At 44.1% G+C, this 72,089-nt stretch overlaps 1 protein-coding gene across 1 annotated transcript; it reads right to left on the bottom strand.

Moving 5' to 3' along the window:
• Nucleotides 1-11,995: 11,995 nt before the first annotated feature.
• uqcc1 (ubiquinol-cytochrome c reductase complex assembly factor 1) lies at nt 11,996-29,196 on the bottom strand. The gene is made up of 9 exons (XM_085407692.1): nt 28,983-29,196; nt 26,750-26,854; nt 25,916-26,023; nt 24,372-24,444; nt 23,073-23,130; nt 22,430-22,538; nt 13,991-14,068; nt 13,624-13,737; nt 11,996-12,765 (listed from the first exon to the last, which is right to left on the bottom strand). The coding sequence occupies exons 1-9, from the start codon at nt 29,061-29,063 to the stop codon at nt 12,631-12,633; spliced, it is 861 nt and encodes a 286-aa protein (XP_085263818.1). The 5' UTR covers nt 29,064-29,196; the 3' UTR covers nt 11,996-12,630.
• Nucleotides 29,197-72,089: the final 42,893 nt, after the last annotated feature.

Genomic DNA, 72,089 nt, shown 5'->3' on the forward strand with positions numbered 1-72,089 from the left:
TCTTGCCTGAAAATATCTTAAAAGTTTATTTTGTGACCCAGAAAGAGTAATAAGAGTAATATTCAAATTAAGTAGCTGCTTCCTAGGAATTCCACGCTATGAATTCTGGGATAGATTGGGCCACGAAGGACACACCCGACCCATCCTTCAAATTCGGGGAAATGAAGGACGCATTTGTCAGCTGCGTTTGGAGTAGCTTTTGAATTGGCTGTGACGTAATCGGTCTACAAATGCGGCCTTTGAAGGATGCAGCTGAGGTTTTAGGACACAGGTATAGACTCCCCTGTTAAAATGCATTAAAAGTTTAATGTAGGAGGATGAATTTTTTGATCCACATGGATACTGAAGTTAGGGGTGTGGCCACTTTCACCAACAGGTGTCTGTACACAGGAAGCAGGAAGTGATGTCAGCTGGGCTTCCCTCCAGGACTTCAGCTCATTAAACTCACCCTCTCTGCTGTGTTGGCACCGTTTGGAGCACGTTTAATGGAATCTTTACTAAAATGATGAGACTCTAGCATTTTATTTCATCAACAGGCTGTTAGCTGAAATGCTAATGTCGAGGCTTCAGTATGTCCCTCTTTATACCTGTGTATGTTTTAGTGGGACAAAGCTGCAAAAGTTTTTCAGGCTGCCTGCTGTATTTTCCATGTGAACCTGGGAAGACGAGGAACCCGAGAACACAGGAAGTACATCAGCACGTGAGCTCTTTCCCCAACATGTCAGCTCCGTCTATAATTACTAACTCTCGTTTCTGTGTGATCTTCGAGGGAATGTTCCCGGCAGAGCACCGTCAGTGTTTTACAGTGAGCGTCTCCTGCTCGAGCGCTGACAGACTTTCACAGTGTTCGTCCGCCCACAGCTCTGACACTCTGACAGAACAGCATTGATGAAAGCTCGCTGGCAGCGAAAGGTCCCAGCTCGTGCCGCAGAGTGTGAGACTCGAGCTTTGTCAAAAGACAATTTGTTCCTTGTAACAAAAGAAAAAGGCCAAAATTAAAGGTTGAAATTAAAATAAACTTCACAACAGATCCACTGTTGGGACTTCAAGTCTCAGAAGGATGGTGTGAGTAAAAGCCACAGTGACACAAGTGTCTGAAACCGAACTCATGAATAGTGCATGTTACAGTATTTCATGTAGTTATTATTCAGCTTCATAAACAAAGAAACCCAGAAACACACAATAAAAAGGAATGACAGCGACGCGACTGAAACAAAGCTGCTTTGTACACGACGCCACAAATCAAATCAAACATTTATTTTCCCAAACATTAACACCACTTTCTCTCTTACATATTATTTTACAGTTTACATTTCAAGAAAACGATATTCTTGAAATGTTTTTGTGTACTTTAGTCAGAGTCAGAGTAGTGGACAGCTCATCACCACAGTGTTGGAGACAAGTCACTGAAACCATCACCTGACTGTAAACAAGTGCTCGCTGACATGGCTGAAAAACACATCAAAATCTGCAGTTCCTCTAACGCCCAGCAGAGGCTTCAGCAGTGAGTCAGTCGCCATAGACTCCCGTTTTAAACTTGTGAAACTTTACAGCACAGAGAAACACGTTTACAGCCTGATACAAAGACTGTTTGTTTCCATACATGTGTGCATGTTAACCTCTTTATTGTAACATGTCTAGATTTTAATGTAAACAGTGTTAAAGGTGGACGTTGCAACTGTGACGTCACTCGCTGGTTGGGACGTTCTGAAACCTCGAGCTGAGCGTTCAGCGTCGATGTCTTGATGTTTTGAAATGAGCTGTTGAAGAGAAAGGAGTGGATTTAACTGTGAAAGTGGATTTTCATGAGCCAGCGAACAAACCGTGGATACAACGCCTTTCTGACCAGATGAGTCACTGAGCCTATAAACTCATCAGGAAGGTGGTCAGGGCAGACAGCTGCTTTTCCAGCTACAGATACCGCCCCCTGTGGCCATTTAAAAGATTGCAGGTGCAAGGACATAGAGAGTTTTATTGTCAATGTGCAGTTTCTTGCACAGTGAAATTGGGTAGCTGGACCAGAAAGGTGGAAAAGTAAAGAGGGGAAAATATATATATGTATACATATATGTGTGAGTGAACTATATACATGTTGTATGCATAGGAAACATTGAAACAGAAACATTGTGGGGCTGTATACAAGTTATATAATAAAGAAAATAAGGGTGGAGGGGCTATGGTCATTTAGGGTGGGGATGGTGATTCCAATGAGACCAAAATATTGCACAATGTACTTGGTGCTACCTTTACTTTCAGAAGCTGTGTCTAATTTTTTTTTCATTTTATTTATTTGAATTATGGAATATTTTACCAACTTTTGGGATAAATATATTTTATATCTTGTTTTATTTGGACTTAATAAAGTTTAAACTTAGGGGTGTGGCCTCTTTGATTGATAGGTGTGTGGTGACACAGGTGGCTGTAGCTGCTAGCTGCCTTCTAGGCTTCAACTCAGCTAACTGTCCCTGAACTGTGTTTGTGCTGTTGGAGCATTTTTAATGACGTCATGTGACCAATAATATGGCTGCTGTGAGGTTACTGTACCAACAGACCGTCCAACAGACCCGAACTCCAGTTTGATGAACTGAAGGATTTTAATTGGGTGATACTGAGCACTGATCAGAAGGTATCTCTGTCTCTGTAAGGCTCCCATACAGTATCGCTAACCAAGCTAGCTAACATTATTTCGTGGCTCGAAGAAAGTTGCATGGTGAAACGAAAAAACCAACCAGACTTCAAAATGAGGACTCCAGAGCAGGAGCGTATATCCATCTTTCACATGGACAAAGCATCCTCTTTCAAAGCCACTGCCTTAGCTGGGAAATTTTAAAGAGCGCGCTCTGCAGTAAACCTGAATGAGTTCTTTCTTCTGCTTTGCTTCAGCTCTCTTTCACAAAAGTCAGCCTGCTTGTTCTGACAGACAGACGGACAGACACGTGATGAGGCTGATAATAAACCTCCAAAGAAGAGACAGAGCCGGAGAGGAAGAAGTGACCTTTACATCTCAGCAGAAAGAAGAAGAAAGAGCCAGCTGATGATCCTCGTATGAGTCAGCAAACGCACTTGTGAGGTATAATCTCCGTGAACGACGGCGGGACAGAAAAGAAAGGGAAGACAGAACCGGATAAACAAGCTGAGCTCTTCATGAATACCTGTGTGTTAAAAATGTCCAGGCAGTGTTAATGTGATCACAGTAATGAAGCACTTATTAAGCTGTAAGCAAACACCCCCGTCTGACAGCTGCCACGCCAAATAAAAGATGGCGCCACGAAAGACGTGATTATGTCACTTAGCAGACGGCTGGATGAGCGCAGCCTGCAGCCCTCACCTAAATATCCAGGTGCTGATCAGAGAGATTTAGAAATGCTTCATCCGTTTTCTGCAGCTGGTGTTTGATGAATAATTAATGTTTGTGTCCAAATGCTTGAAAATAACCCCCAAATGTTCCGAGCACTAGACGGAGAGACCTGAAAGCTTTGGTGCGTTATTGAAGACTGAATATTATATTTTAAATTAAATCAACATGAACTGATCTCCACTCAGATCGCCCAGAAGATCAGAACACAGACTTCATCTGTTCATCTGTTTGGCTGCAAAACTCCTGAGTTCTTCTTTCGGTTTGTACAAGGTCAGATGGCAGCTGCGTAAATATTTAACTAAAAGCTTCAAAAACCGGACTTCACTAAGCAGCGATGACATCACGTTAGCTACTTGTGTGAACAGATCCCAGTGAGACCTGAATCACCCAGAGAACCCAGGAAACCACTGAAGGACCACTAAAGACCACAGAACCAACCGCTTACCATCCACCATGTCGCCGGCAGCTCTCGCGCAGTTTAACTGTTGAGAGACTTTTATTGTTGATGTTCCAAATGACCAAAAATGTTATTTGAACAAAGCGGTGGACAATAACTGAACCCTCGGGCCTGGAGATCAGTTAGTGACCGATTAAATGTGAATTCCCGAACAGATTGGTTGCTGAAGGTTATTTGCTGTTTCCAGGTGAAACTGCTCGTGCTAAAAGCCCTCCTGCACTTTGGTTGGTAGCAGGTTGTCACAGTTGTCCGTAGCGTGTATGGAAGACGCCGACTTGTCTGCAAACACTCGCCAACTACTCGCTGAGCGGATGGGAAACGGTGCTATGCAAACACAGTGTTCACCTTCAAAGTAAAAGTTGTGTCTCTTGAAATGTGTTGGTTTCAGAATGAGGCCAGCTTTGACTTTGAAGGCAAATGTATTTTATTAAAATGTGGTCTCCTGCCATTGGTCCATTGTCAGACTGACGACCAGAGATGGGCAGTAACGCGTTACTTGTAACGCGTTACTGTAATCTGATTACTTTTTTCAAGTAACGAGTAAAGTAAGGGATTACTATTGCAAAATCGGTAATTAGATTACCGTTACTTTCCCGTAGGAACGCTGCGCTACTGCGTTACTAAAACCGTGATTTTTTTTGCGAGAATGTCTCATGACAGTGACGTAAGCGAGTGCGACGTTGGTGACAGCAGCTGTGTGCAGATCAACAATGGATCATATATCGAGTGCGGGAGAGAGTATGAGCGTGCAGCGTTTAAAGCGTGGAAGTACTGACCTTACTTTGAGTTTGATTCCATAAAAAGTGACAAAAACATTAGTGTCCGCTGTGCGTGGGAAGAAAACTTCTTTTTACAGCGAAAAAAACCCTAAACTTCCAACAAGCACCGAGTAGCTACGACGTAATGGGAAACTCACAGAGAAACTCGCGGATTCTTCAACTGACCGCAGCACACCTACACCAGGGTAACCCTCCGCCTACCCTGCTCCTGCTTTACAGGTGAAAATAGAGCAACAGGACCGCTGAGTCTTTGACTTTATTTATTTTCTGCTGTGTTTTACTTGCATCTGTTTGAAAGAGTGAGTGAAAACACAAAAAATATTTTATTTTATGAGCTGGAATGTGTAGAAAATAGGTTTAAATGTTAAACTAATTTATTCAAGTCAGAGAATGTTGCATATAATTAAATGTTTTGCTTGATGCATAAAGTTAAAAGATTAAAACTGATAAAACAAGTTAAAAAAAGAGACTTTTCCATTTGATTACATTTTGTATGATGATTTATGCAGAAAAAGTAGAATTGGGCTGAAAGATCTATCACTTTATCACCTCTTCAGGTTGTAAATCGTGTTTTTAAAAAGTAACTAAGTAACTAAGTAACTAAGTAATTAATTACTTTTGAAAATAAGTAATCAGTAAAGTAACGGGATTACTTTTTTGGGGGAGTAATCAGTAATTAATTACTGATTACTTTTTTCAAGTAACTTGACCAACACTGCTGACGACTGGAATTGTATAAAACAGTCGCTGGTGGGAAGCTCTGCTGACGGGTGGTTTTCAGAAACATGACGATAAAAATAAACAAAAAGTGAAGCTTGCAGCAGGATGAAGGCACGTCACCCTGCAGACTAAATCAGGTTTAAGATACAGTAATGTGCTGTAGGTGTGATGGAGCTGGCAGGTGAGCACAAGAGAAGGTGATGCCCTGCAGGTAGGGTAGGTTAAGGCGGTGTTCTGCTGTGCACCAGCCGACCTACTTAGAAACGATAACTAACCTTTGATACACGACAAAAACATAAAAACTTCTCGGGCAGGTTCTGAATCGCTCTCTGGCCTGTTTGCTCTGTAATTATGTGGAAACGATGTAATAAGTTGGGTCAGGAATGAAAATGTTCATCAGCATGTGGCTAAAAGGGAGCAGATGTTGTAACTCTGCATTCCTGCACTGCTGTAGTCATGCAAACGATTCACAACTTGTCTGAGCATCTTACGGTTTTTAGGATTTGTTTTCTCATGATAATGAAGACGGTCACTGAATTTTAGGCCGTGCAAGGTTTCCTTTCCAAACCTTTATTAAACCTGAAAGTGAAACTCTTCAGGTAAAGGATCTTTTCGCAGCTTAGCTGAGAGAACCAACCTGTTTTGAAGACGAGTGTTTATGATCTGCGGTACTTTTGCTTCGGTTCTCTAAACGTCAGAATGTTCCCACATCGGCACGCGATCTGAGGACCAACGGTTCATTTTGTTTCCCATCCTGCGACTCCTTCATGCATGCGCCGTTTGAACAAAGGGTGACGCGGAGCAGAAGCAATCCTTCGATTTCCAAAAGGCTGCGTCGCTCAGCCTGATGAAAAACGTGTTCCAGCTGCAAAAAGTGAAAAGTCTCACAAAGCGCCGGACTTGCTAACAGGAATGAAAAACGCTGGGACATCTTTTCCAAATCCGAACTCCAAAGTTTTTACTCTGTCCATTCATGTTCCATAGCTTTGAGTTGCTACATAAAAATCCATTACTTGAATTATTTGGTGTACATCGTTGTGGAGCTAAAATTATGTGTCCATTTTGCTCATCGTGCACTTTTCTGAAATAACTCACAGACTCACTGTCTGCACGGTTTTACCTGATGCAGTTGGTGAGCTCTCAGCTTCTGCGTGACACAGATGTGGGTAAGCGATTCTGTGACCCAGGATCCCAGTAATCAGACCAGTTCACGACCCAGTTCAGGTCGTCAGGTCCGGCTGGAATAAACACTTTTAGGTCTCCAAGCAAACTGGGCGACTTTTCTACTTCATACGACTCAAGTGCAGCAGAGGAAGAACAAAGTGTTGACTTGATCACAGTTTGTGATATTTAAAAGTAAGAACTGTTGACCGTCCCAGTGACAAACTGACAAAACCAGAGCCGTGGTTTCCGTTTTCACAAAGACAGGAACGTTTAAAAGAGGTTTAGGCTCAACGTTCAGCCGTGGATTCAGAGAGCAGCGTGGGTTACTCCCCGTCAATGAACCAGCTTTAGAACTCTTTATCTTTATTAGGAGCTGCAGGAGTCTGATCTTTCAGATCTTTCCAGAGGGGGAGCTGTGTCCATGTCCTCAGCACACTTTCAGAGATCAGGGTTTCCCCTCGTCTGTATATTCATGGCCGTATTCATGTAAAGAGCTCCTGTTGGTCAGTGCTCATATCACATTTCCAAAGTTTCAACTCAGGAGGTTCTGCAGCTAATCATTTTTTTCTACTCTTGGTCACAGTACAAAGTCACCGAGGGGAAATTTCCCCTATGCTGTCATGTCAGACACATGGAAACTCCGCCCTCCTGCTGTTAGTGAAGAGCAGCCAATCAGGAGAGGAGCTGGCTAAGATCCAGTATCATACAGAGCTTCTCTAATTATAACATGGAGCACAACAGTAATCCTCCTGTCTAGTCAGCTAGCACAAAGGTTACGTTAGAAACGTCATTTCTAGAGGACAGACTTTTATCTCAGCATTAAATTTTCTTCAGTGTTTTTGGAGGATTAACCTCGCTGTCCATTCATAAAGAACCAAAAAGGTCCCAGTTCTCCCAGCTTGTGTCTCAGCACAGATCAGGTTTAATCCCACCAGGACAAACACAGGAGCTCCTGCAGATCCACAGGCTCATGCGTCTCATAATGAAAATACAAATGAGCGCTCATTGAACGGAGGTGACACGAACATCTGAATGACAGCGTAGGTGGTGAAACTGAGTTTGTAGCTTCAGTTATTTGAATATTAATAATCAGGCAGAGCCCTCAGGTATTTCCACAGTGAGACACCCTGCATCAGCACGCAGGAAATTATCATCTTACATAATACACATGTGTGCAGAAACACCTTCCAGGCAGCTGCATACGTGATCGGGAAACAGCAACATGATGTCTTTGCTCCTGCTCTGTCGTCAAGTTTATTGAAAATGCAGAACACTAACAGCACACCCCGACCTGCAAAAGGACCACAGGCATAAAAACAGCACAAAGAGATGTTGAACTGCACAAAAAAAGATAGCAAGGGCTCACAAAGACATGCAGGACTCCTCGAAAGAAAACTAAAAGGATCAGAAAGATGAAGAATTATTAGAAAATGATTAAAAAGACACAAAAGTGCAACAAGCAGATCAAATCGGCCACGGGGAGGAATACAAGCAGTTCATTCTTGACTGAAATGACTCGTCCTCTTTCCTAAAGAGGACCACAAAGAAAAATAACACAAATAAAAAAGCAAAAAATAAAAAATAAACACTGCAAAACTTCCAAAACAACCCAAACAGGCATAAAACCACCAGGAGGAAATATGAAGCTGTCAGAGCGAGAATCAACACGTGAGCCACAAAACATGACAAAATGACCACAAAGAGGATAAAAACAACAAAGAGACAAATAAAACCGTTAAAGAGGAAAAACCCGCTTAGGGACCGTGTGGGGTCGGAGGTCGTGTGCAGGAAAGACAGAGCCGAGGCCTTGTTGCCTCTCAGACCATCAGACTTGTGTGTGTTTGCTGTTCTCGTCTCTTTCTGGTCACTTCAGTGTGAAAGTTTCACAGGTTGGACGATGAAAACGAGGCGAGGGGATAAAAGAGCGTGAAAGAGCCGAGACGTCAGCTCGTGTGTTACTCAAAGTGAAAACAAAGACGCTTCTCTGTGACGTCTCGCCTTCTGAGGAGATGACTAAGTGACCGCTTCCTGTTTGCTGTGCCTCGTGGAGCTTTTAATGTCCCGATGAAGGTCAGAGGCGTCGCGTGCAGGCTGTAAAATCACCGAGGTGGAGACCAGCAGAGAGGGAGGATGACGTGAACGCGGCGAAAGCCAAAAGTTTTCTTTTTTTGGGTCATTTTCACATGCTGAGCTCCACACTGACTCCATCAGGCACAAAGGACACAGTGTTACACAGTCTGCACAAACTCCAGTTTACAGAGTCTCCGAGGACAACGGTCCTCGCTCTCAGCGCTGCGGGGAAAGATGAACAAAGGAATAAAAGCCTTTTGTCATCCATGAATATTTCCCAGCAACACGTGTGACAACTGATGAGACCTTTTAAACACTTATTTGTTTGTCAGGGTCCGTGTGCAAAAAATACCAATAATGAAACACACTTCTTACACACTGTGTAAGCCATGCTGGCTGAGAGGCACCAGCACAGTCCAGACTCCAGTTAGTGAAAGTGAAGCTGAGCAGTGTTGGCACACCTGTAATCAAAGCAGCCACGCCCCTAACATCAAGCCTCATTAAAATCCAAATGCCTGCACGGGACGAGCGGTTTCAGAGAATCCAAACAGGTGAGTTATAAAAACATTCTCCCCCTGAGCAGCTGTTATGAAGCAGGATGAAGTTGCATATTTTAACATGGCAATCTTTGATGACTGACTCGCTGCTGGAGCCTCCGGCGGACATTAGAGGAACTGCAGGTTTGGGTACTTTTCACTCAGATTCCTTCCTGGTCTCACATCTGGACCTGAACACTGGAGCAGATCTCCTCCTTTGCAGGACTTTTGAAGGAATCGTGAGAGTTTGACCATCCAGGCCGAGTCTGCATGTGTTTTGTGGACTCTTATGATGGAGAGTGGTTTGTGGTCAAGTGTGGCCAGGATGAGAGCAACACCTCCAAGCCTGAGTCCTGGTTTCTCTGCTGGAAAATGGTGCAAGGATCTAAGTTTAGAGAGTTCAAGTTTCTTGGGATCTTCACATCTTATTCCCAGGTGACGAGGCGGTGGAGTGTGAGGTGCACCGGCAGGTTGCTGCGGTGTCAGCAGTAAATACTCCCCTGCTGATTCAGCTGCATTGGCTCCCTGTCAAGTTCAGGGTCCAATTTAAGAGCATAATCATGACTTATAGGGCCCTGCACGGTGTAGCTCCAACTTACTTAAGTGATCTTCTTCTTTCTTATCACCCCAGCAGGTCCCTGAGGTCTTGTAACCAGGGCTTGCTTGTTGTCCAGCATACAAGGTTAAAAACAAAAGGTGACAGAGCGTTTGTATCAGCGGCTCCCAGACTCTGGAACTCGCTCCCTTTGAGTTTGAGATCTGTGGACTCAGTCACGTCTTTTAAAAAGCAGTTAAAAACCTGTTTAAACTCACGTTTGGTTGATTTTGTTTTGTTTTAGATCTTAATGTCTGTTTTCTGCCTCTGTAAAGCACTTTGGGATTTTATCTTGAAAGGTGCTATATAAATAAAATTTTACTTACTTACTTACTTAATTCAGGAGGACTTTTGATTTATGCTCCACCCTCACCTCCGCTCATGGGATATGGGTGAAGAGTAAGGTCCCAAACACAAATGAGTTTCCTCTGTAGAGTGGTTGGGATCAGCCTTGGAGACAGGCTGAGGCGCTCGGGCATCTGGAGGGAGCTTGGAATATAGTTACTGCTCTTCTGTGTCTACAGAAACCAACTGAGGGATCTGTGAGGATCTCTCCTGGGAGGTTTTACGCCACGGGGTCGACCCAGAACCAACTGGAGAGATTTGGTATCTCTGGCCTGGGAACGCCTCGGGACCCTCCAGGAGTAACAGGGAGAGGGTCTGCCTAACCTGCTGACACTGTGATGAGATCACAGGATGTTCTCTGCACTGAGATCATTTACTGGGTATAACGGTTTCATCGATCGCTGTATGTAAACGACTTTACTTCTTTATAAAGTTTCAAATGTTTTACGCTTCTTAGTGTTTTGGCCCAACATAAATAAATAAAGAATAAATAAATAAACATAAATGTGCTTCCAGGTCCAGCTGTGTTATTGTCTGTTTGATGTGCATGGAGAACACTTTGACTTGTGGCACAGTCTTCCTCTCAGTCGCTGCAGTGACGGAACAAAGACGGGAATGTGATTCAGGGTCAGCCGCTGGCTTCTGCACGATAAAACGTGGAGTGTGGCGCCCTCTGCAGGATGAATGAGAATCTGTGCAGAGAAAACTGGTTTTATATTAATGCAACAATTCAGAAACAAACTCTCAGACCCTGAAAACAGCGTCAGCGTTCATTTGAGCAGGTTTACGTCGATTTGACCCTTTCAACGCTGGCCGTTCAACACTATTACCCAAAGTGCAGTGATTCCAGGGTTTAAAGAAAAAAGACTCACATTTCAGCCAATTAGTTTGAAGAGAGCTTTGACACTGTAAACCTGTGCAGTGGTGGAAAAGCAGCAACGTCACTGAGGATATAAACAGTCATTTGTTTTGTTGCTCTCGTGGGCATCTCCTCTTAATTTTTAATGATCATCTCTGTCCTCACAGTATAATTCAATTCAATTTTATTTATATAGCGCAAAATCACAACAACAGTCATCTCAAGGCGCTTTATATTGTGCATTAGATCCTACCATAATACATACAGAGAAAATCCCAACAATCATATGACCCCCTATCCTCTTAATCTTTTACTCTGATGGATTTGGTATTTCCTGTGCGGCAGCGCCTCGTGATTTCTCTTGAGCTCAGCTCTGACGGTGAAGGTCAATCTTCTGTTTTTTTCTCTCTTCCTTATAAACACGTTCAAGTTTCAAAAGACAGACATCAGGAAAGAAAGAACACAAAGTATGAAGGGCACTCTCACTCTGTACAAGCACAGACACGCCCACGTGTGCCTTAGATTAGCTCATGATGTTATGCAGACCTGAACATGCGCAGGAGGACAATCTGACATCATCATTGAGCTCGAGCCTCGACCAGAGGGCGCTTATTGGTCCGTCACAGCTGAGTGACGTCTGTGTGAAGGAAGGAGACAAAACTTTTTAACATTTTTACTGGATTATTTCTGACCTCCAACCATTTAACTATGAGTATTGATTATGATTATTAATCTCTGGCTCTCTTCCACAGCACATGTCGTGCCAGATGGCCCCGCCCCTCCCCAAACCTGGTTCTGCTGGATCTTTCTTCCTGTTAAGTTTTTCCTTCCCACTGTTGCCAAAAATCTTGGTCATAGGGGGTCATTTTATTGAGGCAGCTGTTATTGTAATCCATATAAATGATGCCATACAAATAAAAGAAAATTCAAGTTTTTTTATATTTATAAGGTCAAAGATCTTTTTTCACCCTCCTTTAATTAAAATTCTTCTTCCTCTGCTGCAGCCATTTGTTGCCACGTTCACCTGGTATTAGCAGTAGATAAATAAACCACAAGTCAAGTTTGCATTTAACCTGAGAAAACTGAGCACAGAAAAGGAGTCAGGAGCAGACGCCGTTCAGAGAAAACTTTATTTATTCACTTTTTAAAAACAAGAATGACGTCGTGTCTTTGAGGGTTCAGCTTCCTGTTGCGGTGTGAGAGCATTATGGACACCTCACTGACAATCTACAAGGATCGTTTTAACCTCACAGAGCAAAACTTTATTTAAACACAGTGAAGGAGCAGTAACAGAAGTCTCAGACGACACCTCTGCAGGAGAAGAGCAAGCTCGAAGGTACCAAATACTTTATAAATACAGCGTGGCGGTACTTATAAAACTGAGAAAATATAAATATGTGTGTTTTCACAGACAGGAAGCAGCAGACACTCTCAAACCCAACAGGACAAAGATGGAGGACGACGGCTGTACGTGCGACGCGGCCCACAATCCTCATCCCTGACCGTCTAATCTACATATATACACCGACCCTCCAGAATCAGACCTCTGGTGGACACATCATTGGGAGAATAAGTGCTCTGAACACAAGAGGAAAAAAGAAGAAAAAAAAAAAAAGCTACAACAACAGACCTGATGTCAAATTAAAATCTCATAACAGAGGAGAGGAGGAGTTATGAGGAAAAGAAGGGGAGGAGAAAACATAACCCAGGAAAGGATGAAAGGAAACTGAAGTGCAACAAGTGTCTGTCACAGTCCGGCATCGTTGTACGTGGGTTTGACCACCTTCAGGATGCTCTGTGCGTTCTCCTCCACCAGGGGGCGCCACTTCACCTCTCCTGTGAGCAGCAGGTCGTCCCCGTCCAGCGCGTCGATGTACTGCATCTGCACACAGCAGCACGTCCACATTTACCCTCACAGCTGATGGATCAACATCGACTGTTTTCCTTTCTGCAAACGTTACTGCGTCATAAACTCTGTGAATAAATCTCACGGATTTCTAAGGAAACACATCAGGTACAATTTCCAGGTTCCATCAACATTTTGAACTACTCGCACGTCCATCAATCCTCTGCTGCTTCCCTGGAGTTGAGTCTTAGGGCTGCAGCCTAAGCAGAGAGGCCCAGACCTCCCTCACCCTTCCCCCCCTCCTCCAGTTCATCCAGGGAACACAGAGCTGTTCCCAGACCAGCTGAGAGAGTCTCATTTCTACCCCGGGAGCCTCCAGGTAGGACATCTTCACCCAGGAAGAGACATCCCGAGTCCTTCCTGAATGATGAGACTCCTCACCCGCTGTATAACGCTGAGCCTCACCACCTTTCCAAGAAAACTCAGTTTAACCGCTTATTACCGCGAACTCGTGTTTTGGGTCATTACCCAGAGCTCACGCCCATCGCTCAGGGTAATGACGTAGATGGACGGTAAATAATCAGCTTTGCTTCTTTAGCGCTGCTGAAGAACTATCCCAATAAGCCCCGAGCTCTCAGTGCAGACATGGAAAACCAACTAATTCTGTCGGACCGCGAGCAGCTCACTGTGGGAGAGCTCTCTGCATGGAGACGTGCACATAAACCAGTGTTAAACCCAATTTGCTCATCAGCAGAAGACTCTGGATTCCTGTGGTTAAGAAAACAGATGGAGTCAAGCCCGGAGAACGTGGGCCCGAAGCATGTGCCGAGGTCTCATCAGGACATCACAATTCAAACGCAACAAAGTGCACGTGTTAGAAAGACTAAAGCTCACCTGTTTGCGGACGTACTCCACCATGAGCTCGAGCTGTCCGGGGTCTTCACACTGACGGTTGAACAGGTTTCTCCACAGAGCCGCTGCCAGCACACAGTCATCAGACAGGATTCCCTGCAGGTACCAACACACGTGTTCACATGCATGAAGTTTCTTCTAACCTGATATCTGCAGTTGTTGTTTGCTGACATGTCCCAGCTGTGTGATCCAATCAGGATCCAGACTTTGGACCGGAGTTAAAATTGAGTGAGTCTGCAGTGCATCTAAGATGAACTCTCAAAGGTCATTCGAAACAGATTTCCAGTCGCCTTTGAGCAGAGTTTGAATGTCGGCCGTAAAACAGCAAGTTTAAAATTCTTTGTCTTACCTCGTCGTATCCAAATATCGCTGCATAGAAGGTTTCGGTCATCGCTTTCATCGCTTCCTTTCTGTGGATGGCATCAATCTGCATCATTAAACAGAGGAAGACAAATCAGAGTGAAGCACAGCAGAGATCGAGAATACAAGATTTGTACATTCGTGCCAGGCAGAAACGTCTGGGCTGGAAAAGTGAAGCCAAGGCTGAAGTGCAGAAACCTGCAGTTCCTCTAACGTCCAGCAGAGGCTCCAGCAGGGAGTCAGTGCCATAGACTCCCATGTTAAAACTTTACAGCAGAAATAAACATGTTTAGAGTCTGACACACAAACTGTTTGGTCTCTGTGGAGAATTCTTCCTTCATAGCTGCAGAGGGGGTTAAATTGCAATAAAGCTTAAAAGTTTGAATATTAGGGGGCGTGGCCTCTTTTTGACTGACAGGTGGATGGCGACACAGGCGGCTGTAGCTGCTAGCTGTCTGCTCTGTTTGTGCTGTCAGAGCCTTTTGGTGCATTTTTAATGACATTTTCTGACCAATAATATGGCTGCTGTCAGGTTAACTCTATGGGGATGCTGAATGTCCAGTCCCAGGTTTGTCCAAACACTTCCAATAATTTTGGAGATGTCAATATTGAAATAAAAAAAAAAAAAGTTAAATAAAGTACAGGTTCATCATTTGATTGATCAAAGAAGTTTTGATTACCAAGTAAAAACTGCAAAACATTCTGATTCCCAATTCTTTTTCTATTCATATACACATGATACTTTTCACCATTTTTAATAGAAAAATAAATAAATAAATTTTAAAAATCCACACATTGACCAGTAAAATCAAAAAACGCTCCCTGTGCTGTTCATTTGTTCTACTGGACGACTGAAGCTCTCGGGCCGCAGGTGAATCACACGGATCATACTGTAGGGTCTGTGCGAAGGTTTGCACCAACACTGTCGTGCACACAGCAAAAATGGAAGGTTTTCTGACATTTACAGTGGGGCAAAAAAGTATTTAGTCAGCCACCGATTGTGCAAGTTCCCCCACTTAAAATGATGACAGAGGTCAGTAATTTGCACCAGAGGTACACTTCAACTGTGAGAGACAGAATGTGAAAAATAAATCCATGAATCCACATGGTAGGATTTGTAAAGAATTTATTCGTAAATCAGGGTGGAAAATAAGTATTTGGTCACCTCAAACAAGGAAAATCTCTGGCTCTCACAGACCTGTAACGTCTTCTGTAAGAAGCTTTTCTGTCCCCCACTCGTTACCTGTATGAATGGCACCTGTTTGAACTCATCATCTGTATAAAAGACACCTGTCCACAGCCTCAAACAGTCAGACTCCAAACTCCGCCATGGCCAAGACCAAAGAGCTTTCGAAGGACACCAGGAAAAGTATTGTAGACCTGCACCAGACTGGGAAGAGTGAATCTACAATAGGCAAGCAGCTTGGTGTGAAAAAATCAACTGTGGGAGCAATCATCAGAAAATGGAAGACATACAAGACCACTGATAATCTCCCTCGATCTGGGGCTCCACGCAAGATCTCATCCCGTGGGGTCAAAATGATCATGAGAACGGTGAGCAAAGATCCCAGAACCACACGGGGGGACCTGGTGAATGACCTGCAGAGAGCTGGGACCAAAGTAACAAAGGTCACCATCAGTAACACACTACAACGGCAGGGAATCAAATCCCGCAGTGCCAGACGTGTTCCGCTGCTGAAGCCAGTGCATGTCCAGGCCCGTCTGAAGTTTGCCAGAGAGCACATGGATGATACAGCAGAGGATTGGGAGAATGTCATGTGGTCAGATGAAACCAAAGTAGAACTTTTTGGTATAAACTCAACTCGTCGTGTTTGGAGGAAGAAGAATACTGAGTTGCATCCCAAGAACACCATACCTACTGTGAAGCATGGGGGTGGGAACATCATGCTATGGGGCTGTTTTTCTGCCAAGGGGACAGGACGACTGATCCGTGTTAAGGACAGAATGAATGGGGCCATGTATCGTGAGATTTTGAGCCAAAACCTCCTTCCATCAGTGAGAACTTTGAAGATGAAACGAGGCTGGGTCTTCCAACATGACAATGATCCAAAACACACCGCCCGGGCAACAAAGGAGTGGCTCCGTAAGAAGCATTTGAAAGTCCTGGAGTGGCCTAGCCAGTCTCCAGACCTCAACCCCATAGAAAATCTGTGGCGGGAGTTGAAAGTCCGTGTTGCTCGGCGACAGCCCCAAAACATCACTGCTCTCGAGAAGATCTGCATGGAGGAATGGGCCAAAATACCAGCTACTGTGTGTGCAAACCTGGTAAAGACCTATAGTAAACGTTTGACCTCTGTTATTGCCAACAAAGGTTATGTTACAAAGTATTGAGTTGTATTTTTGTTATTGACCAAATACTTATTTTCCACCCTGATTTACGAATAAATTCTTTACAAATCCTACCATGTGGATTCATGGATTTTTTTTTCACATTCTGTCTCTCACAGTTGAAGTGTACCTCTGGTGCAAATTACTGACCTCTGTCATCATTTTAGGTGGGGGAACTTGCACAATCGGTGGCTGACTAAATACTTTTTTGCCCCACTGTAAATGTGAGAAAACCTTCCTGCTGCCGCACAGCCGGGTTTGTCGCCACTGAATCCAAAGGTGAACATTTCCCAATGCTGCACAGGCTGGAGTGTAGAGAGTGCGGGCGCTGAGGAGGCGCAGCAGTGATTATGAATGTGGAGAAAATGAGCGATGTTTTTCCTGCGCTCTGCCTCAGCCACTATGAAACCTTAGAGCAGCTCCAATCACTGCTGCTGGCTGTGTAAATATAAGCTGCTCATGTAGAGCTTGATTAGGAAATTTGCGTTTTAGGGAATCAAGAAAAAAAAAAAGAAGAAAAAAAGATGATTATCCAAGGAAAAAAAAGACTTCACGATGTTCACGGCTGCATGTTTATCTAACTCGCTTCTTGCTTTCGTCTGTTCCTTTAAAGATATTCAATTTATTCATATTTATGACTCTACAGTCCTATAAACACTCTTGATCTGATACACGTACAGCTTTGGCCATCAAACAGTGCTGCAGCCGCATCGCTAGTGAACGGTGCTAACGTCATGCAGCTGTACTGGCTGTGAGGCTGGGAAACCTGCAGTCAGTCAACAGCAGGAGCTCAAACGCAACGTCCGGACTAAAAGAACGTTCGGGAATCTCATCAGATGGATTATTCAGCAAGCATCAAACAAATAATAAGACTTAATAAGAATGAAAATAAGTCAAATTTTTCTGCTAACTAATGCTTCAGATGGAAAAATGTATTTTGCTGTTGCATAAATGTGCAAACGAAGCTTTTGGACTGTTCGGATATCACTGAGGGTAACGTCACAGTCAGCTGTGCACAGTGAGGCTTCCTCAGTATCTCTGACTGCTGTACTGAGGTTACTGCTGTTATCTGCTGTTTGTAACAGGCTCAGGTCGTGATAATGATTGAAATGTGACATCATGAACGGACGGTTCACTAAAAACTTTAACTTGCTAAATAAAAATGGTAAATGGCCTGTATTTATATAGCGCTTTACTCGTCCCTAAGGACCCCAAAGCGCTTTACACATCCAGCCATCCACCCATTCACACACACATTCACACACTGGTGATGGCAGCTACATTGTAGCCACAGCCACCCTGGGGCGCACTGACAGAGGCGAGGCTGCCGGACACTGGCGCCACCGGGCCCTCTGACCACCACCAGTAGGCAACGGGTGAAGTGTCTCGCCCAAGGACACAACGACCGAGACTGTCGGGGCTCGAATTGGCAACCTTCCGATTACAAGACGAACTCCCAACTCTTGAGCCACGATCGCCCCACAAAACAGAGGAAACGTCCCCGAGCGCTTCCACAGATCTGCTGGCGAGCACTGAAACAAATCTTTGATTATCAAAACATCAGCAGATCGTTTTTCTGCCAGTAAACGTCTCGTTTCACCTTTCAGTCTGACTACAGGAGAGAAACCAGCTGAAAACAGCTGCTCTGCGTGTACAGCTGGGACATAAAGAAGCTGCAAACTTCCATGACTTAAGTTAATGACTTCAGCGTAAGGTTAAAGGTCACAAAACAAGTGAGCTCTGAACAAGAGAAATGTGAGGTCAGACTCGACCTCTGAACATCTTTACTATTGAACTTTAAAAGAAACCGGACTTTGTTGTAACTCTGTGCTGACACGCTTGACATACAGAACACGCAGGTTTACGTACACATGCTGACAAAAGGTCACGTATGCAGCTGTGAAAACACCTGCTGCGTACGAGACCGATGCATGCGTGCCCACGCTGCAGGAGTGACCTCACAAGCCAGACTGTAATTTCTCATCTCTGACCTCTTTCTGTCACACGAAGCAAAAGGAGCAAAACTAAAGAGCTCCTTAATATGAAGAGCGCTGAAAGCTGCTGCTTGGCTGCCGCTGAGCTCGCTTTACAGCCAAATCCAAGAGGCTGTGATGGGGTGTGGATTCACACCTTCACTACGAGTCAACTAAATCTCCAAAGACCAGTCCCTCCTGCTCCCACCTGAACGGCAACCCTCTGATTTTATGAGTGTTTACACCACACGCTTAAAGATGAAAACTTTTCTGCTCCAACAAGGAAAGCTGCATCAGGCAGAAAATGTTTTCCTGCACTGGATGAAGCTCTGGCCCTTCTGCAGTTCTGTTTCTATTTGAAGGCACGAACCCAAAAGACTGTGACGCTCTCGCCTCTCCAGCGTTTTATCAGCTCTGTTCCTGTGCTGCATGTCTTTCAGCTCAGTGTTTAAAATACTGGCAGCAGCCTCCTGGTAGATACAGTAAAGATCTCAATCTCAAAATCCCACACCGCCTTGTACTCAAGTTATCGCATTCACAACCTTTTTCGTCAGGGCGTTAGCCATCAGCTAAAACTCTGTAACTGCAGCCCACGAGCTGACGGGGTCTTGGACTCCAAATATTTCACTGCCTCGGTGAAGAATCGGGACCAGCTGAGGGTTCAGTGTGGACATGGATCAGGTGTGGAAACCTGGAGCTGTGCATGGATCGTCTCGGACGTTCTATTGGACGAAGTTTGGTCGGCTTTTGACGTCGCATTCCTCCCACAGTGTCTCTGCTACTGAGAATCCTCAGCATGAACTTTGACTGAGAACAGCGTCGATCATCTAATTCAGCCAAAAACTCATAAATCCTCTTTTTCAGGTCTGACGTAGCGTTTGTGCGTATCGTGGTACGATGACGTTTTATGAAGGATGCTGAGACTGTGGACCGTTTTAACTCTCAGCAGCACCAAACTGTTTGATTTTGGAGAATTTTAAAGCACCTAAAAATATCAGGCTTAACAGTAAGTGGAGGGGTACAAACGTGCAATTCATAAACGAGGCTCAGAGGCAGGCGTGTCTCACTTTGGGACTACGACGTGAGGAAAGAACCGAGGATGCTCTGAGGAGTGAGAGCAGACTGCTCGAGCTGTGCTTTTACGCGTTTTGACCCTGTTTAATATCCTGCCGCCCTACATTTACATTCTTTGTCACAACTCTTTAATTCTTAAACGCAAACACCCGTAATTAAAGTGGGTTTTTCCCCTCTGTTAGCTTTGAGACTCGAATCCAGAATAATCTGCATTATAGAAGGACAAAGTGTTTCTGAAAGCTTCGTGTGCTCAGAGCCCAGATTTATGTCAATGAGCGACACTTCCTGGAGCTGCTCCACTGACAGAAAATAGAGGAACGACTCTGTGGACACGGCGGCCGCAGCCAGGCTCGCTCTCCGGGGATTTGTTGGCACAATTACGCTGATGTAAAACTTTAAAATCAACAAAACCTGCATCCTTTGTAGCATGCAACGGCACGGATAAAACTGAACGCACTGTTGCATCAGCTCGAAGGGGAAATGTGGCTGAAATAATGAATATTTATGTAACAGAATGACATTTAGCTTGGAGACGTGTTTGTGTAGATTTGTGGCGATTTAATGTCACAGAAGCACTTCTGAGGAACCTGAGCTGCTGTGGAAAATACTGCTGCTGTCAAGTCTGTATTAATGCAGTAAAATAATCAGTCATCAGCGTGTGCTCGTTCTCAGCTCTTCAGTTCCAAACGTCTGCCCTGCTGAAGTTTTCATGTTTCATTCTGGAGCTAAAGCGATTAAGTTAATTACATTTAATAAAGAAAAACAATCAGAAAGCCAGTTCTCAAACTTTGCCCAGCGCCAGTTTCTAAATGATGAACATTTCCAGCTTTTGCTTTCTAAAACAGTAACTTAATACCTACGACTTTTGGACAGTTCGCTCCTGCGGCTCCCTGACCCGTGGCAGGAGGTGTAGGGGTCTGGTGCTGTGTGGATTGGGCCACGGTAAGGGGCGGACACCCCTGCGGGCCAATCCCTGGTTGCCAAAAGTGGCTCTTGGAACAGCACCCCTCTGGTGGGGAACAGCCTGAGAGTTCCCAGCTAGGGTTCAGACTCGGGCTTGCCTCAACAGTGTAGCATCTCGATCCCAGGGCTGGCCTCTGTTCCACTGTGGAGCTGGCCTCAGTGAAAGGTGGTGAGCAGGGGTGGGTCTACTTTTATCCCCCGAACTTGGCACCTGAACAGAAGGTTGCTTACCTGCGTCTGCAGGTTGAAATAAGTTGAGACTATGTGCCCAAAGACAGCTCAGAGTACCTTTAATACCTGGATGGGTGGAGTGCTCGAGGGTGCAGTGAAAGCTGGAGTGGCGTGACAGAAGGAAGGACTAACCGACCTGCAGTCGTTTGTCCATGATGAACACTTTAGCTTCACGCTGCTCCTTTAACTGGGAAGATGATCTATGAATGGTCCAGATGCACCGATGCAGTATTTGGATCACACATCCAGCAGCAGCAGCAGCAGCAGCAACTTCAGCAGCAGCAGCTTGTCAGTGTGTTTGCTCCATTCAGTCCATATTTAATAGATTTATTTATATGAGGTTATTTGACAAAGTCAGCTAATCAGTGCTACACAGTCGAGCCTCGTCCTCCCCGTGAGGACAACAGTTACTGCAGCTTACAGGATCTGCAGATAAATGCAGCTGGGATAAGCTGGACTGAGCATTCCCAGTGAGCTGGGGTTGTATCGGTGGTCCGGGGCATTTCCAGGAAAGCAAAGGAAACAAAAGAAATGCTGACTTTGAATCTTTGTGGTTTACTTTGTGGGTGGAAAACTTCCAAGTTTGCAAATCCCAAAATTACAGAAACCTTTTAATTTACCTCAGAGCGTGCGGTAGATCTGTGTGTGCTCTGATCATGTGACTTTTCTTTCAGAAAACAGGGTTTCCTGCATTTCTTTGCAGCTTTCAACAGAAAAAAGTCAAAAATATTTTAATTTAGTTTGAGTAAATAATCCCAATTATTCAAAGTTCACATTTTGAGCAGGAGACGACTGTTGTGCGTTTGTCTATTCTGTTACTTTGTTTTCTCATCTTTTCACTTTCATGCTTAAGTTGAAAACAGTCTGTAATCACCACATTTCCATGAACAGTTGGTTACTGACATTATGAAGCAGATGCAGCAGCTCAGTGGAGCTGACTCAGATCAGGGTTAGACTGCACAGCAACACGAGTCCTGTTCGTGGCGAAGGCAGTTCGTACGTGCTGATCGACATTCACAGCTGTGAAACACTGACCGTGTGCTGCAGGAGACTGAACCACTGCCAAAGCATTCCTGCTGGAACCTGAAGATCCAGATTCTGTTCCAGCAGGAGAGCTGGCCGATTCTGACAGCAGCGCAACCTCTGCTGCGGCCGTAACCACAAACCTATCAGCCAATCAGCCGAGTTGATGCAAAAGCTTCAACACGGGATTTTTGTCGCTGAGGGAGAATTAGAGTGAAAGCTTCTGTTACACACTAAAACTCTGGCAGGAATTAAACAGCTGGGAAAATATCTGAATTTGCAAACTCAGCTTCAGTAAATAACCCGAATGAATGAGTAACAGAAAACCTTTGTTACATGATCATTTTAGTTTTAAACCAAGAATAAATCAGGATTTCAGGCATCAAACATACAAAGTTCCAACAGGCTGAGATCTTTCTCCCAGCAGTGACGCTGAAAAGTGGAAATACAGTCGTATGATATTTACAGCCTGTGTATTATGCACGCTGTGCACCAGCCTGCATGTGTGTGTGTGTGTGTACCAGCCTGCGTGTGTGTGTGTGTGTGTGTGTGTGTGTGCGCACTTCACGATATGACAGAGGGTCTGGTTGCAGCTGTTGCTGTGGTTACCGTGGCTGCTTTGTTGGTATTGCTTCTGTTGCTTTCGTTTAGTTGCAGAAGTTATGCAGACGTTGCTGCACACGTAGAGGTCGGTTGTCTCTACATGTGTTGGTGTCTTTGTGGAGACTTTAATACTCTCAGCTGAGACTGTTTCACCTGCTTTCACGCCTCTGAATTTAATTTTTTTTCCCTTCAAGATCAGAAACATAACGTACCCCCATGATTTTGCTCCTCTGCTCCACATCCTCCCACATGGAGTGCACGATGTAACGGCACATGTACTTCCCCTCTCTGCCCTCCTGACGCATCCGCACCAAACACATCCTGAGAGCACAAGAACACAACAAGGAGACTGAAACGAGCGCACAGCCTTAAATCGCTGTGACGAGTGAAGCCGTGTGCTCATCGTATGAAGAGCGTCACTGTCCCAGCCACAGCAGGAGCAACAGCGACATCATTACATCATTAAAAACTATCAGACGCTTCCATTTAGACCACATAAACACATCAATAATAATAATAATACAATTATATATTATATGCATTCTCTCACTGTGAACTGGATTCTTTGCATGCTACAGAGGACGTTTAATGTTACACAACATGTGAAGGAAGATAACTGTCAAAGCAAAAATACATCACATGACACACGACTGGGCTAATAAATGCACGGAAGAGCAGCAACCGCACAGACAGCGCGGTCGACACGGACCACGGCTCCCTTTGCTGCTTACGCCAATCAGCACACAGATTCCTCAGAGCAGCAAACAAACCATCTGATTGGCTGATTGGATAAATCCAGCTGTACAGGTGTACCTAATAAACTGGTAGCTGAGAGGATGCGTTTGTACAACTCACCATACGTGCAGCTGTGCAACCAGGAACCAGGAGTTGAGAGTGTCAGGGAGGGTGCACTCTGAAACACACACATTAGGATTCATTAGGATTCTCTGCACGCCGCACCTGCGTCAGACTCTGCAACTACATCAGCATACAGTAGGGCTGTTTGACGTCACCACGTATATCGGACGACGATATGAAAACGTCTATCGTTTCATTTTACACACCATCATTGTTTCGAGGTGTCGCAAAAACTGTTTGCGGGAACATTGTTCATGGTTTTGATGGTCACTGTAGCAGCTGTATTCATTGGTTAATGTTCTCTCTCTTATATAAACACACTGCGGACAGACAAGTGACTGTTTTTACACGTTGTCGTTAGCAACAACAAAGGTAAACCCAGCATGTGGCTCTGCCGTCCGCTTGTTTATTTCCCACATAAATCTTTCACAATAAAGCTGAAGATCTTTTTGAGATTTTCCAAAATAAATGACGACAAACAGAAGGACCAATCAAAACGAGGGGCTGACACTGTAGCGTGGACATGGTTTGGTTATGAGAAGTCTCACACCTACACCTCAGACTCAAACACGACAAACCTCTGCTGCCACCGACGCACGAGTCACGTGACAGAGTGTGGAGAGAGTTTACTGATGAGGAGCAACGAAGAGCCGCCAGGTGCTCCAAATAAACCTCAGACTCAAACGTTAGCACGGGCTTTTCCCCGCAGCACGTCGTGGGATAAATACTCACAAAGAAAAATGGCGGCCGTTACAACTTATGTCTACAAATGTATCGTTTCACGCATCGCGATTCACAGAATTTACAGAAAATGTAACATTTTTGTGATAAATATGGCTGTCGGGACGACAAATGAGATTTTGGTCATATCGCACAGCACTAACATAAGATGTGCTTTTCTTTTTAAAACACTCATATCTGAGAGTTTAAGGGGAATAAGCGGCAGAGCTGAAGGTTTGAACGTCTCCAAAACACAAAGCGACACATTTACCGTCCACGCCTGAGCGGGAAGGTGACGATACCACAGAACGGAGGACAAATCCACAGCTCAGAGTTGAATCCTTCACAGCTGGGAGTCATATCAGCGTTCGTTTTAAGCTTCTCATTACGTGAGATTTATATCTGAGCTCTTCGGTTTGTTCTGCGTTTGTGTTTTTATGTTACTGAGAAAAGTTGTTCTTCAGGTTTTTTTGGGATAAATATCAGCAAACACAAGCCCGTCACCAATAAGCATGTCCGAGGCAAAGTGGGAACAACATGAACGGCGGCCCAGGGAGCCGAGCGTGGTAAACTCACTGTCGAAGAACTCGTCGTAGTTGATTCTCTCCACGCAGCACGTGTACATCCGCAGAGCAGCAATCTTGATTTTCTGTGGAAACAAAAACATCACGTCTGACGTCGTCACTCTGCAACCACAACATCGCACTCACAGCTACAGCTGACAGCTACGAGTTGCTCTCACCAAACATGAAAGGGGAGTCGGGGCGTTCATGAGGCGAAGTATTTCAATCAGCTGATTCTCGTGATGTCACTGACATTCAGAAATGGAGGAGGGGCTTAGTGATGGCGTTTGAGGGCAGCTGAACATGGTGTAAGTGAAGGAAAACACCAACTTCAGAGCTCTGCTGCGTTGTGGCAAACATCACTCATAGGAAAGGCCTCGGCAGGCGACCCTCCTGCGATGGCGCAGAGACAACACGCTGGCTTCCTGTTGAAGCTGTCAGGGGGCCACGCTGCCCGAGTAACAGCCAATCAGCCTTTACACCCCAGCGGCCACAGTGCAGACACTCATTCCAGCCTTTCTTTACTCCTCCGTCCTGCTGGCTGTTGGGGCGAAGCGACTGGACTGTGTGGGAGTAATTACACTTCCTGCCTAGTGTAAATGCACCACTACACTTCCATTACCAACATTTGTCAATGGAAACCGGGGGGGGGGGGGGGGGTACAAAATGACATCAAACAGGCAAACTTATCCAAATGAGTTTGCCTGGTTCAGCAACTTTCAGCTGGAAGGGCGACTCGCCCGATGAGCTTCATTTAACAACAGCGAGCATTTCTGTGGGATTGTTCTGGGATTTAAGGCTGATCTGTGCGTCTCTGACGGCGGTTTTATCTGTAGAGTAAACACGCGCAGGAGCAGGACACGAGTTCGGAGGTGTGCCAGCGAGCCAAACGCTGCCGGTCCGGCGGGCGGCCCAGCTCTCTGCTCGCCTGACATTCCCCGGCACGCACGCAACCTTCCCGCCTTTAGCCAAAACCTCCCACATCACTGAAGCCTGCCACAGCTCCAACTGTTTATTCCTTTAGTGACCTGCGCATTCCTGGAAAACATACCGACTACAAGAGTGTGACGCCATGAATGAAAGCTACACACGCGTGCACACACACACCTCTGGTGAATATCACTCCCACTGCAGTGACGTTATTTGTATTTTTGGCCTTCTGCATCTTCCATAACAAATGTTTTATTACTCTGTTGTGTCCAAGTGCAGTTTGGTTTTATTCAACCACAGAGAGCAGGAGGGGAAACGCTGCCCTGACAGTACAGGTAGAAACGTCTGACCCGACACACCGGTTAGTTTTTGTTACCTGTCGACCAATCAGGGTGGCACACATTCATCAGAAGGTGCGTTTAAAGGACGTAAGCGTGTTGCTTTTGAATGAAAGGTTGTTTGAGTGCAGAACGGACACGTCAGCAGGTAACAGGCGGCCTGGGAGGCACATTAAACACATTTAACATGACACTAAGTGCTCGTGTTGATTTCACACATCAAATGAAGCCAAATCACCATCACCTGCTCGTTTTCAGCCCACGTCTCACCCGTCTCTTCTGCACTCACCCATTTATTGTATTTGAGCGGTCCCGTGAAGCCCATCGCCTCGATGAGCTTTGTGAAGGCGCCGACCTCCTCGTCCGTGTGCTGATGCGTCTCCTTCACGTTACGGAGCTGAAGGACAAAAAGAAAAAGCGGAGCGGTGAAAAAAACGACAGCGAAAACAGAAACTGCTCCTTCAGCAGGTGGGATGTCAAACGTGTGCTGCGTGACCCTGGTTTAATCAGCACGTGACGACGCACCTGTGCGGCGCGACCTTTACCGCTCACTAAATTAATACGCTGACCTACTCCGAGCTGCACGCCGTCTTCGTGCTTTGACAGTTTTATTACAGCCACCACGACCCCGCTAACCTTCATCAGGACGCGCAGATGTGCCGAAGTTTTCTCCCAGTTTTCAAGCTTCATTAAAAACAACAAAACCAGTTGAAGCCTCGAACACACGGAGCAGGCAGGAAGTGCTTTAAAGGCACGAATACGACACGACTGAACTCAGAATTCATTAAATTCATCCTGAAATCCAAGCAGGTGTGAAAAACTACAGGCTGAATAATCAACCCTTTAAAAGAGGAATTACAGTTTATTTGTTTTCATTTAAGCAGAAAATGAGGAGGTCCCGAGTGCAGAACAACTGGCTTCACAAAATGCCTCCGAGATGACGGAGATGGAATCGACCGAGTGAAAAGAAAAGTGTTATTTATCAGCAAAGAGTATATATGTTTGGCATATCGGTGGCCCCCCCCACTGGGACAAAAGAGCTGCTGCACAGCTGTTTTGAAGCAGTCCATCTGTGGGTTAAACAATGAGGGTTATTTGTTCATGTGCTTGCGTGAGATGTTACCTGTGTGGCGACATGCAGCGTCCGGCACGGCGTTACTAATGGAGAGGAGACGCCCGCCTGCTGACAGGCGGCCAGCGCTCTGAAACAGGCTTCCTGATCCAACCCCTGCAAGGAGAGAGAAGTTAAGTCAGGCTGAACACAAACGATCGACTGTTTTATTTGTTGACTTGTTTTTAAAGACGGATCAAACACCTGCTCGTCTCCCACTAACAGCAGTGATCTTCACGTCACAGCTCAGTGTTGTTCTCAGGTTTAGCCAGTTTTCGTGACCCTTTAGCATTTTTTGTTTGAACTGCACGAAACATCCTTCATTAACCCTCTGACTGCTGGACAGGCTTTCTCTGAGTCAACATTTATAAACTGTTAAGTCTCTGCACCACCCAACGTCACTGAGTAGAAAGACCTGCAACAATAATCTGATTAACTGATCTGATTAAGTTCATTCAGATTTGTAAAAACATGATGTAAATTTAAAACCTTTCAAAATGGACTAAAGCTCAAAGAGAATGAAGAGACCGCTGCTATGAGCTGATGGCCTAAACTCCCATATACTGTCTCAAAGAGACACTGAGGGAACAACAACAAATATTAAACCTCAACATCTGCATCAGCACAACTGCTGGCAAAGCTTTAGTTCAATTCTCAAAAAACATTTAGTACCTAAAGAACCTTTAGGTCATTATCTGGTTGTTGCTTTAAATGGTGGTTATTGAAACAGCTGCTGCACTGCACATGTGCAAAGAGCACAGCTTAAAGCCTCTGTCACAGACTGAATCAGCCAGGCCTGTGGCAGAAGACAAACACCTCGAGATTTCAAAGCGGTGCCAAAATAAAACTTCACCACACTCAGAAAGAAATGCACACAAGACTGAGAAAGTGGGCCACCTCCTCTGAGCCCAGAGTTCATTTAAGATGATCAGACATGAGGGGGGGTCACCTTTCCTGTGAGCTGAATAATCAATAACCTAAACGTGACCCTGCACAGCTCAAAAACCAGCTCCTGTGACGGACCGATGGACTGTTTGTCTGTGAAGGCACCATTTATGCTAAACAGTATTACAGACTTCAGAATAATATTTTCTGCGCTCCAGTCTTTTTCCAGGTAAAGCACCGCTTACTTCAGCAAGACGAAGCCCAAACATCCTGCATGTATTAAAAGAGCCCGCGTGCATTGGACACCCTGGACCCTCAGACTGATATTAAAATGTCCAACTTTACAGCAGGAAAAAAAACATGTTTACAGCTGGATACAAAAATCCTTTCCCTAATCCAATTTCATACTCGGGTTAGGCGACTTTGAGTAGTATCCCAGCTGTGGATGTGTGCTGCTTCAACTTTAAATGTTGCTGCTCGTGCTAGTCGGCACTAAAAGTAGTAGTCCGTTACCCTCACTTTATTATAGTGCGGCGGCACCTTGGTGCACAGGCCTGACACACAACAGCACCTCTCCGAAGTGTAACCGAGTCCACTGTGCTCAGCTGATTATTTTCTGACACTTGGATCAGCTGACTAGGTGACAAGTCCCTGAACTGAACTTCTGGACCATGTTTGTGTCCTTTTTATGCAGTTATCGGATAAATAATACGGCGGCTGTGCCACATTATTTGTCATATTTGTCTCTGGTCCAGTTTTTGACAGTAAACCATTGGACGGTCTATACTGGTCTATTTGTTGCACCTCAACCTTCGTTCACTTCTACCTCCTGTAAACATCATCATCATCATCATCATGCCAACAGGATAACACAGAGGTTTTAACAACACAAACAGCTGACACGTCCATCATTTAAATACAGTCTATGGTTCAGTGACCCATTAAAACATTTGGACCAAAGCGAAGCTCGAACACGTGACTGATGACTCTGGTCTTCTACAGAGTAATTTCATTATCTCGGGTGACAAACACGTTATTATTCACATATGACAGAAGCCTCGGATTGAACGTGTGATGTAGAGTTTCTGTGCTCGGTGTAAAGAAAGCCTTTAAACTGGGAGCGCACTTTAGAGCTGTTACTGCGAGTTCGCCTCCATTAATCTGAGCCCTGAGATTAATCCTGCTAATGGAGCTCGCAGGCTGTCCGTGTGAGTCTGTGTGAAACTCAAACACACACGGAGACAGATGAGCGCTCACTCGGTCACCTGTCGCTGTGTTCACCCAGCTGTCACCTCGAACATCAGCCTCAACTTCTTAACCTGTTAGCCGGCTAAGCTAACGCCAGCGGGGCGTTTCTTACCTTGCCCCCGGCGGAGGCGGCCCTGCAGGCGGACACATGAGCGAAGCTTCTGGCGGCGAACTGCAGCGGCCGCCGATACATGGCTGCACGAAGACCCGCTGTTAGAGCCGAGAAGCGGGCTGCAGAGTCACGGAGGCTCCCTGCACGGAAACCTTCTGGTTTGGTAACAGCAGCAATGTCAACGGAATCTGTCCGGCACTGAATAGTGTCCGGGTAGAAATATACAAAGCGAAGAAAAGGTCCGCTTTTAACCCGCTCCGATTAAAGTTGAATCTTCCATTGCTGGAAGAGGAACTTGGAGCCTTCACTGAAGTTAAGCAGGAATACTGCACTGCAAAAATACCATTCAAAAGAAAGTACACTTAAAGCGCTATGCTCAAGCATCCCCACCCCCCAATCTTAATAAGGTAACAAAAAACAATCAAATGCGCACGCGCGCACGCACACACACACACACACACACACACACACACACACACACACACACACATATATGTATTACAAAGTCACAAAAAGTAAAAACAGATGGCCCCGCCCCTCCCTGAGCCTGGTTCTGCTGGAGGTTTCTTCCTGTTAAAAGGGAGTTTTTCCTTCCCACTGTCGCCAAAGTGCTGCTCATAAACAAACATTTTAATTATAATTCCACAAAGAGTAAAGTAACTGTACACTGGGGGATAACAAGCTTTGTAAGAATTAAATCTACTGACAATGACAAATGTGACGTTGACCTTGAGTGCATTTCCAGTGAAGACCTATTATCATTGTGTGTAAGCTTTGACCAATCCTCCAAAAGGTCTGTGCATGGATGGACTAACAAATGTCTCACAATAGCATGAGCTTATAAGTCCTTTGGCTGTGCTAAAATAAATTGGACACATAATTTTAAATGTTTGCTTTCCATCCCACAGAAAATAGGATTTTCCTTCCAGGAATACTGCAATGATGCAACATTTCCCACCAAAGTCACATTCAAGGATGGTACAGCAGGCTGACATAAACCATAATTATTCTTTAAATCTGTAAAAAGTCTTTGACAAGGAAACCCGATTACCTCTCCGTCAAACTTGCTTTGTAGTTAGAGCCAATAAACAGAGTGGAAACATCAGTGGGACACATTAAGACTTTAAAAACAGTCTCATGTTCTTTGTGGACACAACAGCTGAGGTAATGTTTGAGTTGCCCCTCCATCACTTTCAGTTTTTCCCGTGTCTCAGCTGGAAGTGTTTGTGTGTGCGGGGGTTTCTGTCGTGTTGCAGTTAGAAGGTCACAATCATTAACGGTAACCTTCAGCAGAGAGTTGCACTGTCGACACCTCAGCCTGAACGTGAGAGAGGACAAATATTGTTCAAGGCCAGAGAATGAAGTGGTCCTTCAGAAGAAAGACAAACAGGAGTCCAGAAAAGACAAAGAGAAACAGAAGGAAAAGGGTGTGAAAAGGGAAAAGTGGAAGGTCGAGTGCATTTTCACGGAGGAAATGAAATCAGCGGCGTCAGATCGATGCTGAACACAAACTCTTACAAAAATACTGCAGCGCTGAGTTATGAGACACAAACGAGCTGGAGAGGCCAGGTCTGGTTTCTGCTTCCTCTGCAGTCAGTCTGAAGTTTTACTCCCTACGCTGACCTCACCTGACAACACACGCGCACATGCACACACGCACACACACACACACACACACGCACACACACGCACACACACACACACACACGCACACGCACACGCACACACACACACACACGCACGCACGCACGCACGCACGCACACACACAAATTCCAAAAAAGTTGTTTAAAATGTAAATAAAGTAGAATCCAGTGATTTATAAATCTCACACTTTACACAATAGCACATAGAAAAGATTAGAAAATGTTCAAATTTTAGAAAGATATGAGCTCATTTTGAACTTCATGGCAGCTGTTTGTCTCTAAATGTTGGGACAGGGACGTGTTTCCCACTGTGCAGTTTCCCTTCTTCTTTTAACTACAGTCTGTAAACATCTGGACTTCCAGAAGAAGAATTCCCAGAATTCCCATTCTGGTCTGATGGAGGAGTCGAGCTGCTCGGCAGTCCTGGCGCTTCTTTTCCTGTCTTTGGTTCCACGAAGCTCCACATGTTCTCAGCCGGTGAAAGATCTGGACTGCAGGCACCCGGACTCTTCTACTGTGAAGCTAAACTGCCGGATGCCGTCTGTGGTTTAGCATCATCCGGCTAAAATATGGAAGCCTTCTCTGAAAAAGGTCTGGTTCGGACATATGCTGTTTAAAATCCTCTGTATTGATGGGACCCCTCCCACCTGAACTGGATTAGCGGGAGATGAGAGATGAGATGGATGCTATGTCTTAATGAACTGACGGAAAACTTTTATAAACTGGAAACAAATGAAAAAAAAAAAAAGCATAATTGTTTATTAATCTGAGGGAAGACAACCAGATTAATAACTGTAGGGAAAGGTTACAAAAGCCTTCGGGGGTGGATTAATAATCTGGCCTCATTTAGCTGCAAACAGGTTTATTAATGAGTGTTTTAACTCCTGATGTTTTATGGTTTCACAAGTAAAAATAGAAGATTGTCTAATATTATAATGAACCGTAGATTCAGGTTTAGTTTGGGTTTAGGTGACGTTAGGCTTAGGTCAGAGACTGAGGGTGTAAATGCTTCAGATGCTTAGACTTTAGGAAATGCCAGCACACATGCTGGTTTTACACGAGAACTAAATGAGCATCCGCTCTTTAAACTGGTGCGGTCCAACCCTGCGATGGCCTGTAGAGACGCAGCAGGTATCCTGTGGATGAGATCATATATTCCACTTGTGCATTCACTTTTTAGAGGTGGGCACAGTCCAAACACACTTTTTTGTTTTTTGTGTGATTGTCTGTGTCTGCAGTTGTGCGTTTTTGTATTAATAAAGAGTGATAAAGAGAGGAAGTGTTGGATTCCTGCTCGGCTCCTGTTTCTGTGAGAAACCTCGCTAAAGAAAGCAGACATAAATAATGGCTGCCACGCCGCCATCCTGCCTGCGATACACTGCGTCTGTGTTCATGTATTACTCATGTTGTGGGGACAGAAGTCTGTTTACACAGTCGCGTTAAAGGGAACGACTTCCTTTGGAGGACCTGAAGCATATCCCTGTTACGTCCACTGAAAAACTGAATAGGCTTAGTTTAAGCTAAGATTTAGATTAGTTTTAGGAACATAACTCCTGAGCTTTAGCACAATATTCCAGTTTCAGGAGACAGACCCTCTCTTTTTTGAAAGACTTTTCCTTTTTGATAATTTTATACTTAGTCCTGGATCAGGTGATCTAACTCAACCTTTGGTTATGTTGTTATTGGCCAGCGAAACTATTACAGAGAGACACGGCGCTCAGAGAGTCCCGAAGTCAAATCTGTGGGTGAGTTCTGTAAGACCAAAGATGGTCGTTTACTTCCAGATGATAAAAGAATAGATGGCCTCCTCTGGGTTGCTCCCCCAAGTCACCGAGTTCAGGCATGTTGTATAATGTTTTCAGGCGATGGGAAGGTGGAGCTAGAGGTGTATCAGGCCATCATGGTGGAGATTGGAGAAGGATCTTAGCTGGATGGTGATGCTTTGGATTTACTATCAAATCTAAATCTACGCCAATCCCCACCTGTGGTCATGAGCTCATGGTAGTAACTGAAAGAATGAGGTTGTGGATGCAAGCAGCCAAAATGAATTCCTCCGTAGGGTCGCTGGGTTCAGCCTTGGAGGTAGGATAACACGCCAGACATCTGGAAGAAGCTTGGAGTGGAGTTGCTTCTCCTTCACTTTGAGAAGAGCCAGCCATCTGATTAAAATGCTGCCTGGCACTTTGCCTTGGAGGTGCTCTGTCCCAAATGAGAGAAGAGAGATTATGTATCTTGTCTAACAGCAGTACCTCCTGAATCTCCAAGAGCGAGAAGATGGACGGATGGACGGATGAAACGCTCTATAACACCAAAGTTTGGATAAAGTTAGAAAATATTTCAAGTACTTTTGTCTGATCAGATTTGATTGTACACATGCATTTATGTGGCCAGAAGCAGTTCAGGATGGTTGCAGAGTGGTGAAGCTTGTTTCTGGAAGGACTTTGTATTTTGTACTCAGGACTGAAAACATCTTCACTCCTCTCTTTTCATGCTCCATGTATTTATGTGCCACTTTTTTCTCCTCTCAGAAAATGTCTGGCTCTCCCTGAGCCTGGTTCTGCTGGAGGTCTCTTCATGTTTTTTTCCTCTCACTGGTTTCCAAGTGCTTCCTCCCAGGGTCACAGGTCATCATCTGACTGTTGAGGTTCTCTCTCATTGTAATTTATTTTTATTTTATTTTCCAATAGAAAACATTTTGAGATGATCTCAAACTCAGTCTGGTCCTCACTAAAAGGCCTAACCTAGCACACACACGCCAGGTATTCATATCTTGCTTTCCCTGCCCCCAACCCTTACCATGAAAAATGAATGCCTAACTCTAACCCTCAGCCCAACCATAACCATAACCTAATAACCTAGATAATAATAATAATAATAATAATAATAATAATAATAATAATAATAATAATAATAATAATAATAATAATAAGGATAAAACGTTGAGCAAATAAATTAAATAAATTAAAGCAGCAGGATGGAAAAGCTTATGTGCGATAGGCTAATGTGAACAGGTGAGTTTTGATTCTGGACTTAAAAGAGGGAGGGAAGTGATGTCTCTTATCTCAGGAGGAAGGAGTTCCAAAGATGGGGGCAGAGCAGCAGAAAGCCCTGCGGCCCACGGTGGCTAGCCGGAGAGAAGGGATGGAAAGAGAAAGAGAAGAGGAGGATGTGAGACACCGAGAAGGGATGGTGATCTGGACCAGGTCAGAGAGGTATGAAGGAGAGAGATGATGAATAGCCTTCAATGTATACAAAAGTATCTTGAAATTGATGCGATATTTAACTGGAAGCCAATGAAGCTGCTGCAGAGCAGGGCTGATGTGGTGCATAGAAGGGGTCCTGGTGATGACACGAGCTGCAGAGTTCTGGACACGCTGAAGCTGATGGATAGATTTTTGACTAAGACCAAAAAGAAGAGAGTTGCAGTAACTGATCCAGGAAGTGACCAGGCTATGAACAGGAATGGCCGCGGCATGAGGGGAGAGAAAAGGACGATTAATGAATACACACACACACACACACACACACACACACACACACACACACACACACACACACACACACACACACACACACACACACACACACACACACACACACACACACAGGTCCTGCCTCTCCTCAGAGACACGTAGTAAAGTGTGTCTCTGTGCCATCAGCTGCTCCCACTGCAGGACAAAGAGTCATGAGTGTCTCACCGGAGTGCGAGCACCTTGTTCCCACATGGCCTCGGTCTGAAAGAGTCAAAAAGGCCCATTAAGAGCCTTTTTATCACTAAAATACAGGAGCCATTAAATGGACCTGCAACAGATGATTGCAGCTCTAGATTAGATTCAGAGGCAATTAACTTCTTAATAAAAACGGCTGAATTAAGCACACGCTGCTGTACAGTAATGGGATCTGGAAAAGTATGAAAGTACACTCAGAAAAAGTTTATAAATGTAGTCAGATGGGGGTCCTCCACGGGGGTCTGTGCACTGAACCTTTAAGCTTCTCTCACTTCTTTAACCAACCTGGTGATTTTCTTCCTGTCTCCACCAATCCGAGAGGGATACACACCAACACACTGTGCACTGATTATACCTCCTGGCTGAAGCTAACCTCAGGTAGATGCTGAAACCCTGGTAAAACTCGCTTGACTGGTTAGGCAGCTGTTTATGTGTTACCTTTGATTTAATCCTGGTTATGGTTTGGTTTTATAAAGTGGATAAACAGTCACACTGCTTAGCATGTGCAGGGAGAAAAAGCATGAAAAATGAGGTGTTTGCTTCAATTGGTTTAACTTTCTGGTTTGTTGTCTACAGTTTGGTTCTTAACTGCAGAAAGTAGCAAAAACGATTAAACGCTTGAACGACTGCTCGGGAGGTGTGATCCCAAAGTACAGATGAAAAGTGTAAAATACAAACCCGAACCCTTGATTTAACTCTACTTACATCATCTACTGGTGCACCTCTGAGCTGTGTTTGCTGTAGCTGCTGTTTTTAGGTCTCTCAGATCTCACAGTCAGCTGTTATCTGTGCGTCTGCGCTGGCTGCTGGATCTCCAGCATGTCTAACATGTACCACAGCTCAGGCTTGAACACACTCCTTCTGATGCCTCAGGATGTCACGGTGGGACTCTGAGGACTTCACAACCTGATGAATGTTGGAAATAACGGCCAGTATCCTCCCAGTCTCACTCCTCACCTGTCCGGCTGTCTGCAGAATGAGGACTCTTCAAATCAGCACTGCTCCAGATGTATCCATCCACCAGATGTATTTTTAAACTGTTGAGTCTGTGTAGTATCATTGAGAGTGAGAGCCCTCAGTCATCTTAAACACTCAAGCCCCGCCCATCCACTGCTCAAACCTTCTGTTTTTAGGTGGCAGCCAATAAGAACAGAGCTGGCTTACAGAGAGAATAACTAAAAGCTTGCTGAAGACAGAGAACGGAGTGAATAGTTTGTTTTTGTTTTCAACCACGAGTCATGCAAAACCTATGCAGTCGAAAAATATGGAGCTGGAAATCAGCATTTATTGTTCCTGCTCACCAAAGTTTTCTTGGGCCACTATTTGGATTTTAATTTGTTCAAACCGTAATGAGCATTTGTTCAGATTAGCTGAGCTAATCTTTCCATGTTCCATCTGGGCTGCAAGTAGCTCTGGTTGGAAATTGGTGCTGCACGTAACAGTTGTGAGTAATATGATTGACCGGTGGCACTGCACACAAACTCCCATAGCTGACTGTAGGTGCCAAACCTGGTGCAACAGGATTAAAATGCAACTTGTCAGAATTCAAAAATACCACGCTGAAGGACTTTCCAGAAGTCTGCATTACTCACCTTCAATTGCCTCAGGAAAGGAATCCAGCTTAAACACTCTGGAGCAGCCAAAAGGAGCTTCGTCTTCATCTCTGCAGTATGTAAGAACATCTTAGTATAATACTGTGGTAAATAATTTTATTTAAAACCGTGCTAAGAGTATAAAATGAAAACAAAAAAAATTAGAAAAAATAACTTAGAAATAGCCTACAGGCTTACTGTAAATGCAAAAACCTGCAGTTCCTCTGATGTCCAGCAGAGGCTCCAGCCATGAGTCGGCCCCCCACAAACACACATGTTAAAATGTGCAGAAGAAATGTATGGAAGCCCGTTTCTGCCAATAATAAAAAAAAGGTATCCATAACTCGAAATTTCAACTTATTAACTCAAAATTTTGAGGAAAGTAAGTCAACATTTTGAGTTACTTTTCAATAAAGGTGTGGCCTCTTTGACTGACAGGTGGATGGTGACACAGGTGACTGTAGCAGCTAGCTGTGTGCTAGGCTTCAACTCAGCTAACTGGAGTCCCTGAACAGATTTTAATGAAATAATCCGACTTGTTGCGCCGTAGTGCTTGTTTAATAAGTCTGTGCTGTATAATGCATCTGTAGAGTTTACGAATGCACATTCCTGCCTTAAACTGATGCTTTAGCGCTCCACCATCTTCAAATATATGTACTTCATCACGGTGACTTCAAAATATGAAGTTCAGACACCAACAACTGTCCCATGTAACTTATACTGAGGACTGCATTAAGCACAGAGCGGCATTTATTTGCATGCACCCTGGTCTGTGCTGAGTTGTGCACTGAATGCAGGGAGCTGCGGCCTGTCACAGTGGACTGTGCATAAGCAGCCAACGATTGGCGGATGTACTGGAGATGAAACGCGTCCAAGGCTGCTGGCCTGCGAAGGCTAAACGAGGCAACAAGGGGGAGTCCAAACGAGAGGAGAGGAACAGGGTGTGTGAGTGTGGTGGCGGAGCGGCTCTCCTGCTAAGACGGCCTGATTTCCTGAGCGTTTATATGGTGGGGCTAAAACAACAACAGGAATGACACGTTATGACCAATTCCACCTCGCTCTCTCTTTCTGTTTCTCTTTAACGCTCCCCATCCTCCTCCCGCCTTCAGCCCCTGGCTCTTCCTTCCTCCACCCCCCTGGCTAATGTTACCGCTAACACCTCCTGACGCAGGACAGGGTACCAGCCTGCTGTACAAACTGATGATCTAAGCGCCACAGCTGCTCCAGCTGTGCGTTGAAGGCCAACTCTGCATGTGTGTGCGTGGGCACGAGCACGGCACGGCGTGTCGCGCGTCTGTGTGCGCACACGTTGTCTTTGCGAGTGTTCGCGAAACACGATACGCTTGCTGCTTGCTGCTGCTGAGTGAGGCGGTGACGTTCAGCGTGCAGCACCGAAGCAGAAACTTTAGATGTCATGTTTACATTTGAACAACTAAAAACACAACTTTCCACGTGAGACACAAAATTAAATATGTGATCACAGAAAGAATTAATATTACATGTCATGAAAGAAAGTAAGATAACACACTTCTATTTTATCGATATAGCACCAATCGTAACGTAAGTTCCACTGAGTGAGGTCAAGACCTTTAAAATATGGAGAAAAATCCAGGCAGAGCACTCCAACAAACACGATCACCAGAGAATTAGGTGGCTGAAGATGCATAAAATGTACAAATATGTTTTTATGCTTGGTTCCAATTGGCTGATTTACACTTTGATCCAGCCACAAACGTTTGGCTCATTAGGCTGTGGGTCAGACCTGAATGCACTCAGTAAGCTGTAACTTTTAAATGTGCAGCCATCACAGTGCAAATAAATGGCAGCCGTGGAAGCACACTGAGTGGAAATAAATGATATTATTATCATCTTTATGTATGTTTGTCACCCAATGGCCACTTATGTGAGTGCTCCAGAGCCTGAAGCAGAAAGATAAAAACATGGACGCTGCATCCTCAAGACTAAAAAGGCTTGTTATCAGCTCTCAGTTTAAAGCCTGCCTCTCTGATTGTATGGGGGGGGGGGGGGGGGGGGCTATTTCAGCAGGACAGTGTCAAATAAATGAAAGTAGGTAATTAAAAAAATGGGGAAATACAAATTAGTGTCTGAAAATGTGTCAGCTGTCATCCTAATCTTTTTGCAGAGTATGTTTAAATGGAAACACTTCTATAATGAGTTTAAACAAAGACCAACAAAGTACCAAAGGTTTAATTTGGGTCAGATTTAACAGAGGAACAAATCTAATTCACAGCCGTGGGCCTGTGTTAGGCTGTCCCCTCTCTATCTTTGGTAATTCCACACCGGTGGAAACCCAAACAAAACACGCATTAAGAGGCTCTAATGCCTGTGTCTCAGTCTCACGGTCCATGTCGCCCGCAAAATGACGTGAAGAAATATTGTTTAAAATTTTTATTCAAAAAATTATTTAATATGAAGGCAATATGAGCAGTGTTACAGGCATCGCCCTATACCCGTTATGTGCAAAAAAAGGAGAGTTGAAAAGTAGGAGCTGTCACCGAGCAGAAACGGGAGCTGGAAGCATGTAAATATAATAATAACCACTGCAGCCAAACAGAGAGCCTGACGAGCCCAGCTGTAAGTAAGCTGTTAAGACTCGACTGTACGCTGTGTTCGTGTTTTCCTCTGAAACAATAAGTTCTGTTGCAGCAGTCTTTCAACGCCTCTCTCTATCTCTCACTAGCAAAGTTGACCCAGACAACAAAGTAAAGCTACTTTTCAGCTACGAGCCCGACACGAACCCGACGTATCAGCCAGAGGTCCCTTTACTACGGTTCGGAGCCGCGGACCTGTTTTATATACGCGCTGAATAGTTTCTATACGAGATCACTGCAAAAAGTGCAGCCTTACCTAATGTCCACCTACTGTTACTCATTTATATTAAGATTTAAACATCTGGTTGGTGTTGGTGTGGAGAGTAACCTTCAGTAATAGTAATGAATCACACAGCAATAGGACATTCATGTAGTTGTAAAAAGCATGATAATATATTAAGTAATCCAAAGTATTCAGAATACGTTACAAAATACATTTTGGGGCATGTAATCTGTAATCTGTAGTAGAATACAAAAGTAACCTCCCCAACACTGAGTATATATAATATAAAAGTGTACATTTACAACATGATGGCTGCTGTAAAGCCTGTGCCGTCAGATTCTCACCTGTATGAGGCTGATCACATGCCAGTGATGCCCAGCTGAGGATTTTGTTCATAGAAACGACACCGTCCAGCATGTGTTGCCTCCTGTGTGATCTACCCAGGTAACTCCCTCAACTAAACCAGAGGGAATACTTCCAGAAGTGGGAAAGTGTCTGAAGTGGACAACTTTATTATACCGTGTAAGACAAGACGAGCCTGAATCTTCCTCCACCGTCCAAAGTTCATGTCTAAAAATACAGCTTTAGGGCTTTGAAACAGATGATAGAGATAAATCACGAGATCAAAGAGGAGCGTTGAACTTCTGTGCAGACGTCTGCAGGTGTGTCCGCTTCATTCAGAGCAGCTGGTGGTGACCACAGTTTTTAACGATTAGCACACGTATCAAGAACATAAACACATGAGAAAACATCAAACTAATGAGAAGAACTTCATTGTCTTTTTGTTTGTCTTTGTTTCGTTTGGCTCACGTCCTATTGGCCAAGATGGAGGGGTGGGGCTTATAACTTGTACTGCATCCAGCCACCAGGAGGCGATCCACAGACTTGACTTCTTGGCGGCTGTCACCTCGTTCCTCTCGCAGTCTGTGGTCAGACCCTTCGTGCCCTCTGCTTGACACTTTTTGTCATAAAACTTATAAAACCTGTTTCATATAATCACAACAGACCAGAGGTGAACTACGACCTGCAGGCTTGGCGGTCAGCCATCCAGTCCAAATCAGGGATATAATCAGCTCTTTATATCATGTATTTCATAACTCCTTTAACCCCAGCTGCAGCCGCTCTGATATTTTATCCTCTGCGAGCACTTACTTAGGAAAACATCATCCAGAGGAAACAGTAGAAGGGTTGGAGCAGCAGACAGGTAAAGACGGTAATGTGCCGACAGTCAGGTTTGGAAACGCTTCCATGTGTATAATGAGAGAGAGAGAGAGATGTGGCCTTGAGGTGAAGGAATAATCCAGAGGAGTGAAAAGCCAATGAAGTTAAGTTCTAGGTTTCATTAAAGTGTTTCCTGGCAAAGCAGAGCGTGTGTGTCAAACCTCCCTAAAACATCAGACTACAGTATTTCTACTGTATTCCTGTGTGTGTGTTTCAGCTCACACGCACACACACAGGAAGGAGAACTGTTTGAAAGTTTGCATGTATGTGCTGCTAACAGCTGTGAAAAAATACTGCAGGCCTAAGCAAAAGTACCAGCATGACTGCGTAGCATGTAAAAATACTGTGTCCGCCTTTAAGCAAAGGGACACATTTTCTCACTAAAAGTTAGAAGCTCTGTTCATTTCCAGACCCATATTTTTTATTCTTGGCCTCTAATAAAGTCACTTTCTTTGGATTGGCCAACTTCAGTGAGCCTGCTGAGGGGCAGCACCCAGCAGTACAAGTGTGCGGTAGTATGAAGCTAAACTGGACTCAGAAGCATCTCACACATTCATTCATTCAGAAGATTTCCAATATTCCTCCATGAGGTTCCTGGATGTTCCTGGGCCCATAGAGTAAAGATGGACTCGATTTTCATCAAAGGCAGAAAGGTCAAACAGAATCAAGAATCAAGTCTGCAGGTATTTATCTGAGTCATGGGAAAGAATCTGACACTAGCAATGGGAATCAAACAGTTGTGTTCCTCGTTCATGCTCGTCTGTAACTTTGCCTTTTTTGTTCCCAGTTTCTTCAGATCCATCTCCTCTTGTCCCACTCTGCAACGCTGGTTCTGTTTGGTGCAACTAAATCAATCAGTCTACAAACCAAAGGTTGCCTAATCACCTCCGTCTGTGGCCGGCCCTCCTGCCCATCGTGGCTCTCTTGGATCTCTCCTCCCTCTGGATCTCTTGGACTATCTCCTCTCACATGTCCTTCCTCTGGACACTCATGGCCACCCCCTCCTGTGCTGACCTGTTTTCACCTACAAATAAACGCACCCCGCTCTGCAATGCTTACTCGCCTTTAGCCAATCTCTTGTTTTCCTGCCCAGTAATGCCTCTCTCCTCAGAAACACAACAGTTTAGGCCAAAATAAATTTTCATGTTTTCAAAACTTTATTCACAACACGTTAGCTTTCACATGTCAAACAGGTCAGCCGTGCAGGAATGAGGAGAATTAGCATCAGATTGTAGAGCCCATTGAACATTTTTTCATTTCCGAATTCTAAAAAGGAACTTTTCAGAAGTTTGTCTTGGCCTTGGCTTTATTTGATGCCTTTCGTGTACGGGACACAATGCCAGCTGTTGATTAGAGTGGAATAACCAGAATGGTAAAAGCAGAGCGGGGACCTGGACTTCCTGCTGGATTGAGGTGAAAGTCATGAACAAAACGTAGCTTGTCATCACCCGAGATCGCCTCTGGTCTCGCATAAAACAAAGAACGTCTTCTGGGCCTGAGGTAGTGAAAGGCCTGGCTTCTGATCTCGTGATGTTGCACTCATTCATTACCACTTACATCACGAGAGTCGTGACATTTTTCCAGCTCCTGCAAACATCATCAGCAGAAAGGATCGAGTGCTACTTTCTGCACGGCAATAAATTCAGAAGCCTTGCCAAGTGACGATCTTTGGGTAGATGTTTTTCTTCTATTCTCAGCTCTCCAGAAAACTGCTGCTGAACAGACACAAGAGTGAAAGATTATAGTTGTAAATCAGCATTTCCTTCACTGAAGTAATCTGCAATCAGATAGAAAGTGAAGAGTCTGAGTTATCCACAATAGAGACTTTCATAGAGTTCTACAACAACATGCCCCAAACCAGTCAAAAAAGCACCAATGTGACGGTAAAAACAGAAAATAACAGAAACAGGATATGGGAAACTTACTTGGCGTGCCGTTAAAGTTTGGGGCCTTTCTCTTCAGCTAACACTGTGGCCTACTCTGCTGTACTTCTGCAGAGCTGTGATTTTGACCATGGATGAGCCTGAAATGCTTTGGCTCCTTGTTTCACTTTGTTCCAGCGCTTTGCTTTCTTTTGTTCAGCTTTTTCAGAACTTCTGGTGTAGCCCGAGGATCTTGAGCCCAAAACTTCTTTCCATATTCACTGTTTACAAATACATAAAAAGCTCATTAAAAACTAACCTGGCGTTATAGAATGAATACATGTGCCCAAACTGCATTTTGGGAAATCTGTTTCTTTGTTTGCTTTCCGCTGTCTGTTCCCCGTTCTGCTTACAACCATGAAAGCCTCAGTCATACTAACCTTTCTTTTTGAGTCACGGGGGTTCAGCCCAACCATCACGCTTTAAAGAGTATCATCCAGGAGACCGAGACGGCCCCTCGCTCTATTTTATTTATATAAATGGGTAATAGACAAACAAAGAAAACAGAGAAAACCCTAACAATCATATGAACCCCTTTGAACAAGCGCTTTGGCAACAGTGGGAAGGAAGAAATCTCCATGCTCAGGGCAGCCATCCTGTGATTGGTTGGGGGCGAGGAGAGGAAGACATGCTGTGGAAGAGAGCCAGAGATTAATAACAACTAATGATTAAATGCAGAGAGGTGTATAAACACATAGTGAGTGAAAAAAGCGAGTGAAGAAGAAGCACTCAGTGCATCATGGGAATCCCCAGCAGCTTCGATCTACAGCAGTGTGACTAAGGGAGGACTCAGGATCACCTGATCCAGCCTAACTATTTAAGAAATAAACCTGAGGCTGCCATCCCACACACACCAACCGTATGATCTCTTAGTATTTACATATAAACACAGAGCAAAGATGACAACCAGCACAAAGGGACTGTAAAGCGATCACGACGGTGATTCTACCCTAGAAACATGCACAGGTAGAAATGGAGGCTGCAGGCTGAGGTGTGCACAGGCTCAGCTTTAACATCGCTGCCTTTGCTGCCTGCGTGTTAGCCGTCTGTGCAGATGCTCTCACAGAGCTAAAGCTGTGTTAGCAGCTTTTGGTTGTTTCTGTTGTGGATGCAGTTTGGACTTTACCATCGTGCTCTCGTCCTTTTGTCCAATGAGATTAAAAGTGATGTCCGTACTCATGTAGACCGCACCACTGTTTTCCTCCCCCCGCACACGAACTGAAACCAGCTGACCGAGTGCAGGAGGATGAGCGGGATCGAACTGAACTGCTGGGAGAACTCCGGTTCTCTATAACAACCAGTTCTTGATTCCCGTCCCTACCTGATAATGACATAAGACAGCTGGGTCATGGTTAATTACTGCCATTATGTGATGACATCAAACAATAATACTCATTATTTAATGTTGAAACGTCTCTGATAATTCCCATGATCCTCAGCTGTACAAATGTTGGCATGGTTACATCCCAAAGGAATATGGCGAACATCAGCATGTTAGCTTCATCACATGCAGATGTTAGTATTCAGCCCAAAGCTGCTCTGTAATGGAACACAGCTTCACAGCGCTACCAGCACGAGCCACAGTGACAGTCAGAGCTCAGTGATACGCTGTGGTGTCCCCGAAAACTGTGTGGGGACAGTTTATGACGTGTCTGTGACTGAAGACGTCGCGGTTGTGGGTGTTTGACCCAGTATTTTGAGTTTGTGGAGTCTTGAATCTTGTTTTCTTGTCACTCGCGGTGCAGATTTATTTTAGGTTGTTTAATTCCTTTTGCATCTGTCTCTCTGTCCCTCGTTCTCTGTGCTCGTCTTCCTCGTCTCCGTGCCCTCACTGTGTTCCCTCTGTCCAGTCAGTCTCGTCTCAGTGTTTGCTTCCCTGTCCTGTGTGTCTGGTCCATCTGCTTCCTGTTTTATTTTGGTAGTCTTTGTCTTGTGTTCTGTTTTGCTTCCTCTGTCCTGTTAATCAGTTCCAGCCGTGTACCCACCTGTTGCCCATTCTCTCGTTATCCTGTGTGGATTAAGTCCTGAGTCTCCCTCTGCTCATTCTCCTATTGTCACCGTTTGCTGTGTCCGTGCTTATTCCCAGTTGTCAGTTACATAGTTATAAGTCCGAGTTTCCAGTTCGTCTTTTGTTTGTTTCTTTGAATTTTCCAGTGTTCTGCCACACAGCGTCACGTGACAGAAGATAAAACTGAAACAAACTGAACATTTGACAAACTGATCAATAGGTGCACGTGATCATTAGAAAGGATTAAAGGCACAGAGCGTGCACTGTGTGAATGTGTTGGTCACTATGCTGAGGCTTGTAGTAAGAAGTGTTTTGAGTGCACAGTTAAGCAAATGTTGAAAAATGCTATAAAAGTATGATTCACCATTTTCATACGAACGACGCGTCTCTAAGGCACGGGTATTTTTGAAAACGGAGATTTTCCGTTTTCGTTTTAAAAAATAATCCCGTCCACACGTAAAGGCAGAAATGAAGGAAAACGCTGCTAAGAACATGCCAAAGCAGCAGGTGGCGCTAGATTCCTAACCGTGCAGAAATGTTGGCCAATCAGAAGTCTAGAAGCCTCGGTTGGAAATAGTAAACAAAGCTGGGGCATAGAAGCAGAACCGAGTCGTATGTGTGGAGGGACAGTAACTGTGTGTATATGTAAGCATTTAAACACTGCAGAGAGTAGAATTAACAATTAACAGTATTGTAGAAATTCGTTTCACCGAAACAATAACGTGGCGCACAGTGTGACGTCAAAAAAGGCGCACACCTTTGACGCTGCGTTTTCTCCGTTTTCTCCGTTTTCCTCGTCCACACGTAAATGCAAAAACGGAGTTTTCAAAAATATCCACCCTGGCAGGCGTTTTTAAAAGTGAACGCTGTTTACGTGTGGATGAAAGGTGCAAACGCATAGAAAAATCTGCGTTTTCAAAAATACCCGGGTACGTGTGGACGTAGCCTAAATAAGAAGAAAAACACTCTATGAGGCTAAAAGACCTTTGAGTGATTACAGGATGTCTTCATTGTTAACTTTCTGATAATAATTTTCCCGATTTTTGTTTTGTTTTTCTCATTTTTGAAAACGTCATTTTGCTTTAGAAGGAGGTGGGACGCAGACATGTGGGTAAAAAAGGATCACAGAGAACTCCAGTTTCAACTGGACTACAGTGATTTCATGTGAAGCGCTCACACTTTGCCTTTCATTCACACACTCGCACACCGATTGCTGCCAGCTGTGCAGTACCAGCCAAGCCATGGGGAGCATTTGGACTCCAGCTTCTTGCTGAAGAATAAATGTGGATAGAAACATCATACTCCCCTACAGCATCCTGCTACATGGACACACTATGAGACAAGAGGCTTCTGGGTTACTTCTGTTTGCAGCTGCCTTTCTCTATTATTTCTGTCATTCTGCATCTATTTGTCTTCATTTTATGTCAGTTTTTCAAACACTTGATCTTTCTGGTTGTTTCATATCTTTGTATTTATTTAGTATAATTTTTGTTCATTTAACATCTTTTTCAATGCCATATATTTGACCTTATTTGTAGTTTTTCTTTTATATCTTTTCGCAGCTGTTTAGCTTTTGCCTCTGCAGACTTGTTGCCTCGACCAGCTACTTTTCTAGTTGGCATCCTTATCAAACTCCCTACTGAGGAAATAAATAAGAAAATAATAATTACAAAATCTTGCCAAATCTCAGCACTCTTACAGAAAAAATAACTATCGGCTCAAAAGAAAACCAAGCAGTAAAACCGAGGGAGCAGTTAAACAAAAGCAGCATTGCAAAGTATTGTTACATCACCCAAAGAATCTGAGTGAAGCATTTTCAAGTTTACAGACACATATAAAGCCAGAACAGTTGCAGATATGGAGCGGTGTTCTTGTGGGTTTTCAATGCATCTTGGGTGTGCCACAGCATTCAGAGCAGAAATCTATTTTATTTTTTATTCAATAAATACAAAAGATCACCCAGAGCTTTACAACTTCCACAAATTCCTGGAAACTAAACAGAAACAGCAGGTCAGGGAATAAATCACGGCTGCTCTGCACATGTCTGGCAGCTTAATATCAGTGCTGGATGAAGTCTGTAGATTAACTTTAAATAGAAATATCATGTAAATAATTGTATTAAACATTACAGGTAAAAACTCTGCACATATAATATGTTTCAAACATTTGCAATATCAAGTAAAAAATACATTTTGGGGATGAAATGTTTAAGGCCACTCTGAGAATCGAGTGCAGTGCAACAAGCTTTAATGTCACATTTTACTCAAGCTCTCCTTCAACACAGTCTCATGGCAGTTTGTTGAATAGTTGTGACCTTAAACCCGTGGATTCAAGATGCTGGACACAAATGTAACTTTTTGTAGTTCTTTAAAATCCCAGGATTATTTCCTGTCCTTTCATTTTGTGTTCATGCACATTAAATTAATATTCCCCATCTTTAAAGTTACAGTGTGTAAAATCTCATCACTACATGTCAGTAGATTGCAGATTTTAGCCAAGTGAGTGATGCTTTCTTAGCCCTCGCGATTCAAGTGCACAATTCTAGCTACAGCGGCCACTGTAAATCAAACAACTCCAACCACCATTCATCTGTAGTGAGTGTTGACTGTCAATCTACACCTCAGTCTCTACCTCACCTGGTATTCACGTCTCTTTACTCTGTTAGCTGCCATTAGCTAGTTAGCTGCTGTTAGCTAGTGTTAGCTGCAGTTAGCTACTATTAGCCGCTGTTAGCTACTGTTAGTTGCCGTATGCTAGCATTAGCTAGTGTTAGCTGCAGTTAGCTACTATTAGCCGCTGTTAGCTACTGTTAGTTGCGGTGTGTTAGCATTAACTGCTGTTAGCTAGTGTTAGCTGCTGTTAGCCATGTTTAAGTCATACTTTCTTTAAAAAAAATTTTGAGGAGAGACATTAAAAACTGTTGGGTTGGATTTATATTGGTGGTTTGGGTTAATGTAAAAGAAATGTCATGTCTTTGAAAACGTTTTTTTGTCATTGCTATGGTGATGCCTTCCCACTTTCACTGGATAAAATAAACTTTAAAAAGTGATCTTTTGTGCCCACAAACAGGAAAAGCTCGAGTGCTTTTATGTTTTATGCTTTTTTTCTTAGTTAGAATTGGGTTTTCCCCAATCCGTCCTCAATCCCTTCAGTGACATGTTAGTCCGCTTTGCCTCAGTGAGACAGAACTTAAACAGAACTGTTTTAAAAAGTTTATGTAAAAATCAAGTTATTTTGGGAAGCACCTGTGATGTCAAGCTTTCTGCACCAATACAGGCTTTCTGTGAGGGAGTTCGGGGGGGGGGGGGCAAAGTTAGCATGACCACAGAGATGCAACAGACACATTATGACAAATAAAGCAGTCTGATGCTTTAAGTGCAGTACTTCTGTTCTAAGGAGGACAGCGGGAGGCGGGATGGAGGAGGGGTGATAAGCATAGGTTAATTAGCCCAGTCAGCACAGTGTTAGTGTTGGCAACACACACACACACACACACACACACACACACACACACACACACACACACACACACACACACACACACACACACACAGCAGTGGTGAGCTCACCTCTGTAAAGTTTGTGCTAACATGTAATCACCCGCTGAATGGCCACAGTATGTTTTATAGACTCAGAAAGCTCAGCAGTCACACACACGTAAATATCCATGTAATCAAATAACACACACACACACACACACACACACACACACACACACACACACACACACACACACACACACACACACACACACACACACGTGTACACATTCACACCATAGAGCCACGCACTTACAAACACTCTGTCAAATCAAATCAAATCAAATCAAATCAAATCAAATCAAATCAAATCAAATCACTTTTATTGTCACATCACATGTGCAGGTACATTGGTACAGCACATGTGAGTGAAATTCTTGTGTGCGAGCTTCACAAGCAACAGAGTTGTGCAAAATACAACAATGTAAACAAGCAAAATACAAGAATGGCTACATCTGAAACTAATAAATATATGTACAATATATAATAGTGTATGCATTTCTGGATGTGTATACTAAATATTTTTCTACGTGTGTGTGTGTGTGTGTGTGTGTACACATATTTTACAAATTAAATAGAGTAAACAATAAATAAAATATATAAAATATACAGAGTTGAGACATGTGCAAAACAGTGGCATTACTGTACAGTATGGAGTGCATAATGTTGAAGTTCCAGTAGTGAAGCTGAGGTGTCTATGACGTGTTCAGCAGTCTGATGGCCTGGTGGAAGAAGCTGTCTCTCAGTCTGCTGGTTCGGGACCGGATGCTGCAGAACCTCCTTCCTGATGGAAGCAGTCTGAACAGTTTATGGCTGGGGTGACTGGAGTCCTTGATGATCCTCCCCGCTTTCCTCAGGCAGCGCTTCCTGTAGATGTCTTGGAGGGAGGGAAGCTCACCTCCAATTATCCGTTCAGAGCACCGCACTACTCGCTGGAGAGCTTTGCAGTTGTAGGCGGTGCTGTTGCCATACCAGGTGGTGATGCATCCAGTGAGGATGCTCTCAATGGCACAGTGATAGAAGGTCCTGAGGATGCGGGGGCTCATGCCGAATCTTTTCAGTCTCCTGAGAAAGAAGAGGCGCTGCTGCGCCTTCTTCACTGTTTTGTTTGTGTGTACTGACCACGTAAGATCCTCAGCCAGATGTACTCCAAGGAACCGGAAGCTGCTCACTCTCTCCACAGCAGCGCCGTTGATGGTGATGGGGGTGTGTACTTCTCTGCACCTCCGGAAGTCCACTATCAACTCCTTTGTCTTTGCGACGTTGAGGGTGAGATGGTTGTCTTGACACCAGTGGGTCAGGGCGCTGACCTCCTCCCTGTAAGCCGTCTCATCACCGTTGGTGATAAGACCCACCACTGTAGTGTCGTCTGCAAACTTCACAATGATGTTGGAGCTGTTAGTGGCTGTGCAGTCGTAGGTGTAGAGTGAGTACAGGAGAGGGCTCAGTACACACCCCTGTGGAGCACCAGTGTTCAGTGTGATGGGGGATGAGGTGATGCTGCCCAGTCTGACCACTTGGCGTCTGTCAGACAGGAAGCTAAGGATCCAGCTGCAGAGGGAGCTGCTCAGTCCTAGATCCTGCAGTTTCCTGTCCAGCTTCGAGGGAACGATGGTATTGAATGCTGAGCTGTAATCTACAAACAGCATCCTCACATACGTGTCTCTCTTCTCCAGGTGTGACAGGGCAGTGTGTAGTGTCAGGGCTATGGCATCATCAGTGGACCTGTTGTGGCGGTATGCAAACTGTAGAGGGTCCAGTGAGTCGGGTAGTGCAGAGCAGATGAAGTCCCTGACCAGCTTCTCGAAGCATTTGCTTACGATGGGGGTCAGGGCTACAGGTCGCCAGTCGTTCAATGAGGAGATGGTGGAGGATTTGGGTACAGGGACGATGGTGGCCATTTTGAAGCAGGCTGGGACTACAGACAGAGAGAGGGAAAGGTTGAAGATGTGCGTGAACACTCCAGCCAGCTGAGCCGCGCATGACTTGAGGACGCGGCCGGGAATCCCGTCCGGACCAGTAGCTTTGCGTGCGTTCACCTTCCTGAAGCACTTCCGCACATCCTCCTCAGACACAGTGTGCACACTGACGTCATCCGCGGTGCGCACACTGTCCGGTCTCATGGTGTTCGCTGTGTCGAATCTAGCGTAGAATACGTTTAGATCCTCACACAGAGAGGCCGTGGTCTGCGGTGTGCTGGTTTTCCCTCTAAAGTCTGTGATTGTGTTTAGTCCCTGCCACATACTCCGAGGGTTGTCAAACTGTTGCTCCACCCTGTCCCTGTACTCACGTTTGGCTGCTTTGATCGTCTTCCGGAGTTGGTAATGTGCGTGTTTGTAGTCCGATGTGTTCGCGGAGGCAAAGGCGGTGCTCCGTGCCGCGCGAACATCTCCGTTAATCCAGGGTTTTTGATTTGGGAAGGATTTAACTGTTCTGGATGGGACGACATCTTCCACGCATTTCCTGATAAATCCACAGACTGAGTCTGTGTATTCATCAATGTCTCTGGCGGCCACGTGAAACATTTCCCAGTCCGCGTGATCAAAACAGTCCCGCAGCGCAGACTCCGATTGGTCCGTCCAACAGTGCACCGCCCTCCGGGTTGGAGCTTCCTGTTTCAGCTTCTGCCTGTAGGCGGGCAGGAGCAGGATGGAGCGGTGATCTGATTGGCCGAATGGGGCGCGGGGGAGGGCTTTGTACGCATCCCGGAAAGAGGTGTAACAGTGGTCGAGTAGCCGGTTTCCACGCGTGTTAAAATGGATGTGTTGGTGGAGTTTGGGTGAGACTTTCTTCAGGTTTCCCTTATTAAAGTCTCCGGCTGTGATAAACGCTGCCTCTGGGTGTGCGGTTTCCTCGCTGCTGATCGCGCCGCGCTGTACAGTTCCCTGAGTGCACGGTCAGTGTCGGCTTGTGGGGGAATGTAAACAGCCGTAATAATCACTGCTGTAAATTCCCTCGGTAGCCAGAATGGCCGGCACTTAATCATCAGGTACTCCAGGTCCGGTGAGCAGAAGGATTTGACCGGGTGCACGTTCGCATAATCACACCAGCTGTTGTTGATCATGAAACACACACCACCGCCTCTGCTTTTCCCAGTAAGATCCTGTGACCTGTCCGCGCGGTGCACAGAGAACCCCAGCAGTTGTATTGCGGAGTCCGGTACTTTGTCCGATAGCCAGGTTTCTGTGAGGCAGATCACGCAGCAGTCCCGCATCTCTCGCTGGAATGAGATCCGTGCCCGAAGCTCGCACAGCTTGTTCTCCAGAGACTGCACATTAGCCAGTAATAAACTGGGTAACGGTGGTCTGTAAGTGCGCCGTCTCAGTCGAACCAGAACGCCAGATCTTCTCCCTCTGCGTCGGCGTTTGCGGCCTCCAGGGCCAGAGAACAAAGGCGTCTCAGGTGAGATGAATGGGGGGTCTGCAAACGGAGCGTCCGTGTTGCAAAACTTGAACTCCGGAAAGTTATAAGAAAGACCGTCTTTTATGTCCAGTAAGGTTTGTCGGTCGTACACAAGGAGACAAGTGCTACTCGCAAAAAAATGAAGGAAAAGTAAAATTAAACACAGAAAAAAGCTGTTGCTTGGGGGAGCTCGCGACAAGGCTGCCATACTCGGCGCCATCTTGATCTAGGTCTGTGTAACTGATTGAATGTTTATTCTTCAAACATGACCTTTTTTCTACGTGTTATTTTCATCTTTTAAGTAATAGCCATTATTCTATTGTTACCATGACAATATTTAAAAGGCTGTAATACTATTAAGAACATATTTTGTATTTTTAAATTATTAATTATAATTTATTATTGACACATAAAGACTAAAAATATTCAAACTGTAGTTTTTCTTTAAATATAATTTTTTTTCTTTGTTTCCTCTCATAAAGGCTGTTTTTGTAAATTAAATGATTCATTGCTGATATAAATTGTCTTTTTTATGATGCATCTTTAAAAAATCTTTTCACTCATTTTTTCCCTAAACATCATACTATATCTTCTGTATATGATTCACCTCTTTGATCTGAAAGTTAATTCTCTAAATATTAGATCTTTTTACATAGTTCATGAGCACAGCATAAAGCATTCACATATACAGGACTCATATATTATCAGAATTCTCTTCAATTTGATAAAATCTCACAGCTTGAACTGGTCACATATTTTTTTGGTAATGTGATATAATTCCCAAACATCACCTCACAGGTAAAGATATTTCCTGACCCTCTGCAGGTACGATCGTCAATCTGCGTCAGAGAACTTTTCCTCTCTCGATATTTACAGCTGCTCGGTGAGGACACACAGCCGAGCTCTGAAGGTCTGAACCCTTTCATACCACGTGCTATCAGCCTCTATGGCCCAACACATCTAACACAGATGGCTCTGCCATATATTATTATTATTATTATTATTATTATTATTATTATTATTATTATTTCACCTGCAGTTATAAGATAAACAAATTCGTCCTCGTTTCTCGTGTTATCAGCCGCACTTGGAGCTTCATATAATGCCGTTTGTGTTGCTGCTATGCAGAAGCAGTATGGGGTTGGTATGTTGGCCCACCAGCTAAGAACCGAGAAACGGCAGTAACATCGTTTTACACCCTGGAAAACAGAAGAGCCTCCATCAGCGTGTTATTGTTTTTACTCCCCGTTTGGTTACGCTACACTCTGCTTTGTGTTCATGCTGATGACGTGAACTGGGAGTGCAGCGGTTTATTCGCGTCCTTCCTGCTCAGACACATTCTTCTTCTTTGTTTGTTATTCAGCTGTCTCACTCAAACAGTCTTTATCTCTCACTAAGCAAAGTGTCACAAATCATCTTTGTGCTCTTCGATTGTTAACTCTTCTGCCACACACACACACACACACACACACACACACACACACACACACACACACACACACACACACACACACACACACACACGCACACACACACAAAGACAATGGTGTTGTTTTAGTTTTTATTGTTTCGTTGGGAGTGGTGTGGGCAGAGTGCATGTAGGGGGTAGTGGCTGTGCTGAGTGGCTCGTTGTTTGGTTGGCATTTTATTGCTGCAGTCTGGTTTTCATTGACGGTCCCATCAGACTCTTTACACCTCAGCGGCTCTCCAGCTTCGTGTCGGTGCTCATGCAGGTCCAGCTGCTGGCGGTTTACTGAGGATTAACACTGGCACAGAAAAGCAGCCTGTGCAGCCACGGAGAGCTGGACACGCTGCTGAGTGCTCCTGACCAAGAGAGTGCCGGATTTTAGGTGGTAATCTTCTGCTGTAAAGTTTGCGCTCGGTGATAACTGACCGATGATATTCAGTCAAAATTCAGTGTGGGCCCGCTCTGATTAAATCTGTTTTTGGCTTCAATTTAGCAGCTTTAGAGCTGATAACAAAGAATGATGAGAAGTGTTTGTTGGTTAAAAAGATAAACTCATCTAAAACACAAAATCTAAACTAAAAACATAACTAACTAAACTAAAAAGGTTTTAGATTACAGCTTAGATTTCATTTTCGTGGAAGCAGTAAAAGCTGCAGTTCCTCTAATGTCCAGCAGAGGCTCCAACACGTTTACAGCCTGATCCAAAAGCTGTTTTGGTCTTAGAGAATTTCCCCTTTCATTTCAATAACTCATGCTGGAGAGGCTTAGAGGCAGTTTTACTATCAGGACAACTGTGGGAGAGTCAGTGTGAGAGTCAGTGTGAAAACAGGACCTCAGTGTGTGAAGGGGCGGGGACACCTGTGTGTTATGGGTTAAAGTCAGGGTGTGGCTGCTTTGATTGGCAGGTGTCCTGCTGTCTGTTAGGTATTTTGTTAGGCCCTTGAATCAGACTCTGATCGCGTGAAGAGGCAGAAGAAGACAATGACAGTTTACCAGTGAATTCTCCAAGACACTGGAAAACACAGTACCAATGTAAAACCAGTTCAAAGTCCAGAACACGTCTAAAACCTTGTTTGAACCCAAACATAAACCCGACGTCTCAGTTGTGTACGTGCATGTAGAGCGAGCTGTTCTTCTTTAAGACTGATTGTTTGGTGCCTCACTCCGAGCAAAGACGGGGTGAAAATAAAAGTAAACATCAAGTGAAAGTGAACTTGGTTACTTGGAAAACCAGGAAACACTTTATTTTCATTTCAGGAATGCTGGGCAGTTTTAGTGTGTAAGAAACCAAAAACTGATCTGGTTGTTTAGATGGAGGAGCTGCTGGAAATAAGCCCTGTGAAGTTTCAGGGCAACCACCGCTGTGCCACAACTGAACACGTCAAACTTTGCAGAAAACATCAAATAGTTTTGACTTCTTTCTTTTAATAAAGGGTTAAAACCCTAAAATCTACATGTGCAATAATAACCCCTTAATGTCAAGTATATCGTATTTTATCGGTGTGGTTTTTATGAGTTATTGAGACTTCCACAAATGAAATCTCATAAATGCAAATTCATTTTGTAAAATGTTTCAGAAGGTTCAATAAACAATGAATTTTATGGCAGTTATTTCATGGCTCAGGCTCTAAAAGGATAATATTCCTCTCTAGATGGAAGATGGAGTGCAAACATACACGCTTTACTAACTGGGTCTGTATATACAGATTTGAGCCTTATAAAATGTGCATGTTATACTTCTCTCAGGGTTCATGAAGTGACGTGAGGAGGGGTGCTCCCGTTTCTGCCGGTGTACCAAACCCAGACCTGCTGACTACTATTACTGTCTCACTTATTCTAAGATCTTCTGAGTGCTCAAAAGATTCACCATCACGTATAAACGGATCAATTTCTCATCAAAGTCACAAAGCAGACGAGTCAGAGCGCAACACCTGAAAATCTAAATGACGATGAAGTTGAAGAGACAGGAGGAGAACTCAAATCAAAGAACCAGGAAATATTATGCATTAAATATCGGTTCAGTCTTCCACTGAAGATCTAATGACTTCCATTTACAGTAACATGCCATCAAACCAGCAAAGTCACTTCCAAGCTTCATTGAAGTGGTTTTTAATTGAGTGTCCTGGACGGCTGTAACGATCGCTGTAAGAAAACAGGAAGCCTCTTCGTCGCCTCTTCGTCGCCTCTTCGTCGCCTCTTCGTCGCCTCTTCGTCGCCTCTTCGTCGCCTCTTCGTCGCCTCTTACAGGCTCTGCAGCAGGAATTGAGACGTCAAACAGATGGCGGTGGGATCTGCTCGGCTCTGTGGGCACCTCAGACTTAATGCTCACTGCCTCAAGCTGTGACAAACTGGCAGCTGAGCGAGCCTCCACAAACCCTGCTTGGCCCTGTAGTGGAAAATATGAACAGGCACCGGTCACAGTGTGTGAATAATCTGTGTTACAAGTGGGGTGTGTTTACTGCGTGTGTGTGTGTGTGTGTGTGTGTGTGTGTGTGTGTGTGTGTGTGTGTGTGTGTGTGTGTGTGTTGCTCGAGAGGGTTGCACTCATCATATACTGTCAGTCATCTGTGCGGTTCATATTTTCCACAGTTTGCAGTTGTCGTGCAAAATAACCTGTTAAAACACACAAGAACCCCGCCTCCCCCCCAAAACACACACATGCGTACACACTGAGCTGATTTACAGGTGCTGTTAAGTATGACTAATGGTGCCGTTTGTTTTGCTGTCATGTTATTTCCCCGCAGTGCTGTGGAAATAAACGGTACGTCACCCATTAGAGCTGATAATGACTTCATCCCTCATTGCTCGAGTGTCGAGAGGGCGACACACGAGAAGAGCGAGCGTTTGTTTGTGTGCAAGGATAATTAAGAAACAAGGACATGACGGGGGAGGTGGGGGGGTCCTGCAGTTAAAACAACATGGATTTAAGGAGCAGTTTCACCCGTTTGTTCATGATGGAAACTGTTGAAGAAGATGAAGTTGCAAAAACAGTTTTTAACCTCTTCACATCCACCAGGTCCTCAGTGACCTGTTAGAGAGCTATATGCAGGGATACGTGTGAACCTGCAACTGCCAAGCAAACCTAACCTTACACATGTAGTCCAGTGACTTTATTGTCATTCCAACCATGTGCAGTGATGCAGCACACAGTGAAGTGAGACAACATTCCTCCAAGACCATCGGGCTTTTGCAAAAAAAACAAAGACGGTGCAATAGAAAAGTGCAACAATGGCAGCAGGTTGTGCAAAAGACTGAGCATTGTGCAGCTTGATGCATGAAAGTGTGTGTGTGTGTGAGATTGTGCAGATAAATGCTTTATATCATATAAAAAGAGAAATGCATGAGAGAGACTTGACTGAAAGGTACATGTTCGTTGAGACTCTGAGGAGCGATTGTGTGACTAAACTGCAGCCTGAGATGTTAAAGATGTTACTCGACTAAATTCATTAATTACATTACAGTTCTATTTATGTCGTTACCTGAAAGGTTGCAGCAGTTTTTCGGTTATCTGCAGAAATGAGGTTCCTCTGAAGTGTTTGTGGGCTCAGAGTAGATCTGTTACTCCTCCATAATAAAAGGAGCCAGGTGTAGCGTTGACTGATCAGGATACAAACCTCCTCCCAGAGGCTATTTTCCTTATGAAAATAACACAAATACTTGCTAACCCAAGAAGGAAGTTTGATATCTCGAACATCCCGTTGTGTGATTACAGGACACTTATAACCCTTTCCCACTGGTACCTGCTCGTCCCTACTCAGTTTTCAGGGTTCTCCAGTAGTTTATAGTACCTGGTACCAGCTACTTTGTTAGTGCAGGGTTCCAAACGAGTTGAGTTGATCCAAAAATGTGATGTCAGCAGAATGCATGCCACCGATTGGCCAGTGAATGGCGTTACTCGACAAGTCATGAGAGCGACCCTTTCACGAAAATTAAAATCCGCCATTTTTGAAATGACTGCACAGAAACCAACAGCGTGAGTCTGACAGCAGCCACAGGCCGAGCAGCACCATCACCTCAGTGTCCTGCAATGTTGCGCCGTGTTCATGTTGTAGACAAATGATGTCACAGGACTTTTGACCCCGACGCACATCAGGCGGTACTCAGTTGAGTAGGTGCTGCGGGAAAAGAGGCCGTAGAGTCGATTTTGTGGGGCTTGATAATTATTCAGAATATTAAACATTTATATTTAGCTGAAGCAGATCGTAAAGTCCAAACTTATAGTGGTGCTATAAATCATGGGAATGAGGAATCGTGAAATTTCACGGGAATCCATCAAACGGTAGCTGAGATATTTCAGCCTGAACCCAAGCAGTGCTGTCCCGTTTTAATACACACACATACCTGCACACACACACCTGCACACACACTGCTCCACGCTGCCTCGGACTGTAGCCGTCAAACTGACTGATGGGTAACGTCCGAGCCAGCAGTTGTGTCACTTTGCAAACAGCTCGAGCGTCTTGGCAGAGTCGGATGATTCAGCCAACCTGACACATTAGAAATCCACACTGGCTCCATACAGTAGTATTCCAACTAATCCACTTTGGCAGAAGGTAGATGAGAGCAGGGTTCAAATCCCATGCAGCCAATAAATATTACACTTTTCTCTCGCTCGGTCGGCTTCATTTTATATAAATGACGCTGTACGCTATGCTGTCCATGCATACTTGTATTTCTAATGTGGGGAAGTAAAAATGTAGTTATGGATGGTTCCACATAAAATCACTGAAATCTGAAAAGTTCTCAGCTGATCAGAATCAGCTGACTTTGAATGATATTTAATGAAGCCACAAATCAGAAATTGAAGACTCACAGACTCTGTGTATTTCCGTATGGACCATAGACTGTATATAAAAGATGGACATGGCCACCGCGCCCCTTAGTTTTGTGAAGTTTTGCACCATGAAGCATTTTCAGCATCACTCTCTTTGTGTTTTGAAACTAGACGTGACGCGTGCTGAGCGAATCTGATAGGCTATCAAGCTGTCACATGGTGAGGCACCAACTCTGTGCGCCCTGAGCTGCCCCCTGTTGGCCATTAGAAAGAATACACGCTTAAGGGACTGCTGATGAAGCAACATCAGACTTGGATTTCGGGCTCGGGTTAGGATCAGGTTTAGGTTTGGGTAATACACAGAGATGGGAATACGTGGAAGTGTGTGTGTTCTCAGTGTGCAGAAGTTGAGGAAACAGTAGGTGGCAGGTATAATATGCAGCGAGCACAGAGGTTAGCCAGCTGTCGAGAGAAGGAGAGCGTGAGTGAGAGAAAAGAGAAACCTCATCCAGGTTATTGTGGAGAGCTTGTCAGGATTTATTAGGCTTGGTAAGCACTCGGAGCCCCCGGCCTGTCGTTAAACACACACAAAAACATCAGCCCCCCCCCGCTCTGTATGACACACATGCACACGCTCTGTGCTGAAAGTGAGTGGAGTCATAAAGAGGGTGCAGATAACTTAAGCTGAGTGCTGGGACTCGATGACATCATGACAGTTACGGGGCAGCGCTGCCTTTTCCATGTTTTCCTTTGCCGGAGCGAAAGTTTACCCTCGCCGCAATGACGGAGGAGCGAGAGGGAGAATAAGGCGAGATCGGGTGATGAGGTGGAGGATGAAGACAAAGACAGAAAGAAAACACATCTATTAGAAGCATCAATCTAGCACAACTTTAAGCCCCATCAGACCTCACTCACGGAGACATCCTCACAGCGAGGACGCACAGGAACATTTTTTAACACCTTTAAAGATTTTAGGTTAAAGAGCTAAGATGGAACAAAAACTGGTGTATCTGCCTTTTAGAAACAGACTTTCCAGCAAAGGGAAGATCATTGACATGATCTCAAACATTCCCATTTCAGAACCAAGCAACAGACAAATATCATCACCTGCATCATATTTATTAAGTGCTAGCTGCTAAAGTTGTGAATGGATCTAGTGAAGATGACCACAGTCAGGTCACTGGGGCTACATCCACACGTGCACGGGTATTTTTTAACTCATTCCCCCATAAAACGTGCACATTATTCGAAAAATCTATAAAACAAAACACAGACCCATATAACCACACAGAACAGATCCCGGGTTTTTCCAACGATAGCTGCGTAGGCAGAGGTCGACTTCACTAACCTCAGCTGCAAACTCTGTCTTTCTGTTCTACACGCAGGCTGAACTGTAACAGGAACCACTCAGTCTGGAAAAGATGGTGAACCATAGTAAGATTTCAAGGGGTAAAGAGTTAAATGAGGATTTTCTTGCATTGGTTTTGAAAAATATCAATATCCATTCAACAACACTGCAGTCTGGCATCATAACGGACAATAAAGGTGCACACGCTTGACACTACATGACAACGTCTGCTTTTTTTGTCCACATGTACAAAGATTTAAATGCACATTTAAAAGGTCAAAACCAGTGTTGGGGAGTAACGGAGTACATGTACCAGCATTACATACTTAAAATACAAAATATGAGTAACTGTATTCCGTTAGAGTTACCGTTTAAAAAGGTGGTATTCAGAATACAGTTACTTTGTTGAAATAAATGGATTACACGGCGGTCTTTTCCTGTTTTATACGTTCGGCTGTGTCCTCTCTGTTTTTGGTAATTCCAGGCCGGTGGAAACCCAAACAAAACACACATTAAGAGGCTCTGATGTCTGTGTCTCAATCTCATGGCCCATGTCTCCTCTACTTGTGCCCCGAATAGTGATGTGAAGAAATATTTTCTAAAATTATTGTTCAAAAAATGATTTAATATGAAGGCAATAGGCAGAGTGTTACAGGCATCGCCCCCAAAGAATGTACGAGCTGTCATGGAGCAGAAACGGGAGCTGGAAGCATGTAAATATAATAATAACCACTGCAGCCAAACAGAGAGCCTGACGAGCCCAGCTGTAAGTAAGCTGTTAAGACTCGACTGTACGCTGCGTTCGTGTTTTCCTCTGAAACAATAAGTTCTGTTGCAGCAGTCTTTCAACACAAAGTATTCAGAATACGTTACTCTCATTGAGTAACGTATTCTGTTACGTTACTCAATGAGAGTAACGTAACAGAATACGTTACAAAATACATTTTGGGGCATGTAATCTATAATCTGTAGTGGAATACATTTTAAAAGTAACCTGTGTTTGTTGCATGTGCAGACTGGGCCTGATTGACTCGTGTAACTGCTCGAAGCACTTCTTTCCAAAAGAAAGAAAACCCACGTCCAAATCTCTCCGATGGACACGTTACAGCTAATCTGCACATAAAACGGCCCAGACGACAGCGTGGTGATGTTAGGAGACTCACGGCTCTTCTTGTTCTTGGATCCACTCAGAGCTGCTCTGGTTTAACCATCATCAGCATCATCATCATGTGTGAGAAAATATTTGGTGGTTATGTGGGCCCCCGGGCACAGACCTGAGAAAGGCCCCCACGCTGAAGCAGACACAGCAGGACTATGAGCAGATGTGTGGTCAGTGGTGGAGCCCCTCTTCTAACCATGTAAAAAAAACCCTAAATAAATGAAAACAAGCGTCTGGAATAACAGCCTCGTAAAAAGGCCTAAAATGAGTCACAACAATACTGCGACCATTTCAGTCACAGTTGTACCAGGCGGCCTCTTCACTAACGGGGAACCTCACAGCAGTGACGCCAAACAAATGAAGCCGAGAAAAGTTTACCAATTCGGAAATCCAGGCTGAATCACGGAGACGTGATATGCTCACAGCGTTTTATTGAAGCTGGATACAAACGCCCACGGTTTATAACGAGCCTGCGTGAGCCTCTCAAGCTGTCAGCACTTGGCTCATATGAACCCGCTCTCCGCTCGGCTTCCCAAAAGCTCCTTACATCAACGGCGAGCTGCTGCCGTACGGCAGCTCAGCGGGGTCGCGGGGCGCTGGGGCATTTGGGAAACTGTGCAGCAGGCCAGCGCAGGATAAAAAGGCCATTCTCACAGCAGAGTGTTGACATAACAGGCTCGCTGATGAGGCGTCACTCGGACTGCATTTTTTTACATTTAATGAGTGACTTTTTGACCGTTTTTTGGTTTGGGGATTTTATTTTAGAGTGGAGTGCCGGGAGCCGGTCATGGCAGGGACACACTCAGTATCTCTCAGTGGTTGTGTTGTGTCTCTTTGTCATCCAGAGACGTTCATAGTCTAAAATTTAAAGGTCAGCTCACGGGAGTAACCCCGAAAGGTCAACCTGTGGAGCTGAAAAATGAAGTGGAAAGTTCAAAAAGCGAGTTGATCCTCATAGATTCTCATGTAAAAATGAAACTTTACAGCCGGAACAAACCCGGGACTCTGCAGAGGTCTCTGCGGGTTAGAGACGCTGTGGCAGTTTGAACTCTTCAGATGAAACTCCTGTGAAATCAGAAGCTTCTCCTGATGAGGTGTCAAAGGTGTTGCAGTCCCCGCTCAGCTGCCTGGAGAGCTCGTTGTGTTTTTGCTGCACAGACGACAGAAAGACAAACACAAGTCAGCGGTCAGCGGCCGAAATCTGTTTTTGCCATTTGAAAATATCATGAGAAAAAAGCTCAGAAGCACAAATTGGGAAAGCCTTGCTAAATGAAACTGATATCTTTGTATATATTTACATGAACATATCCAAAGTGTTGCACATGACAGATGACATTTAGATGCTCCAAACCAAACACTTGAAGAGCTGCTCAGACGGGTCTGGTTTATGTTGAAGCTTGGTTTTCAGAACGAGTGGCACACTCGCCCAGGTCGGTTGCCTGATTTGACTCTGGTTTGTGCGTACGTGTGAATGTGGACCAGTTCAGCTGCGTTCATAGTGGGAAAGGCAACAGTATATGACTTTGATCTCAACAGCCTGCGTAGCCTACTTGGGCTAGTTTTGGCCATCAATCACTCCTCACCTGGACAGAGTTAATTATTTTTTAAGCTTCATGTTTTGGGCCAAAGATCAGACTTAAACAGCTGTCAGATAAATGAGGTGGAATGAATATTACAGAATGTACATGAGGTGCAGTTGCAGTCTGGCAGTGGGAGCTAGACTGCAACTGCACCTCATGTACATTCTGTAATATTCATTCCACCTCATTTCTGTATTTTATGTATATAAGTTTAGATTAGTTATTTATAGATGGTTTACACAGCTTTGTGTATGTATGTGTATGCATGTGTAATGTATATATAGACACGTGTGTGTGTGTGTGTGTGTGTGTGTGTGTGTGTGTGTGTGTGTGTGTGTGTGTGTGTGTGTGTGTGTGTGTGTGTGTGAGTGAGTGATTTACATTGCTGTTAAGTCCAGAATTGAATTCAAAATCCTGCTCCTCACATACAAGGTCTTAAATAATCAGGCCCCATCTTATCTTGATGACCTTGTAGTACCATATCACCCTATTAGAGCTCTTCGCTCTCGCTCTGCAGGCCTACTTGTTGTTCCTAGAGTATTTAAAAGTAGAATGGGAGGCAGAGCCTTCAGTTTTCAGGCCCCTCTTCTGTGGAACCAGCTTCCAGTTTGGATTCAGGAGACAGACACTATCTCTACTTTCAAGATTAGGCTTCAAACTTTCCTTTTTGCTAAAGCATATAGTTAGGGCTGGACCAGGTGACCCTGAATCCTCCCTTAGTTATGCTGCAATAGACGTAGGCTGCCGGGGGATTCCCATGATGCATTGAGTTTTTCCTTTCCAGTCACCTTTCTCACTCACTATGTGTTAACAGACCTCTCTGCATTGAATCATATCTGTTATTAATCTCTGTCTCTCTTCCACAGCATGTCTTTATCCTGTCTTCCTTCTCTCACCCCAACCGGTCGCAGCAGATGGCCCCGCCCCTCCCTGAGCCTGGTTCTGCTGGAGGTTTCTTCCTGTTAAAAGGGAGTTTTTCCTTCCCACTGTCACCAAAGTGCTTGCTCACAGGGGGTCATATGATTGTTGGGTTTTTCTCTGTATCTATGAAGCGCCTTGAGACGACTTTTGTTGTAATTTGGCGCTATATAAATAAAATTGAATTGAATTGAATTGAATTGCTGTGCTTGAGAGCCTCCATCTTCCTTGTATGTGTCTGCACATATACTTGGCCAATAAACACGATTCTGACTCTGATAAGGAATGGGATACACCAACTTTTTAAACATAGTTCACACTTTCTGCTTTAGTGACTGGGGACAGATAATTCATGAAAATGCAGCATTTGGAGAATTTACTGTCTTGGATGGCCGTGTGTCTCACACCCTGTTCCCTGAATATGAATCTAGGCTGTTCGTGTAAATTGTGTAAAACAAACGGTCGGCGGCTGAAATCTGTTTTTGCCATCCAGTTTGCAGGCAGCAGTCTCAGCAGAGATGCTTAGATGTCCCACTCCGTGGATGGGGAGTGGGACATCTTGGAGACATAATCCAGCTGAGAGACATAATCTTGCAATTGTGTTCTGGGTTTGCCCCGAGACCCCCGCCTGGTGAAACACACCTGACACATCACCCGGCAGTTTTCTAGAAGACATCCTGGTCAGATACATGGACCACTTCAAATGGCTCAGATATTAAACATCTATGAACAAATTGAGGCAAAACACAGAGGGACGATGGGATAAACACATGGATGCAACTGGGAAAAAATGCAAAACAATAATATTACAGAAGTAAAAGAAAAACCTCAAACAGTAAAACAGCAAAGGACAGAAAGCAGAACTCAAATACTTCAATAATATTAAACAGCTCAAAAGTCAAAGCAAGACAAAACCCTGCATCTTGCATCGATATGCAAAGAAGCTGAAAGGATGGAGGAGAATTTCAGAGGAAGGTTTGCGTCATCTTGTGGATCCCGTGACATCGACTACCACCACCAGCTGGACCTCCTCCCTGCTGCCGCTGTGGCAGAGAGCGGTCGTATGAATCAACCCGAATCAAAAGCTGCTACGACTTCAATCCCACCTTGTTAAGACTCCGCTTCAGATTAGAGTCTGAGGCAAGTTTGAACTTTTTGCCCCAAACGTTAAAACACATAACTGTTGACCCAATGAGGCCATTCATTTAGTCATGGTTAAAATGTGCGGAAGTTTGCCACAGAAAGCCAAATTACTCATTTGTGTTTCACTGCCAAACACCATCAGTCGGATGAGAGGAAAACAGTGGAATGATCCTGAATCCCACAGGAAGAGTGTCAATCGATGGAAAACCTACTAATCACATATTATTCTCTTTGAGTTCCTGCAGATGCTTCTCAGATTAGTTTCTGTCAAAGTAACCAAACAGATTTGAAACCAAACTGCTCTTTGTTGACTTCAGCTTCCATCCAGACGAGCTGAAGTCATATTTAGACTTCACATTTCTGCTGTTTTCATTTCATTCATTTTAATCTGATTATTGAAATCCTTTTTGCATTACAAGGATGAAAAACAGCTTTTGTAACCCAGCTCTGACCTCTGACAGCATTAAACAGATTATAACTTGGTATATTTAGTGCTGCACTTAAGTATGACTTGGATAATAAATGTTGCAGTAATGAATACCAGATGGGTGATTATTTTTGACTTTTTATTTCCTCAAATCTGTGTTGTTGTTGTTTTTAATTGAGTTTTGATTAGATGCCTAATCTGTGGTAAAATCAAATCAAATCTGTGGTTAACACAAACTTTAAAAACTGTTCACATTTGGCTCTACAACATCAAATTTCAGTAAATACCCCTCCTGAAAGTTTAAACTTTTATGTGCCCAATTCAGAACAAACTCAGAGCAGTTTAGGCTGTAAGCTAACGACCCTACAATATTAGACATGTGAAATTAAGGCACCATCTCAGTGGAGCATTTGATACTTTTAAGCATAATATGTTTTTGAATGGTGGTGGGTTTGACTCCTGTTCACACACGAAGTTTAATTATGGAGTTCCACAGGGTTTCGTACTAGGACCAGTTTTGTTATCGTCATACATGATTTTCTCAGACAGCATCATTAGAAGGCTCAGCACATTTTTCATTGTTATGCCGACGATACCCAGCTTTATCTACAAAGACAGATGATCACACCGATTAACTGTAGGACATAAAGACCCGGATGGCCTCTAATTTCCTGCTTCTAAATTCAGATAAACCTGAGTTTATTGTACTCGGCCATAAAAATCTTAGTAACACTATTCCTCACTTACTGTGGATGGGATTGCTTTGACCTCCAGTAATGCTGTGAGAAATCTTAGAGTCACTTTCAGCTAGAATGTGTCCTTCAATACACATATTAAACTAATATTTAGGACTGTTTCCTTTCATTTGTGTAACATCTCTAAAATTTTAAAAAATCTTGTCTCAGAGTGATGCAGAAAAACAAGTTTATGCATTTATTACTTTCATGTTGTCCTAAGAATAATGGTTAAAAGTAGCTAACCTATAAAAATGAGTTTTAAGCAGCTGTTTCAAACAAACGACAGATTGAGCCGACCTGAAGGAGCTACAGTCTCAAAGCGTAATCACCTCTGGGAGAAGATCGGAGGGACTGAACGCTAGAATAAGACAGCTACAGAGGCTTGGCCATGTTGTACTTTATAGGTCATTGATCAAATTTTAAAATTAATTCTGAAATAAACTGGAAGCAAGTGAAGGTCAGTAAAACCATGAGGATCATATGATGCTATGAGGGGCCTATCAGGGATTTAACAAGAGAGGAAACATGATCTGTTAGTTAGTTCCTTTCATACTGTAGATTATGATATCTTTGTCTATTGGCTGGAGCGTGTTGACAGAATTTAAGGAACTGTACTTTAGCAAATTAAGTCATTTTTAACAGGCAGCTTTTCGTCCTCTAAAACTCTGCTTTCGTCAGGTTCCTCAGGGCTCCATTCTAGGCCCAATCCTTCTTTTGTGCAGATGATTCTCCTTTTCACTTTCTACTAAAATCCCATTTTGCTCAAGGTTTTTCTTTTCTTTTGTTTTTGTGGCCTTGTAGCTCCATAGTGCTGACATATTTCACTATCAAGCAAAAGAGTGTTTGAGTGTAAGAAAAAAATTAAACCCCTGGTGTTTGTGTCAGGAAGTCCATCTGGTGTAAATATCTGCCAGTGTGAAGGCATTGTGACATATCCAGCTTTTACATAAAGTTATAAATAAATGAAACAATGCTGCAGACAAAGGTTAAAAACCCAACTCACTCTGTTATTGTTGCCAAGGAAAATTAAAAACTGAGTTCTTGTTAAATGTCCAGTGTCCTGCTGTTCTTCTGTTCAGTTCTCTGTGCTACCGACATGTTACCGAGGAGGCAAACAGAGCCCTTTCTGTGGGAACTGAAGGGAACGAGCTCATGTCATTGTACTCCTAAAACCAAAGAATGCCTCTGTTTCAAATTGTTCCGCTCGTGTTTTCATTGGAAACAAATGCCTGTATTTTGTTTGGTTAAAAGTCAAGAGGTCATATTCAGTAGGAATCAAAAACAGAGTGTTTCGAAACTGAGAGAAGCGGATCCAACATTTCTGAAAAGGAGAACGAGGGCTCATCAGCATTTTAATAAGAAGGAAAGAAGAGTGGCTGTAAGTGCTGCTGAGCAGCCTATGTCTGCTTTGAAAGTTTGTGGCACCAAGACAAAGTCTGCTGATGTGATTAAATCTCCAAAGAATACGGTGTACTTCTTCACTTAATTCTGAGTGGATTCACACAGACTGATATGGTGCACTGTGACTATCTGTGTGCACATGTAATGGTGATCAGGGCAAGCTTCTGGTTTTGTTGCAATTATTACACCAAATGAAATGAAAGGGCAACAGACAAAAATTCTGTCGTTTGTTGAAGGATGCATCACCAGATCACATGGTTGGCTCACTCGATACCTTAACTATGGAAACATTTAGTAATTTTGTATCTCTTTGAGTTGTCAGTGACTCGAGATTACCCCACCTGTGCCAGGACACCTGTCTGCACAGAGTTTCAGCATTCAGATAGATGAAGTTTCTTTTTTTTTAATTACCTCTCCGTACAGTTTGCACAGTGGATGATCCAGAGCAATCAAAACAGTTGTAAATGTGTTTACAGGCTTTTTTGGAGTAATACCAGAGTCAGCTTGTGGTCACTTTAGTCATCTTAATTTTATTTAAATGGATATTTTATTGTCTATTTCATTCATGTTTTACTATTTATATTATTTATTTTTAACTTTTATCATTGTCTTTGGAAAGTACTTTGGTCAACCATGTTGTTTTTAAAGTGATCTGTAAATAAAATCTGATTGGTTTATGTCTGCAGTAAAGGTCAACATTTTAAAATGGGAGTCTATATGCTGGAGCCTCAAGTGGACAAAAGAGGAACTGCACCCCCCAACTACAGCATAGCTTATTATCAGACATCTGGAGTACATTTATGAGAAACTGATTATTTACATTCCTTTAAATCCTATCCAGAACAAGTGGAAACTTTTATTTTGGTAGACACAGGTTTGTGTTTCCAACATTTTTTATGTCCTTCATAATGCTATGAATCTTTCCTTGGTTTTCTTTTTAAACAGCGTTTAATGGTTTCACAAAAGCTCAAACTGTCTTATAAAAAGGAAGCACTGACACAGTTTAAGGTAACTCTAACGTCACTGCATTTCTCTGTAACTTGGTTATGTGGGTTTTGTGGGTGTTTATCAGACCAGAATCTAAACCTTGTTTTACTTTCCTGGTTAAAATGTCTTGATGCATGCAGCTGACTCTGTTCATCTGGACGTAGTGTTTTCAGTCACTCGTCTGTCACGGTCGTGGGTCTGACCCAGTGTTTTGTGTTTATGGGTTTATTTGTGGTTTTCAGTTGTGTTCATTCTTAGTTCCTAGGATTGAGGTTTCTGTTATTGTTGCCTTCCCCGTGTTTCTATTTTAGTTCCGCACTGCTAGTTTCCTTGTGTTTTGTTCTGTGTTTCTTACTCAGGGTTTTGGTTTGTTTTGTGTGAGTTTATTTTTATGAAAGATTTTTTTCCAGTGAATAAAGCTGCCATTCTAAATTTACCTGTTCGTGTTTGAGTCCTGCATTTGGGTCCACTTCCTGCCTGCCACAGCCACGCATGACATCATGCAAGTGACTTCTTCAGTCTCATCAGAATCAGACTGATCAATGACTATGGACCGGTTGAGGATCAAAGCCAGAAACTTTGAGATGTTATAGGTGACCAAGTTGATCATGCAGACAGCTGGTCTTGAAGGTACATCCTGTTCATGTATCTTAAGCCGTACAGACTTGGTGTAGCTCCCCCTGGGTGTAGCCTGTGGTGTGAGGTCTGGTCAGTAGCTTTGCCCTGTTCTAACTGTATCGTACTCCTGTAACCACTACTTGGGTGCTCATGGCCATTGATCAATTGGTCATGACAATTTCCATATAGCGATCATGAAACTGACCTCACGGCCCGTTGTTAGCCAGTGGTGCTAGTGTCAGTCAATATGCAAATGTCCTGTTATAAGGTCGAGGAAACCTGCAGTCAGCTGAGACTGAAGAAGTCACTTGGATGAGTGACGAAATGTTTCTCCTTTCTGGGTTTTCCTGGTTAAGTCAATAAATAAAATGGCAGTAACCCTTTGTTATTTGCTTTCTTTGTATTCTCCTCCTGCCTCTTTCTTCTTTATCTCTCTCCCTCGTCTGTCTGCTATGTCTTCACCAGGCCAGTCGTCTCTCCCTGTTCTCCCTCTCTTGGCCTCTGGCTGAAAGAGCGTCTTTCTCGTGCAGCTGCTGCCTCCAGTAAACACCTCGAGGTTCCTGTAGCTCCTCTCCTCTGAACAAAGACAGCGGTTATGTGTTGGCCGGGCTTTTATGTAACCTGGCAGCAGGTTAGAGAGAAGGCCTCTTCATCAAAACATCACAGGTTAAATCTTCGAGGGCGTCAGCATGCTCTCTGACTGACACACCAAACACATGAATGCTCACTTCATGCCACAAGCAACATGGAGCAATTTAAAAATGAAGAAATAAATAAAAGTAACACTGGCCAGAGATTTCTGACTTCACAATCCTCTTTTTCTTTCAGCTAGCTAGCAGATCATCTGCTGACTAATTTCCTGCTAAACTAACAGCTTTCAATGATTTTGTACACAAAGCACACCAAAGCTCCAAAGTTGTGCACAGTGTATCCTCTAAAGCAGCGGTCCCCAACCCCCGGGCCTCGGAGTCGTTTGGTACCGGGCCGCGAGAGTTGAGGCTCAGGTGTGAAATGTCTGGTTTTCAGGGTTTTTATCGGTTTTCAGCGTTATTTTGTTATCGTTTTTATCGTTAACTCGGTTTTCCTGGGTCTTTTCACGTGTGTTATGAATAAATCTTATTTTTTTTGGTACCGGTACTAGTTTTATTTTGTTGTATTTTGTTGTATTTATCGTATATTGTATTATTGTATTTTTATTCTCGTGTGGTCAACAGTAGTTCTGATGCTCTTTAGATGAGCACCAGCGATGTTCTGCATATCCACTGTGTGAGTTTGACATTTCCAGATGAGATGATATCGAATGTTCACCTTTCTCTGGATGATTTGTTGTGTGGATTCTTTTACATCGTACAAGTGACCGAGTTTTTTTGGTATTGATACCTCTCTGCACTCTCCTGGTGGTTTTGGCTTCATTTCCATGTTGCGGGCAGACGTTGGCTGGTGATGATTGATGACCTGGAAGCTCAGTGTGTTCGCAAGCAGGTGCAAGGAGGCGGAGGTCCCCCTGGGAATGGTCCTGAAACCCAGATCTGAACATCTGTCTGCAAGATCGTAGCGGGTGTTGTGAATGTGTGTGTAGTAGTTTGGCAGGTAGCAGTGATGACGACGTATGTTTGGCAGGTGGTTTAGCAACAATCAGGTAAAATGCCCCATTATGAACATTCCTGAGCTCTTAGACGTACAACTTATTTATCGAGTCACAGACATTATTACACTTTAGATAAATTTAGCATCAGACTCAACAGCCATTTAATACTGGAAAGTCTGGTGTTTGAGTCCACAGTGATGCACACGCTGTGGAAAGCTAACTGCTGGCATTAAAACAAAGCACATCGTGGCTTGAAATTGATACGGCGAGCTATTCTGAAAACTTCAGTTCAGTAACAAAAATTGCCTTTACGTGCCTGAATGTTTCCAGGGTCATGTCAGCAGGATTGTGTGCATAGAAACAAAGAACCATGCTGCACAGGTGAGAGCAGGTCAGTCAGTGAGAAATCTTTAGTGAAGAATGGATGAACGTCTGGCGCTCTGCAGGAAGTTTAAAAAAAGGTAATAGATGTGTAGCCATAACCAACTCCTCCCATACATTTGTATTAATGATGGCAGGTTTCAATTTTATGTGTTCTCTCTCATCTACAGATGGGCGAAAGACCTGAAGCCACTTTCAGACCAAAGTGCTCTAAGACAAGTACCAGCTGTGGTTCCCCGTCCAAGGCCAGCTTTGACTCGTCCTCTAATAGCCACCAGCGGTCAGTTATGTCATGATGTAGTGTTGTGGTTTCCTTATGACAAGTTAAGAACAATTCTGAGATATTTCTAGTTGCTAATTTGGGTTATTTTGTGTACATTCTTCTTTTTATTTCAATATCCTTAGTATGCCTAGAAATAAAGGAACTCTGGTTCCACAATATGTGTGGAACCCAAAGTGTTCCACAAGACTCACCATAAGTGATGGTAAATGGCCTGTATTTATATAGCGCTTTTCTAGTCAAGACCCCAAAGCGCTTTACATATCCAGTCATCCACCCATTCACACACTGGTGATGGCAGCTACATTGTAGCCACAGCCACCCTGGGGCGCACTGACACTGGCGAGGCTGCCGGACACTGGCGCCATCAGGCCCTCTGACCACCACCAGTAGGCAACGGGTGAAGTGTCTCGCCCAAGGACACAACGACCAAGACTGTCCAAGCCGGGCCTCGAAACGGCAATCTTCCGATTACAAGGCGAACTCCCAACTCTTGAGCCACGATCGCCCCGTCGTGGTGACCACAGTAATGTGGTGCTTAGCAATAACATCCTTTCTGTGTGAGTTCATTCTCCCCATGTCTGTGTGGGTTCTCTCCGGGTACTCTGGCTTCCTCTCACAGTCCGAGGACATGCACTCAGTGGGGTTAATGGTGATTCTGAATTGGCCGTAGATGTGAGTGTTTGTTTGGCCATGACAGACAGTCGTAGACTGACCTGCCTAAGTGTATCCCACCTCTCAGTGTGTGACACCTGGGATAGACTCCAGCCCAGGCATGTCCCTGGACTGGATAAATGGAAATAAAGGTATGGATGGGTGGATGTTCTCCACACCCTGTTTTTTTGTTAGACTTTGGGGCAGTCTCAGAAAAAAGGGTGTTATAAATGACATGAGATCTCCACCTTCACTGGGTTCACCAACAACACATCGATGATACTGATCATGGCTATGTGCAGGATGAATTACATTATGCTGCTTCATTCCATCTGCACCAGCTTCTCAGAAGTAGGTTCATTTCAGAGTGTTTTGGTACATTTTTGTAGTTTTGATGGATAAACCAGTGCTGCTTCGCTAACAATGTTCTAAGAACTGTGATGGTCCTGCAGGACAGACCCAGATAAAACAAAGGTTTCACCTTAAACAGTTATTAGACAAAGTTGCTGTTTATTAAAAGCACCTTCTTTTATGCTGCGAAGGGCATTTTACTGGTATGTTAAGGATCCACTTTCCGTTAGAGAGAATCATGACTACATCACAACATTTGAAACAGGTCTCTCTTGTAAATGAAACATCGAGTCTCAATAGGAGGTTATAGAGGAACACCAAGAGCTCTTTGGAAGTGGAGTTGTCTCTCTAGTAGAGCGCCACAGGCTTGCTGAGTCAGTCATACACTAAACTGATGTTTTTCTTGTTTAGTGTCATTGGAGCACAGACTTATTGGACAGTCTGGTACTACAGTTAATTGCACAGCAATTCAATTCAATTCAGTTTTATTTATACAGCGCCAAATCACAACGACAGTCACCTCAAGGCGCTTTATATTGTACAGTAGATTGTACTGACAGATACAGAGAAAAACCCATCAATCATATGACCCCCTATGAGCAGCACTTTGGTGACAGTGGGAAGGAAAAACTCCCTTTTGACAGGAAGAAACCTCCAGCAGAACCAGGCTCAGGGAGGGGCGGGGCCATCTGCTGTGATTGGTTGGGGTGAGAGAAGGAAGACAGGATAAAAGACATGCTGTGGAAGAGAGACAGAGATTAATAACAGATATGATTCAATGCAGAGAGGTCTGTTAACACATAGGAATCCCTCATGATGCATTGCATTATGGCTTGCCCATATATCGTGCAGGACAATTTCAGTAAGATCTCCCAAAAAACAGCAACACCTCAAAAATGTTCCAGAGGTCCGATATAGCGGAGACGAAGCCCACCAGGCAGATATCAGCTCCACCTGCCAGTCAATGAGGCTTTGCCTGCAACTCCCACCATACAAATGCTTTTTCTTTCTTTTAATTTGCCGTGTCTGCGTTTTAATGTGCCACTGTAGTTTGATTCATTTTCACTGTTTAACTGTAAAGTGAGTCATTATCAGTTTTACCAGCAAAGCACTTTGGATCGCTTTAACGTGCCGCACGAATAAAGTCGTTTGTTGTGCCAGTCAGTCTTAAGTGCAATTTGCTGCTCTGCAGAATAACAAACTGTCACCATTTTCATGCCACGTGCAGGCCTGTGTGTTTTTCCTGCAGCTGACTGCACTGTTTTTTATTTGTGGCATTTTAACCTGACAACAATGTGATATTATGCAGCACGGACAGAAAAGGGTAGTTACTGGGGAAGAACAATGTAGGCTTTGTTGGGAAAACACATGGAACAAGTTGAGGAAAATAATATCTCTAAAT

This window comes from Rhamphochromis longiceps, linkage group LG5 (assembly GCF_057381845.1).
Source record: "Rhamphochromis longiceps isolate RC_006_pf linkage group LG5, R_longiceps_female_GT1.1, whole genome shotgun sequence".
NCBI lineage: Eukaryota > Metazoa > Chordata > Actinopteri > Cichliformes > Cichlidae > Rhamphochromis > Rhamphochromis longiceps.

Coding starts and splice junctions, on each gene's coding strand:
- uqcc1 (XM_085407692.1), bottom strand. CDS start 29,063: ATGTATCGGCGGCCGCTGCAGTTCGCCGCCAGAAGCTTCGCTCATGTG. Junction 26,855..28,982: donor CCGCCTCCGCCGGGGGCAAG/GTAAGAAACGCC, acceptor CTCTCCTTGCAG/GGGTTGGATCAGGAAGCCTG. Junction 12,766..13,623: donor TGGAGTACGTCCGCAAACAG/GTGAGCTTTAGT, acceptor TGCTGTGTGCAG/ATGCAGTACATCGACGCGCT.